This window comes from Alosa alosa, chromosome 24 (genome assembly GCF_017589495.1).
Source record: "Alosa alosa isolate M-15738 ecotype Scorff River chromosome 24, AALO_Geno_1.1, whole genome shotgun sequence".
In the NCBI taxonomy this organism is placed as follows: Eukaryota; Metazoa; Chordata; class Actinopteri; order Clupeiformes; family Clupeidae; genus Alosa; species Alosa alosa.
In genome coordinates, this window is record NC_063212.1 from 5,351,128 (window position 1) to 5,422,784 (window position 71,657).

Sequence of the window (71,657 nt, forward strand, 5' to 3'; positions counted from 1 at the left end):
CCGTTTCGTGTCCCTATTTCTCATCCCCTCCCTCTCAGTAACAACGTGAACAACGCACATCACATAGGGAGGGAAAGTAATCTCATCGCCATCTAGTAGTTGTGTTCCTAGAGTTTAGCGGAGTGGATGGGATTTTTTTTTAGAAAAATATATCTCGGTGCACATTGGGATCTTAATTTAATGCCTTCCATATATGTTAGACACTGGGGTCACCTCTATTGCTTCATATGGTCATACCTTATTTTTTGGATCAGTTGAATTGTTTTGAGTTTTTGTCGTAACATGGTGATAACGAACTACAGTTGCATGTGACGTCACATGAATTTGCTTAACTGGCTTAACATATTTTTTGTAATAACGGAACGTGATGTAAACCGCGTGGTGATAACCTTTATGTCTGGATAACGGGTGTTGTGCTTCTATTCACATGAAGAGCTGGCAGTAAGTGTAAGTGTCAATGCTAACCAGGCTAATAAACAAACCATGCTACCATGAGTAACGTCGAAGGGTAAAGTCATGTGACTTCTTTTGTAGTTCGTTTATGAAACAGGAGCAATTTCGATTTTTTAAAATAAGGCAGTTAGAAGATTATTACTGTATAGATTCTGAAAAATATTTTTGGTGGATAACATCGCTGATTTGGTTTCACAATATTTTTTCAAAAATAGGTCTATGGGACTTAAAGGGACCATATGTAAGATTGTGGCCAAAACTGGTACTGCAATCACTTTCAAATTAATGTAGAGCGGTGTATCCCTCCCCCCCCTGACTGGCAGAGCTGTCAACCCGGATGCCGAAACACTACTGACTTCATGATTAGTAGATAGGTGGAGGGTGGTGCATCAGGCCAAAACACAACATGACAACATCAACATCAGTTGAGGGCTGCAACTTCACATTTTAAATGACAATATCCTGCCCGGACTACTGTTGTCAGTGATATAAGTATTTAAAATGAACATGATTTCTTAATGTCTAGTGACATATCAGGGCCATTTTATGATTAATTGAAATACATTTCTTACATATGGTTCCTTTAACATTGGAGCTGCTCTTCGATAGGAACGCAACCACTTGGGGCGCTGGTTTTCACTTTCCCTCCCTTATCACCAACCAATCCTGAACAATCCTAGACAGTAAAAGAAATGGACGAACAGACTCCGTCGTTTTCAATGGGAGGGCACTGAGTCAAATAGAACGATTTTTCAGTTGGTCCCCCCAGTACTGTGCAGACTCACACTTAACTTCGTGACGTTAGCCATAGAACTGAATCTTGTAACTCATATGATGGATACACAGAAATTCTTCTCACACTTCCTTCGCCTTCAACGTCATCAAAGTTAAACATTTATTTATGTATTATTATTAATATCATCCTCACCAAGTCGTGTTAATGTTGAAGCTACCATACATGATCATCTTCAAAAACATTCATGCTAAAACAAAACAAAGTTATAGCCTTGAAGCTAATCTTCTTTCCACTTTTCCGACCCCACGGTCAATCCATCGAAAAACCTCTGAAATGATTACTGCCGTTTTTTTAAAATTAGGTTTACTTTTTCATTATTATTAGGTTGCCTCTGTGTTATGCTTTACCTTAACATACGGTCGTGTATGCTAGGTTTTGCTTATGAGTTACCGTCATAGACAGTAAGGTGGACTGAGCTTCTTATCCAAACAATACGGTTATCTCCCTACGGCGAAAAGAGAGATTACGTCAAAGCTAGCTTCCCTCCAACCGAACAAGCTAACCATTCTTCTTACGGGTAACCAACGTTACGACGAGGTAGTGGAGTCTGTTTTGCCTTTTGTAGTGTTTATGTGGATTACACAGAAGCTACAATATCAGCACAGGATATATGTTATATGAAGTTATGGTATTTAAAAAAAAATCCTAGAATGAATGGGCTTCTATGGGAGTTAGCAGAGAGGTGGTCCCTCCAGCCTACGTCGATTCTTCTACTTCCGGGAATTCGCCTGCCCCCTTGTGAACAATCTATACACTGGTTTCCCGTTTACCAACAAAACTAGATGCGCGCGCAGCCGTGGGGCAGAAGACGCTTGGTGGCCGTCCACAACGTTATAAACTTATCCTAAATAGTCAGCTGCTGTAAGCTACAATCGGATTTTTTTGTATAACCCTGTTGTCTCAATGATAATAACATCTCATGTCACACTATATTTCAAAGTTTGCTGTTCATTTGCATTATTAATAGGCCTATAACATCGTATTTTGTCATTTTTGGCAAAGACATGCATTCCGTTAGGGATATTGAACATATTTAACATTCTCTAACCATCGAGATTTTGAATTGGTGCAGTTTTCAGCACAAAAACTCATTTTATTATTTTGCTCTTTTGCATTGCTCTATGCTGTTCTATGGTGCTTTCTGCCTCTTGGTTGCGCATGCATGTTTTCGTGACGTTGCATAGAAATCCATGTATTCAGATGAGGGTGTGACATCTGGTTGTAGACGAGAAGTAAACTTTCAGTTCAACAGCGGCGGTAGCATTTCTATCTATGGGTAGCATAGGCTAGTGTTGTTCAACATTGAGCTAGCTTAATAGACGAAAGCAGTTCTGATTTAGTTACACGAAACGAAAAACAAAACGAAATAGCAAGGGATTTTCAAATGAAACTTACAACGATATCCGTGCATTAGGCAGATGGACTACTGTCTGTCTATGTGCACGTCTGACTGTTTCAAAACGATAGTGTAAATGCACACATCTCACTCTCCACACACATGCTAAATGTTGCTTTATCTTCCCTCATGCTAAATGTTCTGCTCATTGAGGCTTCCAGTCCAGAGTGAGACTGTCTTTTTTTTTTATTTTTTTTTTTTTTTTTAACAGTTTATCCTGAAGAGTGGATAGGCAGACAGGCCTTTCAAAGAAGGCAGGGAAAGAAAACTTTCATAGTAGGCTACTGGCAAGAATTCAAAACTACTTTCACCCCTGCTTTTACATGCAAATTTAAAAAAGAAACCACTTGTGAATAACCAAGAATGTTTTAAGTGAGTTAACAGTTTATCCTGAAGAGTGGATAGGATATAAGGCCTTTACAGGGATTGGACTGGTATGATTTATCCTAGCCTACTGCATCATACTGGCATGATTTCAAACATCACAGGGGGAAAGTGAGAATTCATGAAGTCCTCGAAATATATATTGCATATTGTGAAATAGACTAAAAATATCGGGATATTATTTTTTAGCCATATCGTCCAACCCTCACACCGCACTCTGCTTCTCTCATCCACGAACGCGCACATCCATGCAAAACATAAATTACACAATTACAATGGGAAACATAATTAGAATAAAGATATTGCGAAATACATCTCACAGTTATTCACCATCATTTGCAATTGGTTATGATGGATAAAAGTGATTAGGGGAAAGGCAAATAAGGCAAGAAGACGCACTGTCACGAGATGTAAGCAACTCCTCTGCAGGATAAACGTTTTTTTATTCAGTAATTCGAACATTATTGGGGTAAGTGTTGCTTTTTCCAGGCTATGTTTTCAATGGTAACCCATTGTCAGTCAATAGTGAAAGTAATTAACTGTGTATAACTGTTTTGTCGTTGACTGTGAAATTAGTTTCACTTTGCCAATGAGTTTATATATCAAATAAGTATCAAATAATAGGCAAGTGCATATGTGTGTAGGCTATACTCTGCTACGTTTCAGTAAAGCATGGTTTAGTGGAATAACTGTTCCATATGGTCTCGCGTGCAAGCAGATTTTTTCAAATGTGCCTCTGACTATCAAGATACCAATGCGCTGTTTGAAGTCATGCTGCTTGCTGTTAAAGGGAATGACAGACGTCATTCTCATTGATTTAAATTATATTACGCCCAAAACGCACCCTTGACTGATTAAGAACCATAGGAACGCCTGGTTGCGCCATCCGCACGATGTTTGATAATGAAAACACTCCCAATGTGGACTGGACATCCCACTAAATAATTTAAATAATTATTAATAATTATTAAATGATTATTCATTTAAATAATCTTTTCGCTGGTGACCATGCGGTAGTAGCGACACAAAAATATGTGGGAATGGCTCAATGTGTATTGTGTAATCATTTAGTGTACAAAGTGAAATGTTGTACCATGTTTCATTCATAGATAAATACAATTAGTTAATTGCATTGTATACTTCAGCTTTTTCATTCTTGTCCCTGAGGTAAAACAATAATTTTGACGATCTGTTTATCTATGGTACAACATTGGTACTTTGTACACTAATGCCCATACATTGAGCTACTTTCACATTTCCATGTGTCTGTTAGCTATCCCACATACCATGTTAGTCCTTTGAAAATGAAAATGACAAACCTTCCCTTGGTTTATCCTTAATATCATCTTGCTCATTGTATGTGGAGAGCTCAATTATTGGCACAACATTGATAGTGTATTTTAAAAAAAGAATATTATTGATACCAAATGGGTACAGTCACACTTTGCACTTTTTTCCCTCACAAATCCTTATAGTCCTCATGCTGAGAACTACTAAGTCTTCCTAGTTTGGGATGGCTATAAATACTTTAAACAATATTAATGCCCAAACATTGCTTCCCAAATAATGTGTTTTTAGACTGTAAGACTATTCAAGGGCTCAAAAAAATATGAAGACATAGAATTTGAACAGAAATATTTTACAGGCCTTGGTATCCACTGATATAGGATAGGATAGGTTGATAGGTTTGAACAAATCTGAGACAGTGCAGCAACAGCCTTATTTGATTTGACAAATCAACACACACACACACAAACGTTCGCTGTGGCTTGTCCATCACCATCTTAATGGTTTTACTGATCTGTTTCTGTTTTACCAAACACTCAGTTATTGCTGCTTTGTTCGGTTTAGCTCAATTTAGAGCTTTTGTTGTAGTCTGACATACTTAATGGTGGTGGTTAGTGAGGTTGAGGAAAGCTCTATATAAATGTAACGTGTTGTTGTTAATGGAATGCCTGGAAAGGCTAGCTGTTTAGTAATAATATTGCTTTCAAGTACAAACATTTGTTGCTCAGTTTGGACCTAGTCAGTGGTTTGGCTTAGCCTGACGAGCCAGACCTACATCAAAATGTAGGGTCTGGGCACTCACCGGAATCGCAGTGCTCAGTCCGAGGGGCAGGATAATCGGTTGTCTTTCCCACCAGCGGAGCTAGTTGGCTAGTTCAAACTTTTGCCAACTTAACAAAAGCTTAACTCGTGTCACACTGTTCGCCAACAGCAACATCCATCTTATTTGTTTTCAAGTAGCAGGGAATTCAAGCCAAAATAGAAGTTCAATTTTTCGAGCTCACAAGCCAATGGAGAGTTGCTAGACTAGCGCTGGCAGCAAATTTGCTGCCGCTAGGGTGCATCTAGATTTCTAGGCTAGGTTTGGCTAAGATTCTTTGTGTTTTGTTTTTAACTTCTAGTTAATCCCTACAAATGTTCACTGTGTGACATGACTTGTCCGTCCCCATCTGCTGTCAAAAATCACATGAAATTCCGGCACAGCACTGAAAAGCCACATCGTTGTGAGCTCTGTGAGTACAGGTGAGTCCAAGTGTACTAATACATCACTAAAAACATTTAAATATATTTTGCCATGACTGATTGACAGAAAAAGTATGTGTGTACAAGTTTTTTGCTTTGTCTTGTCTGTATGTTTGCTTCTAGCTGTAAAAGAGAGTTTGACTTGCTCAGACACTTTGACAAGCACAACCGTGAGCCTGCCTACCATTGTGACCATGATAACTGTGATTACACCACACATTCCATGCAGATCTTCAAAAGTCATTACAAAAGGGTACATGAGGTGAGAAACAGACAAAACTGCACATTCAGACAGTTTTACACCCACTAGAAACTAAGGGGATGCACTCGTTATCATTCTGTATCAAATCACGTTGCTGGGTTTCAGAAGGTTGTTGCTGCACCATCTCAGATTATTTTGCTCAAAAATTGCACAATTACACAGTCTAAAAATCATTACGCCACTGACCAAGAAAAACTTGGTCTATAGCGAAAGGCACATATAAAGCACAGCTGAAGACTCACTGACACGAGATGTAAGCAGCCCTTAGCAACCAGCCCCAATTAACTCTTCTGCAGTATAAGGATTTATAAGGATAAGGATATATAGGATTTTTATTCAGTCATTTGAACATTATTGGAATAAATGTTTTTTCAGTTTTGCTACGTTTTCGTTGTAACCTCTTGTCAGTCAATAGTGAAAGTAAATAACTCTGCAGAACTGTTTTGCCATTGACTATGAGACCACGGTGAAGATAGTTTTTAACTTTGCCTATAAGTTCAAATATTAGGCTAGTGCAGAATGCAAGTGAAGGTTATACTCTGCTAGTCACACACAGGTTTCAGTAAAGCAAGTAGCCTACTAGTGGAATTGTGCAAGCAGATTCCTTCAGATGCGGGTAATTTCACAATCAGGGTGTGCGCTTGGCAAAATGCACCTTTCAGTTATTTTCATGCACAAACTGGTGTTTCATTTGACATCAAAACCACTTCCACAACTTGTATTAGGAAAAGTATACTATGGACAGACAATTTCACCGCATCAGGCCATTTTGTAACATCTTACAACATGAACACATAATGTATACACATAACACATAACAGACATAGTGGGTGTTGTAAGTAAAGGTAAAAATTCCATCCAACAGAAATTTGACACGGCACAAATGAATACACAAAAACACTGAAATGCTCTAAATACACAAATCATACTATAGAAGATATATTTATTATAATCCTGTTTACTACACTACAAAATGCTGAAGTCAATACAATAAATATGACAAACTTAAACTGAATTGATGGTAACGGACACACGTGTTGGCTTTTTGGTGTGTCTTCAGCTGGGAGATTCAGCACCCCGTTACATGTGCCATGTGTGTGAGCAGTCCTTCTCCAGAGGCAACAACCTAACTGTCCACCTACGCAAAAAACACCAGTTCAAGTGGCCTTCAGGACACCCCAGAGTCAGGTTGGTCTGAAATCTCCTCTGTGCAGTGCTAGACTGTCACTAGTGCTTGAACTTTTCTAAGAAACCATGATATATAGTTGTTTTAAGCAGAGGTTTAGAGACAAAGTTGATTATATAGAATTACGTCACAAGATACAAGTGAGTTACCAGAAATCATTTTATGTCTGGAGGGGGAAGATACATTTGAGAAATTGAATTTTCCTTTATCTTTACGAAACAAAAAACCTTATTGATTACTGTCTCTGAAATTCTTCTGATATTGCCTCATGCACAGGAAGGAGAAAATAAAAACATCAAAAGATTTTTAAAGGCACAAATCCTTCATAATTAAATGGAGCCATCAAAGCTCCTGATATGCATTCACCATCAACTGGTGCAAAAACATGTGCCGTGTCATACACTGTATCATGTAATGCAAGACTAAAAAGCACTTCAAAGGCATTTGAAGAATGTCCATGATACTTTACGAGCAGTATATCCTCAGCCACAGGCGTGATGATTTTTTTAAAATGAGATCTGTAATCTGTTCTCATTGTAGACACAGTAAAGAGTCAAACTCCTCATTTACTTCTGTCAGCTTTATGGCCTGGCTCATAAATCATGCTTGCCTCATGTGTGAACAGAACTATGCTTCACATCACAGCAACTGTGTTTACAGACACAGAAGTCAAGGACCAGACCAGGCCAGACCACCAATAGTGAACTTTTTCCCCCTTTTCACACTGTCCAGAGAGGTCCTCAGACATTGTGGAAGAAATTTAGCTTAAAGATCTGTAAATACTGAGAGTCTGAGATAAAGTTGTCTTTCTCTTTAGTAGTTTATTAATCTCTGTGCAGAGAGGTCTCTCATGCATCAGGCAATTCAGGATACAGAGACACATTTATACCTTACATTGTACATACACATGCACACACACATGCCTTTGTCAATACAATGAGTTAATTAACTCATTGAGTGCCAAAAACGTAATATTACGTTTTTCCTTCCCATGCGTTGCGTGCCAAAAACGTAATATTGCGTTTTTAGCTTTTTTTTTTAATTACGAAACTAGACACTCTAACACACATTATATGTGATTTTGGGAACTCTGTGATGAATGGAAATGAAATATATGACGATCGAAAACTCATGAAAACGCACAATCTGGACATTTTATCTGGACATTTTATCATAACTCGGTTTGCCGCTTTGGGTCGAATCAGTGACGCATGCACGTCATCTCAAAACCAGGCCATTTTCGTGGGTCTATCACTAGGTGGCAGTCTCGCCAGGTCTCGCTGATCACTTCCCGGAAAGTTTACAGGCAACACTTAATATTTCATGAAAGACGTTATATCTCCATTTCTAGAAAAAAAAACAGGGTTTTTGATGAAAACTAGCCATTGTTTAGCTTGGGATTTCTCAGGAACAGAGGCGTGTAGAAATACACGGTTTGCACCTACTGAGACCTTAAAGTCTCACCTTTTAAACGAGCCATTGTATGTGTTCATAGCTATAACACAGAATATGCTGTGGCTGTACAAAAATCATCAACAATGGTCTACATTGCTGGCACTCTAGGACAAAACTTCCGAAAACAGCTTGGCATTCAATGAATTAAGAACCAAGGACATTAAAACTGGGTTAAGAACATTTCTATTGTCATACAACACATGATTTACACATTTATGAGAACAGAAGTATACAAATGAAAATAACTTTAAGAACTAGGTTAGGCTCTGAAAAATTACAGACTAGGTTAAGCTTTAGCAGAAGAGTCCATTCAAAAAAGATTTTACAGAAACAAAGGTATCAAAGCAAAAACAACACAAGGTTAACAACATTTCCTGAACAAAAATAATATAGATACATATAAGATACATCACTTCTGTTGATGTTCAAACCCTCCCCCTCCCTCCCGTGCAATTAAATCTCTCCTAAACGCGCATCTCGTCGGTTATTGGTTGAAACACTTTATTTTGCTTTTGAGTGGGTTGCCAACCCTTGTTGGCAGCAATTGTTTTTGTGCACAGATCTCGGAGCCTAGGGTGCCTACAGAGACGCAGAGGTTTTTTGACGGCCTGCTTATGGGGCAGACAGCTAGTGGGTCGTTAGGAAAGATTAGATGAATGTGATCATTTATGTTTGGGCCTTTTTTGGGCCTGAAATCGCTGATACAACCTTTAAGACCGGTCATGCCCAAATTTTTAAGCACCAACATTTTTTTTTTTTTTTAAGTATATTTTTTGGGCTTTTTTGCTTTTATTTGGACAGGACAGTGGAGAGTGACGGGAAGCAAGTGTGAGAGAGTAGGGGTGGGATCGGGAAATGACCACAGGTCAGATTCGAACCTGGGTCCCCGTGGCCACTTGGACCCGGATATGGTACGGGCACTATAGCCTGCTGCGCCACAGCGCCCCCAGCACTAATGTGTTTTGAAACTCTTTTGTTTCAAATCTGTTGCTCTCTTTTGTGTTTCTGTTGGTGTCTTTTGATGGAGCATATGGAGCAACAAATATTTCATTTCGGTATCACTCCCTAGCCTGGCCTCGGCCTGCCTACGTACTTCCGCTCGATTTCTTTTCCCTGTGAAGTCAGAGTCTGGTTTCCAGGCTAATCACTCCCTGTTAAGCTTACCTACCAGTTGCTAAGAAGGGCAGTGTAGCCTAATCATCAGATATTCCCCTAAGGCAGTGTTTCTCAAAGTGTGGGGCGGGCCCCACTAGTGGGGGATAGACATGACAGGTGGGGCGCGATGAACAATAGGAATTAGTTTTTTTTTTTGTGCCTTTTAATACTGCCTTTCTTTTTTGACAAGGAAGAACATAGATTCAAAACAAATAGCCACACACAAACATAGGAGTCATTAACAGGCTTGCGTCAGGCTTAATACTCACCTGGCTGCATGAGACTACATCACTAACGCTGGATTTCCCCTACTCAGATACATAGAGCATCCAGACGGCTACATGCGGCTGCAGATGTTTCGCTATGAGACCGTGGAGTTGACAGAGGCATCGGGGGCAGGAGACACCTCAGACCAATCTGCCCATGGCCAAGGCCCCGTGCTGGGATGTGGGGTTGGAACAGCTGGGCCTCTCACTTCTGCAGATGGAGCAAATGGAGCCGAGAGGAAGATGGAAACTGGTGCTGAACAACCAGAGGATGGGACCGTGCAAGAGTACATCGAGAAGGTGTGCCGTGATTTGCGTGAGGGGTCTGTCGAGACGTGTGCATTGGCAGAGGATGACTCGTTGAGGCAGGAGGTGCATTAACCTGGAGTATTGGACTGAGTCTTTTGCTGCACTTTAAATGTAATCCACTAACTGAACATGTTGATTACTGTGATTAGTGTACTTCATGTAAAAGTCTGTTCTGTTGTTGTCGCAGGAAGTATTACTATCTACAGTTCACATAGATCCAAATTTTACAGGTAGTGAATCTCTCAAGGCTTAGTTCATGAAGGTATTTTCATAAACAAGTCTCAGTTTTTCATGTTAGTTGTTCCCGCTTTGGACAAATCTATGGAGGTATGTGGAGGTCAATGCTGAGTAAGGCTCACTGGTCTTTCTACATCAATTTAAAATGGAAATGTTTAAATATAAATCTTCTGCAACTGGTCTTGTACTGTTCATTAAACTGGAATGTAGTGAGAACAATGCTTTAGAGCCATCCACAGCTGAAATATTTCCAGGATGGTGACATGTCCCAGCACACAATCAACACGTGCCTGCTGAATGTGTTTTCTAAAATAAATCAGAATCTAAACTGCCCCTCCAGTAAAATATGCAATGCAGGGATGGGAATCTACAGTACATCCATTTCAGGAGTTCATATGTTGTAATGGACAAGTAATAGAGAAGATACAACATTGAGTGTGTTTGTCATACGTATGAATGTTTCTATATTGACAATTTGCACCGTTATACTGCAGACAAATGAATGTGTAACCTATGTCATAAACCTGATTGCCTTATGTTAATGTGATGGTTTTAATTTGTACCATAAGTGCCTGGCTTTCTGAGAGTTCCGATTTAGTGCATATATCTACTTCAACCATTCCAGCTGTATAGAAGGATATTTTCAGCGTTTCATCCCGCAAGGCTCAGATTTAGATCTTAAAAAATAAAAATAAAAAATAAACTGAAAGAGATTAGGGCATTGGGCACCACTGCCACACGCGTCATAATCCACTGAGCAGCCAAGAGAGTGCCTCTCAGACCTCGGGGAGGTTTTTCTCTTTTACTGTGCAGTGTGGTTTCCAAATGCTGCACATTGTATATAGAGGGAGAGCAGTTAGCTAACAAACGTTCAGAAAAAGTCCTGCTGGCAAATTTGAGGAAAAGTCAGTAAAGGGGCTATTTCAACCATTTGAGGGTGCTGAATTCAAATATTTTGTTTACCAAGCTCAATTTTGAGTTTTAAGCTTGCTAATTAGCATAATTCACATACTTTTTGGTTTTGCCATCAGATATCATAGGACTTGCAAAAAATAAGGCATTAATAAACTCTTTATGTATCAGATATGTTGTAGGACAGGACAGGAATTTCCCCAATGACCCTCAAGTAGCAAATGAAAATAAGCTCAAATTAAAATATAAATTGAAATAATAGCTAAAATTCAGTATGACGTTTAGAAACAAAATAGATTCCTTGAAAATTAATTGATAGAATAGTAGGTGACTGCTCATTTTTCTGTAGAAAGTACTTTGTCACTAACTATTATGAACAGTTGTCAGTCTTTACAGAGGATTTACACTGTAACTTTAGTAGCACTGAAAGGAGGGAAGGAATTTGATTGGCTAAATAAATAAAAACCTTCATGAGGTTGCGTTTCTCCTCGTGGTCCTCTTGCTGTATGTTGACTCCAATAGATCCTGTTTGTACACAGCCCCTGCCTCTGTAAATGGGAATCACAATGGCTTGGATTGAGCTGTGTATAGCAAGTGTATATAATAATAATAATAATAATAATACGTATTAGCCAAGGTAACACCATTTCCTCCGTAGCACTGATTTCAGAGGTGCATTTGAATGTTGAGTTCAAATTATGAACCATCTTGGAAATATCTTTCTTCAGAATCAAGGACTGCCTTTAAATTATTTGACAGAAGAAAATGTATATTGAATTGGGCCAATCAATCCCCTGTCTAAGCCCCATTCAGTCAATCTGACTATTTCACTTTGACTGACCTCTCTTAGCAAGACAACTTTTTACTTCACAAACACATATGGCTTGTGCAAGAGGATCCTTTCCTTTCACATTCTCAGTTTACATGTTGAAATTATTTGTAGCCTATTTCTATGCTTGAGTTGTAAACTAGGCCTATACAGTGAGAGGTTTAGCTGTTTTGAAGGGATTTTACATATTTTACTGACTATAACTGACATGCTTAGAACTACAATGACATAGGCTTATGAAGGTTGAAGGATAAGAGTTGACATCTTGTGTGCAAATGCTTTTGCGATTATCAGTAATTTAGAGGGAATTTTTTGTAAACATAAGAAACACAACTGTCAACTGGTAATTATATAACATTTTTGACCAAACATTTTTTTTTACTTTAAACTCTCAGTGCATGTGAATGTTGTTCAGTGCTGGTATCACCAATCTTAATCATGTTGAGATATATAGGCTATTACAGACCAGACTGTAATATGCATAATTCATTAGGGTCAATTTTATGTGCCACTGCTTCTGGCATTCCATGGAATGTATTAGATGACAAGAGTGGTTGCTAAAATAATCTTGATAGACGGAATTTAGCTGATTGATTGACAGGGGATCACTTGGCAACGCTTGTCTGGTATCAACACAGCAGTTTTTTTGCTGAATATGATAGTTGCCGTCACCAGTAGGCACGTGTGTTAGCCAGCAAATAATTAACGTTAGCTAATGTGAGTGAATAAACAAAAGCTACACAAACACAACTAATCGGAGAACAGAAAAGTAACACAACCAAGCAAACGATTTAAGGAGGGTTTATTTCATATTTCTCGCCAGTGAACACTGGTGGTGGAGTAGCCTAACGTTTGCGGAGGAACCGCCCAACGCTGGTGTAACGTGATTCTCCACGTTGCCCCTTTCGTCTGCTCTCGGTAGACTCCGCTTGCTCATTCGCACTGCAGACTTTATTGCAGCTAACTGTTTCAGACTGTCGCACTACCTAGGGTGGACTCGGATCAAAGTACACGGCTAATACGTCTCATCTAACAGCTGGGCCTGGTTGAGACTCGTTTTTAATCTACTAGTAGTTGTCCAGACTACATTTTAGTTACATTTTGCAACGTGGTGGACATCTAACGGACTTCGAGACTATGAGGAGATTTTCGGCATGGGCTGTGTTCGCACTGTTGTCTCTGCTCACACTGAAAGGTAAGCGCTTCGCCCCTCTTTGTTGAGGTCTCTCACAGCCATGCAGAGTTCATCAGATTTTTCGGCTGCTGCTAAGCAATGAATAGGACCGTAGCCTACTTGAAATCTGGATACTGAATAACGGTACTTTGCGAATGAGAAGCGGCGGACAATATAATTACCATATCATTCATAGTCTACGAGTTGCAGTGACACAGCTGTGGAACATAGTGTCCAGAAACATGTTGCAGTGACCGAGGGGGAAGGTTAGCTTATGTTCCCTAAGCCAACCATTTTTTTTGTAGTTGATATAAAGGCCTCTATTTGTTCTCTTGTAGGTAACATAAAATAGGGTTTTTTTGTGTGCCATATTACCTGCTGGTGTGTCTCACTATGTCTAGCCTGCGAAAGGTAAGACAACGGTCCCTAAAGGAGGCGGCCACTGACCAGTCAACTAGGCTATCAGAAAGAGGAGAGGACAAATGTGGCACGGTCTTTTGTATCCGGTATCTCTTCTACATTAACTCTTAGATTTGTTGGCGCATTTGACATGGTATAACCTTGTTTCATTTGTGCCTTGAGCACACCAAAAGCAGTGCCTTTGTGTAAGAAGTGTAGAGATTAGAGAATTCATTGTGAAAGGGAAGTGAAAGTTGGGTTTGGTAAAACGACTGTTACTGGTACTGATTCAAAGAATTATTTTCTGATAACAGACCATGAGGAATCATTTCATACCAGTCACCATTAAAAGAGGCCATGCCCCCCCAAAAAAAAAACTACAAAGACCATGAATTATGGAGCCATGTGGAGAGAGCAAAAAATCAATGGCAAGGTACCCAAGCCGGCTTCTGGAGGAACAGCAGACATTTTGGCAGCGGCGTCTCATTGTAACAATGACACAGTAGAGTATTTCTCACCCCGCTGTACAGGTAATACATAGGGGAGCGCTCCCATCCCCACGCATGCGCACGGCAAAGCCAGGGAGACAGAGGGCAGGTACCGGCGCTTGCTCTCTCTCTTTCTTTCTCTCTCTCTCTCTCCCAGACTGCGGAACCCACGGGAGAGGCCATGACTGAGTGACGCGCCAGAGCAATGAAGCAGAATCGCTCTGCCATGGTTAGAGATGGAGATAAAAACGTTAGGGTGGTGGACTGGGAGGCATAAAGAGGGAATGGTGAGAGGATCAGTCCCCCCCTCCCACACCCGTTCATGTCTGGGTTTAACCGAACAGCAGGCTAGCCTGCCTGCCTGCCTGCCAGGTTTTTGGTATTCAGCGCAGGTGATCCCTGCTTTAATTGAAAGCATTGTTCCTCGCCCAGACTCAGGGTGCTAGATTTGCCAACATTGAGGTGGCTGAGACGTAGCCCGCTCTTCCGCCCGCCCGCTTTCTCCCACCCTCCACCCCGCTGTCACCTCCTGTCCCGAAAGAAGCTCCCTTGTTCGGATGAATAGAGCGCCGGGGTAGCGACGCTAAGACTCAGCTGTGTGTGTCTGGCAGGCTCCGACTGCACCAGCCCCCCCCCCCTTAACCGCGCACACACACACACACATGCCCCCCTTCTTCTCCTGCTCCTCCTCCTGAATGAGCGTCTCCTTTCTCTCTCTCTCTTTCTCCCCCTGCCACACCCTCTATTATCGATGTAATTAGATCAACCCAAGATGTGTGCCATGTGCCAGAGACACCTGAACAAGCCCACAATTGATTATTCATTACCTCATCATCCCGCCACAGGGCATCTGTGTGGCCTGGTGTCACAGTTATTTATTTATTTATTTATTTTCAAGATGACTGCCCACTGAGCGCTAAAACGCCTGCTCATCTGAGAGCATGAAAGGAATATGCCGGCTGTGTTCCTGACTGTGAGCCTGTCTGACCCAGTCTTATCGTGTTTTTCTGCATAGCATTTCCAATAATCCCTGAGCCCAGTCTGTGAGTGCAGGAGACGGGGTGACCGCTGAGCACCATTTAGAATATGTCCCACTGGCCAATTCAATATGTCTCGGCACATTAAGCCACCAAACGGCAGAACTGATATCGCGGAGAACAGTCAAATCCCTGAATAGAGACTTGCAGTGATAGAGCAGTGGGTCGCGTAGATTAGGTGCCGCCATGTGACCACAGAAATCAAGTCTTGCTGAGGCAGTTCCTGGCCTGTACGGCAGGGTGCGAGTGTTTTTAACTGTTTCTAATCCTGGCCTGGTCAGCATCTAGCCTACATACAGTTCATGGATAGGGTCTCAAATGCAGATTCAGAGTGAGAGTCAGAGACTAAGCATTGGTGGAGATTAGCAAAGAGTTTGGGAAAGGGTGAAAGGAGAGAAATGGAGAAAGACATGGAGTGTGTGTGTGTGTGTGTTTCCTGGCAGAGGTTGGAATAAGGCTAATGTGGCTCTGACCCAGAGCTCCATACACAAGTGCGATATGCTGGCCACGACCCCATACTATAAATAGTCACAGCAAACTGCTGTGGACGAACAGTACTAAACATCATGTGCCAACTGCTTTAAAGGCACAAAGCAACAGAGACATTAAACATATTTCTGTCTGTTTATAAGTAATTTATAAGTAAACTCACATACAGTTCGACTATTGTTTTATTTGCTGACTTTTACCACCAGTCGTATCAGCTAAAACATAGTGATTAATGTGGTGATATTGGTCAAATGAGACCTAATTAAGATAAATAACTGATAATGCATGACAGTACAAAGAAATTGAGGCTTGCAGAAGATAACCTTTCACTGCTAATGACTCGATACAGTCACCTACAGCAGAGCTCTTATCTTGGCTGATGTTTGATGATCTGTTTTACTTTGTGTTTTGTTTTTAAATCTGTTGCTGGTCCCATGCATTCCTCTCTCTCTAATCTATTGCCATAGTGGAATATATGAGGTAAAAACAGTTGATGGGGGGGCTCTTTTGTGTGGGTCGTATGAACACAATAGATCCTCTGTCTATAGACAGAAAGAATGTGGTCCACTGGCCTGCCGGGTGTCGTTTTCTTGGCCCCCACCAATATCTAGTCAAAGTGGAATTTGATACATTCCAAAAGCCTCAGGAATCTGGGTATAGTCCCCATCTGCAGACGCCTTTGTGTATTCCCCACTTTCTCACTCCCATTTGTTCAGCCGGTGTGTGGCACTTTAGGGTAAAAGTTACATGCGGGTATTCAAACATAACTGGTTGACATTTGCTCGATATCTTCAGGCCTGCTTTTAGGGATTTTTGTCTGACTTTGGTGTTTTTCTTCTACGTCTTTGTTGCAGTGCGATGTGAGGATGGCTTTGATCTGGCCGACGCACTGGGAGATGATGATGATGAGCCAGCAGAACGTAAGACTCCATGACCTCATAGCCACTACTGGACACTGTAGACAAAGCACTGGACCATTGACCAAACCGCATATGAGTGGAAGATGCATTAGGCTGTAGATCCACTCGATACAGCTGCCAAATGACACAGATATTTTCAAATACAGAAATAAAATGAGAATGATGCATCTGTGTACTTTGGTGATTCTATTGATTTTAACTGTTGGTAAATGCGTTTTAACACAGAGGGCCCTGGGATATTCGTACGTATCAATACCACAACTAGACTGCTGAGATTAACTTTAGTGGGTCTTCATGAGTTGTTTTAGTAGTACAAGGTGAAACAACAACAACAACAACAAATTACATTTATATAGCGCTTTTCTCAACACTCAAAGCGCTTCACATGGAAAGCGGTTCACATGGAACCACCACCAATGTGTAGCACCCACCTGGGTGATGCACGGAGCCATTATGCGCCAGAACGCTCACAGAAACACAGAACCCGATCGCACACAAAGATATCCACTAGTTCTCTGGGGATTTAAGTGGGGTTTAAAACAGCAATAAAGCATGTAGCCATGTGCTCTGTTGCAGCCTCACCACTAAAACCCTATTTTGTGTTCTGAGAAGAACCCCAGTGGGTTCGCTAACTTAGACGCGTTCTTCCACTGAGACATGCCAAAGTACCTACTCTTTCTATTCCTGTTACTGAATCTACTGTAGAACCGTACCTACATAAAGGGGCTATGAGTAGAATTCTGTTACATTCACAATTGTATTCAATACAGCGCCATAGAGGTACGAAGTGGTATTACAAGAGACTCTATCTGGTTATCATGGTTACTTCAGAGGATATCTGAGCAACACAGAGGATAGGCGTTTTTGACATTACGGTATGTCAAAATGGCTAATCCACTACATTATGTTGCCATTAATAGCGTTTCAACATTGTAAGCTAAAACAAACCAAATGTAACTGTAAAACAAACTGGAACAAACTAAAACCTTCTGTAATGAAGGTTAAAGCAATGTAACCATGTTTTAACTATCTCCACAGCCACAGTGAAGCCCCCAAGTGTACCAGCAGGAGGAGACGGTAAGGAATCGTAATTTATTTATTTTCCTCCTACCTAATGGGGCGCTATTTGTGCTGTGAAACATGCTAACTTTAAAACAGCTAGGTGCTAATGACATGTATATAATGTGCTATACGCTACCCTGTCTAATTACTTTGTTAATTGTCTTTTTTTGACATACATTAACATCTGCTTCTGTGATAGTTCTATGAAGAAGGTTACAAAGCAGCACTGGTAGATTGCTATGCTTTAAACATAAAAAGAAAAAAACAAACAAATAGTCTATTAAGAATTATTGGTCAATTTCACAGAACTGGACCTCACTGATGCCATGGATTTTGGCACTCCCACGAAAAAACCAGCGCCGCCTGCTCCTGCCCCGACCAAAGCAGCAGTCAAGCCCAAGACCAAGCCCAAACCAGGTAGGCAGCAAGAACACGTGGTCTGCACAGGCTCCACATAGGCCTGGGGGGAATCAGACGCCACTCACTATCAGTCTTTGCCCCTGTGTGTTAACCTCTAACAGACTAACATTTAGCACCGGATTTCCTATGTTACTCGAAATGAAACTTCATGCTCATATCTCCTCTTTACTGACCACGCGTCTTGCGGAACTTGTGGGTTACATGAAACATGACAAGTATGCCCTTAGAAGAAGGGAAAAAAACTCAAAAGCCCCAGTGAAACATGAGCCCTGGGCATTGCTTTTCTTGATGGTGAGAGTACTTCACTTAAAGGAAACCTGCCATTGAAAGCAGCAGTGTGGATTCGCCCATGTGGCTGCCGATTAGATACTATCATGTTGCTGATACACAAAAAGTCACTCCTTGAGGGCTTGGAGATAACTACTCCTGCCAATAGATATTGATTGTGGAGAATTTTCTCTCTTTCCTGCCAAGCACTAACAAGACAGGAAGTAATGTGATTTCCTGTTGAAAATGCCATTAAGGCCTTCGTTCTGTTTCCTAAACACACATCTGTTTTTGCACAGGTCAACGCAGATGATGGATAAATAGTTATGAATCTCAGTTCTCGCCTCTTTCAGGATACAAGTTATTGCTTGATGTTGTGAAACAAAATGAGATATTTTTCACTCGTATATCATATTCATGGAATGGCAGACTGGACTTGGTAATAGAAAGGTAATAGAAAATGTGGGCATTTTATGTCAGAAAATGATCAGAGCTGTCATTTCTAGTCCTTGCTGATCTGGACCTGCATAATTTAGATGCCTCTATGTTGTCAATGTGATAAATACACCTGACTAGAATAATCAATTGTAAGGTTTTCACTTTATTAATTAAGTCTGTTAGTGCAGAAAGAGACGAGCATGCCTTAGAGTCCTTTAGAGTGGGACAGTCAGACGCTTGGTCAGTACCCGTTGTTGCTCTCCACTAACCAAGTACTGCGCTCGCTCACCCGCTCGCTAACAGAGGAGACCGGCTCCGACTTCTTTGGGGCCACGGTTCGGCCCGGCCTGCTGCCTCGCACCACTCCCAGGGTGACCCGAACCACCAGCCCGCCCCACGTTTCCAAGCCTGGTTGGTAGTCGCTTTACGTTCCCTCGACCGATCGACTCACGCCGTCTGTGTCCCATGTGCCATCACGTCTCTGTTACGTCAGTTCCATTGCTGTCTCTGTCATTCCCAGTCAAATAGGGGAAAACTACGCATGTGTGTATATATGCATGTTCATTTAAGTTTAAATGTATATGTGTAGCAGTAGCAGTACTTAATTGCTCATTTTTTTTGTATGTGCACTATCAAAGTTTTGTACATATTAGAGCCCGACCGATATGGTATTTCAAAGACCAGTACCGACTTCGGTATTTGAGGATTTAAAAGAAAAAAAAGAGGACAAAATTGAGGACAAATTGACCAAAATCAGGTCACCACCCACCCCCGAAATTCGACCATGTTTAACTTTGACCATGGCGCGCTGTAAATCATAGCTATTTTGCACAGCACAAATCTTTGTCCCATTCACTCAACCCAGTGCAAACTAGCAGCGAGTGTAGTGCATGCTGCCTCCTATCTGTAAGCTCCTTATGTGCAACGGCAGAGAACGTGTTGTTGTTTTTTTTATCATGGATCGCTACTTATAAGCCTCATTTGCTGAAGACTAGAGAACTTGTATAATTGCTACTTACAAGCATTGTTTGCTGTGGAGTACTTGTCAAAAAGATGAACAAACGCCTCTCACACTCAACCAATGCTAACATTATTTTACTGTTACTGTTTACTAAGCTGGAAAGACAATACTGGGAATTTAGATGAAGGATCACTTTTTGGCTGTCCTTTACTTAATTGAAAAAATAATTATTGGCTGTTATTAATGCCGATAGCGATAGATCGGCAAATAGCTAATATCGGTCGATACTATCGGCACACCGATTTATCGGTCGGGCTCTAGTACATATGGATTACAGAGAACTGTTTTCCACATGAAACCATTTTGATGGAAAGAGGAGCACATGTGCATCACTTATATACTGTTATCTCATTCTTTGTCTGTCAGTCCTTGTGTGGGTGATAACAATATGTGTCTGAGTCACAACACAGCAGTCCCTCAGTCCCTCAGCATGACTTACTGTGTCCTCTACCAGGGGAGGTGCCACTGTGTCCCCCGGTCACCATACCCCCTCGGCCGCACCATATTAAATAATGGCTAACCACAATGCACAATTGTTGTAAACAAGCAAGCACGCTGTCGAAGCTTTGATCTGGTCTGTTCATGCTGAAAATGGGCCCAACAGGCACATTTGCCAATGAGTCTCTTGGCAGACATTTTGGATCCCCCACCCCCACCTCCACAATCCCCCCTCCCTGCTCTTTCACTCCCACCCGCACTGCAGATGTTTTTTACACTCTGCACTGCTGGAGTAACTGTGACAGATTGTTACATTTTTTGTATCTGTTGTATATTTTTGTATATGAAGTATTAGGCTAGTTTGTGTATACTCAGTTAAGGGAATGATTAAAAAAATGTTCAAGACATTCCTCACCACTGAGAGTACCTTTTCCTGATCAATAGCACATGGTTTTTGATCTTTTGGTGAGCCAGTGCATTGGATCTCTGATCAGTCGACAGACCTGCCATTGGCGGACCTGCAACTGTGACTTTGGCTTGATATCAGTCCTGCACCTGCCGGTCTCTGTTATCCCTGCTCAACAACACATGGGATTGAGAGAAGAGCCATAAGTGTGTTCAGCTAATTGAGAATGGCAGAGATGAGATGTGCAGAGTAGGCAACAATTCAGAGTAAGGGGTTACCAAGGGGAATGATTGGGAACCTCTTATTTCAATGTCTTCTCTTACTGCTCCCACTACAAACCACAGGATTCCCTGAACTCTGAACCTACTATGCCGATGATATGTAGGCCAGCACAGCAGTGATGTAGAGAATCCTCTTTGTGTGACCATAAAAGATTCCCCAAGGCAGTCTACTATAAAGCCTGTGTTAAGCTTTACCTCAGGAAAGCATAATTGCTCAAGATGGTATAAAAATGTCTGTCTAGACGACGTCTGGAACACACACATGGAGGCATCCTCTTTCTATAAATAAGCCTTCACTGCTGAGTTTACAAAAAACACTTTACGTGAATGATTGTTGTCTGTCTCCTAGGTGATTCAGTGCAAAGGTAGAATGTACAGTGGTATGATGTCTTTAAATGGAGACATAAATGCTGAACCTCTCATGTTGCATTTCTACCCATCCTCCCTCCTGCCACCAATTTCCTGTTGTTGTTCACCTATGAGACCTCTGCCTTCACGTATGTTCAGCAATGAGACCTCTTCCCATTGCCACAGTGTGAATGCTTGTGTGATTGAGTTAGTGGTTGAAGTCGACTGACAGCTACTGTTGGGTTGGGCTGGGATCACTCACAGGGCCTGATGACTTCGATCTGGGCGATGCTCTGGACCCCAACAATGACATCGGAGGAAAGGGCAAGGGAGGGAAAGGAGGTGAGTCATTTCTTACACAGCATTTTTATGTGACATACTATGCTTCTGTACATTAAGGGCCTGTCTCCTGTACACGGATTAATCTTAGTCCATAGTGAAACGTTTTTGGAATTTCCTTTAAGGACTAGGACTTAATTCATGTACAGGAATCCAGTCCCAAAAATGTTATTGTTTATAAAAATACTTTTAATGTAGTGTAAACACTGAAAATATATAATAACAACAAAGTCATTATAAATGCATTTTGTTACCTCACTGATATCATTTTTATGTCCGCTCAATTGGCCTATATAAACTAGTAACAAGTAACATGATGTGGTAACTCCTCTTGTTGTCAATTTCCAACGCATTGGGTGACAACAATGTTACATACCAGGTGCAATCTAAGAGACTCAATTGTTCTTATAGTCAGTGTGGCATCAAAATGAGTTTGAAGGCATCCTTTTAAGGTACCAAAACTGCATTGTGTTGCATTGAATGTAAATATAAAAATGCTGCTGACATGATGTATTGATTGAAATGATTGTTGTTTCACTGTATGGATGTTCGAAACAATCTGTGAATTTACAGTCCATTTCCACTGCAGCTATTGATCAAAGCAGGCATGCGTTAAAATCAATGCTATTTATGTTCAGTTACATTTCTGGCTCCAAGTCATATAGCTGGGCCAACAGTGTGAGGGTCGAAATGGGTGGTGGGGATAGTGTTGTTATTGGTAATGGGAAAAAAGTCAATATATATATATTTTGGTTCAGAGTGTAAAGATGTTTGAAACCCATAACTGCTATACTCTATTATGTATACTCTCTCTATATGTGGTTTCTCTTAGTGAGCTAGTGACGTTTGACATTTGAATTGAATTTTAGTTGAGAATTTAAGCTCTCCTATCTGATGCAAACACCAAGGCCTTCCACCTTGACTGTACTGGAAAATAAATATAATGAGCATGGTCTTGTTGAAGAGTTTCCAGACATTTGCTGGAAAGTGCCTTCATTTTGTCTACTTTTCCATAAAATTACAAACATTATAATAGGTGGCTTGCATTTGTGTTATGTTATTCTATAGTGATTGTCATTTAATAGTCATTCAAAATATAACTTATATTTGAAATGTATAACAGAATTGGGTAACACTTTAGTTTAAGGAACATGTTAACCATAAACAAATTATGAATATGTATTAGTGGGCAACAAAGACTGTATTAAGCAACATTTTACTCAATAGGTCATTTATTCTTGACAAATCCTTAAACGTATTGGGGTCCAATTGTGATTGTTTAATGTTAAAATAACACGCTTATATTATATTGATAGAAATACAGCTGAAAAGCACAAAAACAGCATGAAAGAATTTGAATTTGATATGACTAAAACTATGATATGGGAACCCTGAGAGTTTGAACCCTGAGAGCGTTTCGTGTCCCCGTCAGAGAAAGGGTATGACGGAGAGGGCAGGGGCGACGGCCAGCCCAATAACAGAGGAGGCACCGGTGGTAAGAACCCCCGGCCGGCGCGTGCCTGTCTGGGTGAAACTGCCGTAGTTAACCCACTCTTGGAGAATGTCTCTCTTCTATCTGTGTCCTGTGTTCTGTTTCCTGTCTCCTTTAAAAGTCTGTAACTTTTCACCCCATACTGCTTTGGTCATCTTTAGCAAAGCCTACTGGGAAGTCATGTTCGGGGTTAGGGTTTCTCAGACAGTCTCTGAAAACGCAGCAAGCTCACAGAACTAATCAATTATCTGTAATGTACACATGGCTGTATCTCTGTCTGAACACAGGAATGACTAACCAGTAGTCATGCATGGGTATTGTAGTTTTTTCTGAATGCCTTCAAAAACTAGCCTTTATCATTATGACCTTGTGACCCACTTGGTCTTGTCGATTGATAAATCTATTTTTTCCTCCTCCAACTCTGGTTTGCTCTTTCCCGGGGACCCTATCTTTGTTTTCTGTTTCTGTGGTGGTCAGGTCTTACTTAACTTTGGACAGAACCAACAGCATTTTCAAACAGAACCTTTAACCATTTTCTCTACTTGTGTAGGTGGCTCGTTCACTGACGATGACCTTACTGACCTTGGTGACTACAAACCTGAGAAAGGCAGTGGCAAAGGTAATGATAATAATTCCTCTATATTAGTTTTTGTACTTATGTTGTACCATTACTCCCCATCAGGTTATTCAGGTTAACTAAGATAAAAAACAAAAAACAAAACAATTATTGTCCTAATGTGGAATGTGCAATGTATGCTGCCCTACAAAGGCTAAGAGCAGTATCTGCACTTCAATCTGTTAAAATTTCATATAGCTACAGTATAGTACATTTCTTAAATAAATTTACATTTTTAGTAAGGGCAGAGTGCAGTATCTGCCCTTACTGCCTTGATTTCACTTGCCAATACAGCATTCTGCCTTGGTTTCACTTGCCCTTACTCTAATTGGATATGATTAATTAAGGCATGAAATAAACAAAGCTATCACTTTATAAAAGGTTCTCCAGGACTGACAGTCCTGATGAATGGCATTACTGTCTATTAGCTCGAAGCCCAGATCATTTCCCTGAATTGATAACCATGTGATATTAATGGCAATATTAAATGCCAGTGAAAATATCATATTCAAAATAGTCGGTCAGTTTTTACAAAAAGTAATTAACATATACTTTGACAAATATAAGCAGCAGTGTGCAAAGGTGTCAAAGGTTAGGTTTTGGTGTGCAGCAATGCAATAATAAAACACTTATCTTTGCTTAAAATAAGTAAAACACTTCTGTGCCTTACCCATGACTCCTTGTGTGTCTGACAGGAGGTCACGGGGGTGGAGCTGGAACTACTGACCTTGATAACGACGACTACGGTAAAATCTCCACTCCTCCACCACATGCCACAGATAGCAATAAGAAACACTTACCAGATAAGGTCTTGTTAGACTGGAACTGTATTTGATGTAGGACCTTGAGTGTTTGGCGTGGAGTTAAAGACAGTGAAATAGAATTGACACCAACATGTATTAAAAACATTTATACCATGGTCTAGATTGAAAAGGGTGTTGTTTAAAAAGTGATATACTGCACCTATGAAGTAGATCTGGTAAAAAAAAAGTTTAATCGCCGTTCCATATTAATGCTTATGAATGGTAACTATAACAGCGATAGTAGGACGACGGTTGAGCCTGGAGGCAGGCTTCGCAACAATGGAATCAACTGTAAACAGCTGAAAAAACTAACAATTTTAGCTCTAAAACTCATTTAGTATTAATAATTGATTTCATATTTATTTATTTCGTAAGTGACCATGGTATAAACGGGATAATACCCTTCGATGCGTCCATTATCAGAAATAAATGGACTTCGCGGACTCTGCTTTGCGTCGGACGGTTCACGGTTCATAATGGACACCTCGTCGGGCATTATCCCTTACGAATACCACTTCAGCAAAATCAACTTCAGTATGCAGTATGTATGTCGAGTAGCTGCACAGTAGCTCACTTGGTGAGTCAAGTGAGCTGCAATCAGCAGGTTGAGGGTTCAAAGCTCGTCTGAGATACAATTTGTCTTGTTTAAGTGGGCGGTAGTAGCGTAGTGACTAAGGAGCTGGGCTAGCATGCAGTAGCCCTTGAGCAAGGTACTAACCCTTGCTTCGGGGACAATGACCCTTGTAGTATAATTGACATAATGTAAGTTGCTGGATAAGAGCATCAGCCAAATAAATGTAATGTAAATTAGTCATTATAGAGTCTATACCATAGACTGTACCGTAAAGACGTGAAATATCAGCTCCAGTTGAATGTCACCTTGTCTCTTTTGTGACCAAACCCTTCGGGTCCCCAGATGGCACCATGGCAGAGACGGGCACAATCGCAGGCATCGTCAGTGCTGTGGCCATGGCCCTGGTCGGCGCAGTCACCAGCTACATATCCTACCAGAAGAAGAAGTTCTGCTTCTCCATACAGCGTATGTCTAGTACACTTTTTTTATCTTCCTGTTACTTGTCTCTACAGCAATGTAAAAGGTGAACATGTAAAAACAGTTTGTGATGATTTAAATTAAGTGTAAGCATTGATATTTTGTTGTGTACCTATTTGAGAGCATATTGTTTTAATTAGTAGAAGTACTACGGTAAATGAAAGATAATTGGCTGTAGATGAAATGCTAGATAATGTTAGAGGATGACGCTGATAGTATGTGCCATGTAGCAGGTTGAGTTTTTTTCTCTAGCCTGTCTTACTCTTGTTTCATCTCATCTTACAGAGAGCTTGAATACTGACATGGTGAAGGCAGAAAATCCAGATGCTGTTGTGGCTCAGGAGCCCCAAGGTAAACATAAAGATGAACTAAAACAAAGATAATACAAAAAACATAAAGATGAACTAAAACAAAAAACATAAAGATGAACTAAAACAAAGATAATACAAAAAACATAAAGATGAACTAAAACAAAGATAATAAAAGATAATCAGAGACGGCTGATTGGAAACTCATCCTTGGCTCTCTCTCATACTGCGTGACACACATTCATATGTAGAGTTGCCCTTTACTGTCAGTTATCCCATGTAGATTACTTGGGTTTGAAGGGCTTTGCTCATGGACGCCATAGCTGAGGATAGAGGGAGATTTTGGTTACAAGGCCACTTCACTTAATCTTAGACTGCTGTTATCCTCGGATGGCTGTCATGTAAGTCTTGTGTGCCTCGAAAATAAATAAATGCTGATTCACATTGTGTAAAAGGATCAACTCACAACACAAGTGGATTGGTTTAAGATTTTAAATCAGCACAACTCCACTTTATCTCGGCCAGCACAACTCACTGTCACCTCAACCATGTGGCCTTGTCGAAGCTGAAATGAGAACTTTTTGTCAGCAAAGATTATAGAAGAAACTGTGTTTATGATTCTGTTGTATATTGCACCTGAGGTGTTTAGTAACAGTGAGATGGTTGGATGAATGGCTGGGGTTAAAGGTAGATTAATAAAGGGACAACAGCTGTTTGTGTTGAGGCAAGTGTGACGAATGAGGGCATATAGTTGGTTAGTAAAAAATCTAAAGATGACTACAGATATCTATTTATCAACTGTAAAGGTGGGGGATACTGCAGAAGTACAAAGCTGTGTGGAGATCGCTAAATACATACAAAACATTGCTGAGTTTGGACTTTTAAATACCTAATGTTTGAGGCCAGGAAGCCATGGTGTTTTGCCAAGAGAAATAAAGCCACAACAAAATGTACTTGACCGTATCATTGACCTGTGTGCGATTTTGGATGTACTTCCACAAGTAGAGCCATGGGCCTTTATTTATTCCCTGCTATGGAACCTTTGGAAGTGATGGGATTTAACCTTGGTTCTCTTTGTGCGTCTAGTTCAACAGACTCTTCTTCAGCCCCCCAACGCAGAGCCTCCTGCAGAGGAGAATGCGGTCTAAACTGCAGTACCAGCTTCCACCACAGGGGGGCACCAACGTGCACCTCTCAATGGCGATACACACTTATCGCCAAATGAAAACAAACATGCACCCCCCACCCAAGAAATACCATCCGGACCCTGTCTCATCTACCCAAACGTTATGTATATACACCTTAATTTATTTTACCCTTTAACTTTTAACACCACTAACTATGCCTGTTTACAATGTTATTGAACTAATGTAGGAAAAATCACCAGAAAGACAATGGAGATAAGGATGATTTTAAAGTTTCATTTGAAGAGATGATGAGGGTAATGCTAACTCTTAATGGCTATATTGTCATTGTTTTATGTGTTTTATGTGTTTTTGTTTTTTATTTGAACAATGTGTCAAAAATCAGCACCTTGGCCAACCAGCAAATTTGACTTTGAATTAGAACCAAAAGGTTTTTATAATCATTGGAAAAGAATACTGCTTACTCGTTTAGCCAATGGGTATGATCTGACTTTTGCATGACACTTCCACAAGCACACATTTCAAGAAAGACTTTTGACTGGTTGTTGATGGAAGTGCACTTATAGTGTTTGAGCTTGTTAAAAAGAAAATGAATGATTTCATTACATTCTCCCCTTTGTAAAACCTGCCCTAATTTGTTTTGTAAGGTTTTTACATGGGCTGTAAATATTTGCCTTGCTTTTGCAGAGCATTGTTGCGGTGGTTGAAGGTTTCTGTGTTGTAGAGGACACAAGTTTTTTCTAGTTGATTTAGAAATAATTGAACAAAAAAAATGGGAGAAAAATGGAAGACAAACTTTAAATACGAACCCACAGCTGCTTGGTATGATTTGCTTTTAGGATGGAGAAAAGTAAAACTTCAAAACTGGTGCAAGGGAGGTCGTTTGGCCTTCTTGTGGGAAGATTTAACTGTTTGCAATGAAAGGTGAAAATGTTGTTTTATTTGTATATTAGGTCTATTCAGATGTCAGTGATAGAGCATTTCTCCGAAAATGGAGAGAGGCGATCTTGAATGTGATGAAGTTCTAGTTTCCTGTGCATATGAAGTTAACGTAACTGGATAAACAAAGTAGAGACAGGAGTTGTTGTCAGTGTTAGTGTATGGTATCACATAGAAGTTATTATTGAAGTCTTAATTATATTCAGTACTGTCCTATTCAGACTGCTCTTTGTTTTCAGCTGCAGCTGGTTGCTTGTGTAGCTAGGAAGTTAGAGATTGTTATGCTTGTATATTGCGGTGTGTGTATCTACAGGTTTTTACTCGAATCGCTGTGTTTTTACGTATCCCTATATACCCACTTTGTATAACCGTGTGTGTGTGTGTGTGTGTTTGTGTTGACCGAAAGTGTTTGTGTTACGCTTTGTCCTTCCCCTTTCTTTGTTGATTAGGGGATGGGAGCGGCTTTGTCAGAACTGAACTTAGCATCCGTGTTGGTAGTTTCGTAGAACGATTTTATTCAAGGGTTTATTTTATTTTTGATTTTCATCTTGGGACAACTGTTTTTGTCCTGCTTGGGACTCTGCTGCACCCGTTTTGGTTTCGTCTCGCCTGTCGCCTCACTTGACTCTAGGCCTTACCACGCCACGCCTCGTCCTGTCCAGTCTGCCTCTGCCGGACACCTGTAGCCTCTCGCCTGTAACCAGTGCTCACTTGATCGCTCCTTGGTCTGTTCTCCCATGCACTGAAACCCCTGTTCTACTCTGAAAATTTCCAAACAGAAAAGAAACATAAAATCGTATATAATCAACCTCAACCATATTCTCAGGCTCCTTAATTTATTTCTTAAGAAGCTTGTTTGTTATTCGATTGGACATATAGTCAAATGGTTTACCTACCTACCACTCTAGGTTGTCTTTGACATTTGAGTTGGCATCATGGCAAATAGTAGCCATAAATGGCAAATGAGCACCTTGTGACAGAATGGTTATCCCTCAGATGTCTGAGGCGCTTCAGTTCTTTAGCATGAGTGGACAGAGGACTCTTTCAGGGCATGGGAACGTGACCGTAGCCAGTAAGGTGCACCTTTTACTGACCTCCGATGCTGTTATTTGACAGCACTGCACCGCCTCTCCCCTAAAAAAGCCTTACTCAGCCTACTCACACCGGGGGAATGAAGTACATGTGGGTGCCAACAGCACGAGAGCTGCCTACTATGAATGTGCTAGATCTAGCCCATGAAACTGAATGTTTACCGAATGTAATTCTTGCAACTGTTGGCCATTTTGAAGGTCTGCTTCAACTTCTTTGCATGATTTTTTGGTATCAGTAGTGTGTTATGCAGTCTGATGTAGCGTATATCGGTGCTTCTTTAGAATAAAATAAAACAACAAACACCAAAGTAGAGACAATGACCAGATTTGCCTCTTCGTTTATCCACTCTTGGCCTTTTTTTCCCTGTTCTTGCCGAAGTGAAGTTAAGGAGATGCTTTCTAAATGTTTGATGATCCTGAACTAGAGCTCTTGATACAGTGGTTTATGACATTACCAAAAATACCACCTATTTAGAGAAAGCTGTGACGATTTTGAAATGTTCTGAAGTGTCTTGACTAATACAAAACATCTCTTGCATCATATCATATGAGAATAGCTTCAACCCAGACGTACAAAAACACATCTTGATGAACAAAAAGCAAGACTGTTACGACTTCTGCTGTTGTTTGGTACCTTTTGGTATCTTTGACACGTAACTGCATTTCTGAGTCAGGATTGGTTCGGTGGACTAAGTTACTAGTGTCCAGTGTTGGTTGTAGTTTCCGTGGTTTCGAACCGGGGCTCCCTGATGATGACTGGACAGAGGCCGCAACACCTCACTGATTGTATCCACGATGGTGTGCACAGAACTGTACAGACATGCATGTTTTGGACTTTTTCTAGCTTGGTAGCTATTGACGGTTTGTTCTCTTACTGGATAACTTTGGTTTTTGATTTGTTTTTTAACTCCTCAAAGGGTTGGAAGATTGATTGTTGGGTGGCCAGGTGTTCTGGTCCTGGGTTATGCACTGCCAGTGACACGCCATTATTCCCCCAACACCACTACGCCAGACACATCCACACTCTGACACTGTAATATAGGGCTGCACATTATTCAGCTTGAATGATTTTCTCCTACCCTTAACCTGAAGATCTGTGTACCGGTGGCAGTGTTGGTATATATATATATATATATATATATATGAGTGTGGAAATTGAGCAACATTGATGTTAGAAATATGGAGGGGTGCTTGTTTCAAAACAGGACATGCTTGTGCTATCTACATCAATTGTGTTGTGGCAGACTAGGTCTAAATATAGCCTGAATAGCAGTGCAGCATCCCAAATACCAGTGCTTGTTTACTAGCATGAAGACTGCCTTTGGGGAAATGCAATTTGTATACACATACACACACACACTCATAGGCAAGCACCTACACTTAGCAGCCTCATGCATTTTTGCATGTGTGTACACAAACACACTATCAGCCACTCCTTCTCACACACACACACACACACACACACACACTCACAAGTCTTATGATGGTACAAGGTGCAATCTTGTGACAATCTCCACCTTTAGGATTGTTCCGTTTTTATTCTGCTGTAAAGGTTTTTAGCAATGCAGTTCTTTACTAACCCCTCCACTGTAGCTCACTGGCAATACATTACTGGAAGAGATTATTATGGTGAAACCCAATAAACTGCCTGAGGGTCATCTTGTGTTTTGTGGTTTATTCAGTTCCTCGACTGGAATGAGAAGTTTGTGTTTCTATTAAGGTTAAAAGCAGACTGAAAATGAAAATATTATATGAATATACATATATATTGTGAAATAATTTATATTATATCATAGAAAATGGAAATACTTTAACTATATTGAACAAAAACACAATCTTTGTTAAACCTAAATGTATTATTAGGAAAGGCTACACCACGTCTCAAAATATTCAAAATGAAAAATATGACTAATAATTGCAAATTCTGTATAAAATAGGAAGAAGGTGCAGACTAATATTAGGAAAGGCTAATATGACTAATAATTGCAAATTCTATATAAAATAGGTAGGAGGTGCAGACTGATTGACAAATCAAAACATTTGACATTTATTGTCCAGGTGCATCTCAAGATGGTGTATGTAAAAAAAACAGTGATTCTAGAGATTTAATTGTTTCTCTGGCTTGCCCCCCAACAGGCGATACAGTAGGAGATATGGGAACAGAGTGTGCACACAGTGCCTAGAATACGTATTCACCCCCCTTGGATATTTCCACTTTTACTGCTTTTATAAATGGCATCTTGGTCAATTTACCCTTTTACCTTTTTACAATAATTTACAAAAAGGCCCTCTTTAATATCAAAGTGAAAGCAGATTTTACTTAAGCAATATATAATGCAAAATAAGTGATTGCATAAATATTCACCCCCTTATTGTTAATGATGGATTTCACTGAACTCTAGGGGATGTTCAGTGACTTGAACATTTTTTTGTATCCATCCCCTCACTTATGCTTGTCAATAACCTTTTCTTTGAGTTGTTTGGAGAGTTCTCTTCATCGTGGAATTATAGCCAGGAATACTGATTGATCAGTAACTGGACCTTCCAAACACAGGCGTCTTTATATCACTATACTATACACATTCACTGTACTCAGGCAATCTCCATTTCACTAATTGTGAGACTATTAGCACCAATTAGCATCAACAAATGTGTAATTTTGAGGAACAGAAATTAATTGCTAAGGTTTTATCAATGTCCAGAGGCCAGCCTGACAGTACATTACAGGAGTTATTAATTGCAACACTAAATACATTGACTGGGAGTCATCCTTCGTCATGTGTTTTTATTAACTTTTTTTCTGCTGGAATGTCAGAAGTTTCTTTGTCTCTTGTTGATAAACGCCAAACAGAAATCTATGCCATCATAATGACACTAAATCAAAGACGACACAAGGAATGCAAAGCAATACCATAAAATACATGTTCAGACAATGGGTCATCTATAAAAGCTCACAAGAAAAGGAAACATGATGATCATGGCTAAAAATAAAAAGTCTGTGAAATTCTGTGTACATGTGATCGGAAAAGTGGGTCACAATTTCAGTCTCTGAAGGCAACGTAAAAGCCCTCTTTGTGTCTCATTTATAAGAACCCATGCTAGTGCGTGAATGGGAAGCATACATGGTCAATTTAACCACTGAGACTCAGAACTGTTACACCTTTAAGGGGAACTATGCAGGGGTTTTTTAGCTTAATATACCTTAACTTCGGAGTCATTGGAATGGTTGTCTTTTTCTAGGGTGAATGGTGGCCGTCTCGCTTCCCCCTAGCGTTTGTGAGCTGGAAAACCAGCCTTGCAACTTTGGGCCGGCGGCCTCAGAGACAGAAAGTCTTGCGGTCTCGCAATGTAACAAATTGCTTTACTGCACTACACACATTACACACCAGGCACCGGCTAGAACAAGGTAGCAATGGAGTTTCTCAGACATTCGTCATGGAAACCTGCGAGAAAACAGCGAAGAAATGGCCAAAACTGCATTGGGGGGCTTTAAACGTCACACAGATTCTTACTCATTCATCTTCATTGTGGTACACTTGGGTCTATTCAGAAAGTACTGTGGAATCTTCCCTCAGTTAGTTTGTTTAAGTTATGCTCAGCAGTCTCAGTGATATGGTAAGCTGGAGATGAAGTGTCTGAAATGACTCAAAGTCACAATCAGCCAGTAGTAAAAATATATCAAAGTAATAAAATACTAAATGAAATCCAAAGAAGCTTAAAGAAAACAACATTTTAACATATTTCCTTTGAGAAGTAATCAAAAATGAAAGGGCTTACATTATACAAAAGGGATTTGGCATTTTCACATTGGCTTACTATGCATTAAGATTGAAACAAAATGACCCTATAAGGTGCAATAAAATACTGACAAAGTATCAAAACACTGTCTATGTTTTAGGCAGGTGACAGAAACACAAAAGAAGGGACACGTGTCCTGGAACAACTCACAAGTGCATGGGGACACAAGACAAGACTGACTACACTGACTCTGAAGATACTGGCCAACAGTAGAGTAAAAATTAGCTTCTGGTGCCACTAAAACTCATCAATAGATTGTTTACTATGGCTGATGTACAAATATATTAATTTGACTGGTTCAATATTTACATATAAACTATCAAACCCAAGTATATTATCGATACATTATAAGCTAACATACATGACTGCACTTTCTTCAATTCATGTGAAAATCTAAAATGTAACACCAAAAACCAGCTTATAGTAACAGAGTCTATTGATTCACATTTCAAACTGAGATGGCAAAAGTGTCTAATGGTAGGCACTGTCCTGTTTGCTCAGTAAGTCTATACTCCCCGCCCCCCATCTCTCTGAGTGCATATTTCATATGTTTTGTGTGAGAGAGTGACAAAAGAGGGAGTGATTGTGCACATTGTGTTTGCCAGTATGTGTGTGGGTAAGTGCATATGTGTGTGTGTGTGTGTGCATACATTTGTAACACTTTAAATCTGTATCTGTTAGATGAGCTTGTGTGCGTTGTGTGTGTGTGTGTGTATGTGTGTGTGTGTGTGGTGTGTGTGTGCTGGGCTGTCTCTCAGGCGGTGGTGTGCAGGGGTGAGGGGCCCCCGTGCGAGGGCGAGGAGTTGTGCTCTGAGGAGGAGGAGAGCGAGTGGGAGGACAGCACCTCCCTCTGCAGCTCCTCTGCCTTCCTCTGCAGCTCCGCACGCAGGAACAGCAGCTCCTTCAGGTTCTCGTGCACCGGCATCTACACACACACACACACACACACACACACAGAAAAAAGAGAAAAAGCACTTAATCTCAGTGCATTCCATTCTATTCTATTCTTTTCATGTTTTGATATTCTCTGTATGTGCTGTACTATAAGTTTTGTTCTTCTACAACAGGCAGCAAAGTAATTATACCATAACATCCCCATAAAAGTGTGTGGTACACACACACACACACACACACACACACACACACCTGTGGCCTCATGCGGGGGTTCCAGCGAACATAGTAGCTGACCCATAGCTCCAGGTGCCGGAGGCTGGCCAGTGGGTAGAGCACGTGGTGCTGGTAGTCCACGTAGAAGGGGTTGGTGAAGTCTTCCGCCTGGCTGTTGATGTAGGACCACAGAGACACCGTCTTACTCTGCACCTCCTGAGAGAGGGATGAATGGAGGGATGGATGAATAGACAGACAAACAGACAGACAGATAGATAGAGGGGGATGAGCAATGGAAAAAAGTAGAAGATCATAAAGAGTGAAAAGAGGAAAAGGCAGATAAATGGGATATTTAAGTACAGTAATGTATTGATAATATAAATGTAATTTGGTGTTCCAGGTTAAAATCTCCCCATTTACTGTAGTGGTCCAAACCTGCTCAACTCTCTCCTTCTCGCTGTTGCAGAAGAATGTACCAAATAGGCAACTGTAGAGGTGGTCCAGGATGGTGATGAGGAAGAGCTCATTGAACTCGAAGGCAGCAGGGAACTACACAGTGAGCAGACAAACATTTGTGACCAATGGCAGAAACAAACATTTTGACTGAAAAAGTCCTTCCATTACAGTAAATGTCATAGCCCACATTAAATCATTTTCAAGAGGTAAAAGCAGAACTTGATTGTGAAGCTATTTCAGGATGAGTTTGAGGAACTCTAAACAGAGGAGGCAACAAGCCACTGGAGACTCTTAATAACTCTACCTCCAATAATTATGATCTATTGACATAATAAGAAGTGCATTAATATGACAGATGATTTTCATCTTGATCCCTTTTAGCTATAGGCTACCTATAGGCTAGCTGAAATAACCCATTTCTAGTGAATTATGCTAGGCTAACAGTTTCAGACTGGGTTACTGCACACACAGCGGAGATAAGGGATAAGATATGCACCTTCTTACTTAACTCTGGGGTAGACGGCAAACATAAGGTTATTTAGTTAAAATGTGTGTTCTTAACTTGTACTGATGTTTAAAACCAATAACATTTTCAATCACAAAAAAAATGTTGGTGTGTTCTTTAAAGTTGACAACACTGGCTATATTGCAAATGTTTTTGGAAAATGCTCGGAATGTGCGTTCAGAGTGTGCACAAAGTGGAGTTATAATGTCGGTGCTTGGAATGTGGAAGTATGAAAAGTCCCTTTCAGTACGGACCGAGTGGGTCAAACAAGCTGTACACACCTGTCTCATGATCTGCCACACACAGTCAATGAACTGCACGAAGAGAGGGGAGCGCTCCGAATTAGCATGGTTCTCATCTCCATGACCCACACGCTACAAGGAAAACAGAGAAACACTCAGATAAGCACGGATATCTACACACACACATCTCACACACACACACATACATTTCTTCCAAAACATATATTTAAAATAGAAACCATTTTTCCAAATTTGGCAAATTACAATTGGCAGGTCTCACACTGAGATGCCAAGGCTTTTGCTTTTACACCAGACACCCCTAGTCTCTAACCTGACTCTTGCCAGATGAATTTTGTTCTGCCTAGCTCCACTCACATCCATCTGGGATCGGTTCCATTGAGAGTGATTTCAGCACGAGATTGTATGGTAGAGCCAATCAGGACGCAGGGCAGGAGTTTCATAGATGTGACGTAGCGTAGAAGCGACTGTGAGACTGTTCTTAGCATCACGGGTTGGCTTCGATGTGAGTGGTTGAAGTAGCACGTCAATAGATGACGGACAACTGGCTTATCCAATCTTATGCAAGGATTTTTTAAAATGGCCCAGCCTTCTGAAGCACCACTCCAATGGATCGATCCCAGATGAATGAGTGGAGCTAGGTGGAACGAAATTCATCTGGCGAGAGTCAGGTTACCTAGTTCCCAGGCTATGCAAAAGACCTCTTTAAGAATACTGTTACGCAAGCACACACACACCCACACACCCACACATACACACACACTGACCGAGGCAAACTTGTGTCCGAAGCCGATCCACTCCTTCTCCAGCAGCACCTGGAAGCCCCTGAGGGTGCGGTAGTGGCTGTCCAGCATCAGCATGGCCAGGGAGGTGAGCTGGGCCGTGCGGTCCCAGCCGTCGCTGCAGTGCACCACCACCGACGACTTCCCCGACTCCAGCTTATCCGCAATACGCACCGCACCTGCCAGCAGGAGCTGCGAGACAAAGACACGTACGGATCACACATTTTTATTCTCGTCTCCACTGCTTCACTTACACGTTTATTGACTTGGCAGTCAGATACTTTCGTCCAAAGTGAGAGTTCAAATTGAGGAACATCAATCAGAACAAGAGAACAAGAGAAAAAGGGAGAAATAAAGAGAATCGGACTATTATCACCTAACATCAAATTAACAACAACAAAGGACTAGTGACAAATGTTGTGTGTATGTATTGCTGTGTGTGTGTGTGTGTGTGTGTGTGTGTGTCTCACCCTGATGTACTCCAGCCAGTGAGTGCCGTCGATAGTGGAGAGCCAGTGCTGGTCATCGATGGTGGGATAGACCACCTCCTTCAGCTTCCTGAGGGACTCGCGCATGACGTGAATGTTGGGGATGTCCAGAAAGTTCAACTCCACGTTGGGATAGAAGTTCTCACTCTCATAACCTCCGTCCTTAGCCTATGGGAGGGAGGGGAGAGAGAGAGGGAGACAGAAAGAGAGACATTATTAAAGGGTTGTAAAAAAACAGTAGATTCAGCCTGCGATTTTTAAGTGATTTTATCCCGAATCAATCGGATCCAAAAAATTCCGGCCCAATTCCGGACTGATTTATCGTGACAGCACAATGACCGTTCTTGCTCTGGTCCAATCTGCCTGGATTTCTAGCATGTCAGAATTTTTTATCTAATGTCTTTTGCAGTGTGAGCAGACGAACGTACAGTGTGAGCATATCAAACACAGGTACAATGTGAGGTCCATATTGTATGCGACTGAAGTATTGGTCCACAGGCATCAGTGAAAATGAGAACCCATGAACACTGGGCACCTTGTTGGTGTCGGCCACGCTACTCTGACGGGCATCGAAGATGGTGAGCTTGTGCGACTGGGCGTTGGCGTCCATGATGGTCTGCAGGTAGCGCTCGTCCTCCTTGCAGCGGTGGTCAGAGGGGCCGACCAGCGGCTGGCTGCAGCGCACTATGGTGGCCTGGGTCTCCGGGTGGATCCAGGAGAGGACCTGTGAGAGAGCAGAGGCAGGTGGGGGTGGGAGAGGGATGGGACGGGGAGGAAGAGAGGCCAAAATTACAGATGTTTCATGGCAATTAAAAACAAAAAACTACTGAATGAACACATACCTAGCACACACACACGTCAGAAAACATATTTACTTATATGTGCATGGAGTACACAAGTAGTCTATACACAAAAACACACAATAGACACACACACGATAACACTCACTTTCTCTCGTTCTCTCGTTCTCTCTCTCTCACACACACACACAAACACACACACACACACACACACACACACACACTGACCGGTATGCGGTGCTTGGCTCTAAAGGAGGCCACTCTCCTGATGTCGTCCTCGTCGATGTTGTTGGGGATGACGAGCAGAGCAGGGTAGGTGTCACACACCTCATAGTTGCTGTTCAGCTTGCTGATGGTCCAGCTCTCATTGGGGAGACCCTGAGGAGAACTCACTCATTAATTTCCATTCATTCATTTCAGCAAAAACCTTTTCCCAAAAGTGTTGCACATTATTACATTTTGTGGACATTTTGAGTCTTCCCCATGCCTATGAAGACAGCATTTTTAATTGGTTGTTTTTACCATAAATTGATACTTCTAATGTTTGTAATGGAGCTTACTGTTAATGTTGTTATATTCTAATGTTGTATGTAACTTTGGATAGAAGCATTTGCTAAATAACATAAACAAAACAAATATAAACCCATTGAGTCAGTCCATTGGTGTTTTCGGTCATAATGACTGGAAAGATTTATTAAGAACAACAGTGGCATCAGGTAATACCCTCCAGAGTAAATCCCACACTGATACCTGTCTCTTGTATTCTGCCACGGGGTCATACACCTTCCACCCATCCATCGGATACTCCTCCTTAAACTGAAAGGCGAAAAGGGACTAGAGGAGAGATGAAAGCGCAAGTTGAGTAAAAGCTCTTTCGACCAATCAAATTAGATGTATCCCAAGAGAGACGACAGGACTCACCAGATCATGCGAGAGGGGGAACGCATGCTTAGTCAGCATCTCCATGACATCCACATTACTCTGCTCCTCCTTCTTGAAGGCAAACCTGGGGCTGCGCATGTCCTGAGACAGGAGATGTGCGGATTAAAACCACTGATGATTCAGTAGGAGACGTGCGGATTAAAACCACTGATGATTCAGTAGGACACGTGCGGATTAAAACCACTGATGATTCAGTAGGAGACGTGCGGATTAAAACCACTGATGATTCAGTGGGAGACGTGCGGACACATGCGGATTAAAACCACTGATGATTCAGTGGGAGACGTGCGGATTAAAACCACTGATGATTCAGTGGGAGACGTACGGACACATGCGGATTAAAACCACTGATGATTCAGTGGGAGACGTGTGGATTAAAACCACTGATGATTCAGTGGGAGACGTGCGGATTAAAACCACTGATGATTCAGTAGGAGACGTGTGGATTAAAACCACTGATGATTCAGTAGGAGACGTGCGGATTAAAACCACTGATGATTCAGTAGGAGACGTGTGGATTAAAACCACTGATGATTCAGTAGGAGACGTGCGGACACGTGCGGATTAAAACCACTGATGATTCAGTGGGAGACGTGCGGATTAAAACCACTGATTATTCAGTGTGAGATGGGATAGGAAATGCAGTGGGTATGCAGTGTTTCCCACAGAACTGAATTCTATTTGAGCTTTGCAGAATTAACTTAAATTCAACAGTTTTTAACAAATTAGCGTAGCATGGTTATGATGAACCAGATTTAAGCATAATTTAGTACAACCTGGAAAATCATTGTGTGGTGGTCAGTGTTGATATTGTGGTTGATATTGTGGTGGGCCGCCACAAATAAGTCAATGGGAAACACTGGGGTACGACTACGAGGAAGAGTTGAGACATGTGGCTTGCTCTCTCTCATTTTCCTCATGTCTCTCTCCAATATACTCTTACAGACATGCACGCACCTCCATGCACACACACACACACACACCTTGCAGACAATTTCCATGCCGCATGTGTTCTCTCCATTGCTTTGCACACTGATGGTCTCCAGACGGCTGATGGCCCCTAGGTTCACATCCATCAGGAAGTATGGCTCCTGGAGTAGACAGACACACACACACACACACACACACACACACACACACACAGTTTACATTCTATCACATTTCCCAATTAAAGTGAGATATCTATTTCCCTACATTTACACACAAGAAGAAAATGAACAGTGCTGCTACATGACACTGGAGCCCAATAAAAAGTTCCTCTCTTTGGAAATGTAACAGAAGTGTGACAGAAACCAGAGCAAACACAGCTTGTCACATACTCATTTACAGCCAGCTATATACACTCTTTCCAGACAAGAAAAACACACTTGTGAATTTAGCAACAGGAAGAGAAAATGACTATACTCTTGTCAACATGACAAAATGGGGAGGGGGAACTGTGTTGTGAACAGAAAACAGATATTCTGCTGCACGTTGTCATCAAGGGAGCTTTTGTAGCTGGCACGCAGGTCAAGCATTCAGTTCGCAGAGCATCTGCTGCAACAATTAGCTTCCATTATAATCACTGGAACTGGCTACACCAGATGTGAGAGCGCAGCACACATTAAAAAAAAAGAAAAAAATAATAGACCAGTCTTGTAAACTATTTTTACGCTCCGCACACAGAGTGCTTCCCGCACACAGAGTGCTGTAGCCCGTCTGTAAAGGTTTAAAGTAGCCTGATAGAAGTTGTGGAAAGTACTGTACATAGACAGTTATGGTGAGGTAGGTAAGATGTACTTTTTTTTGCCTGAACCTAGCCTCAAAAAGCATCATTCTGCTACAGCCAATGTAACTGAAAAACAACCATGCCATGAGGTTTCTCTTTGCAAGTCACTGTAGAATTATACTGCACAGATCTACAGTTTACATCTGACATCTAAAACAGTCCCTTGAAGTCATTATTACTTCAACCATCAAATGGATCCTTCAGTTGCCTACATTCTAGCAACGTTCTACCACAGATGCTTGATTTACTCCTTGATTGCTCCGCTTCAACCCTCTGATTCCACTCTATTTGTCCAGCAGTCACTCTGCATGGTCATCACACAACACGGCCTTACCCGCTCCAGACTGACAAAGTACAGCTTGTAGTCTGTGACGGTCAGCGTGCCATTCAGTGCTCCACTGAAGGGGCAGATGTACATCACATCCTTCGCTGAAAAGAAGGACAGACAAGAGGCTCTTTATTTCATACATGCAGCTATGGCAGGCAGTCAATAGTCTTATGTTCTTTCAGTGTGCTCTTTCAAGTGTACTGAATAAAGTGCTCTACAGAGTCACTGTGAATTGTTGAGGATGTTTTTTTTTAATCTACCATTCACTTTTGAAAATTACAACATGTGCATCAGTTGTGAGAACAAGTACTTAGGAACCAAACGTTTTAACTTAATTAATTTCCTCATTGTTTTTACTGTTTTTCTTTTTTTAAATCAAAAGTCCCTTTGGACCCAAGTGTCCTTTAAACACCTGAATTATAACTTTTAAGTTGTCAGGTGAACACTGACCTGTGGCTCTGATGGTCTCTCCAGGGACCAGTGGGACCTCGTCCATCTGAACGACGGGTTGGTGTCCAAACACCTAAATAATGAAATTACTATTCATTCTTAAATCAACACTGGACACTGGTCAGAAGAGTGGGCATAGCAATAGGACACCTGGATGGTAACAGCAGTTCAAAGGAGTGGTGGAGTGCAGCAGAGAGACACAAAGGTGCAGACAGCAACAAGCAGGGAGTCTAAATCATGCCTCTGCACCCCACACACCCCAGACTCTATTCCTGCACCAGTAACTGCGTTGTGTTTGACCGACCACGCAGTTCAACCCTGCACCTGCACAGGGTCCAACCTGCAACACCTCAGATTGGGAGGTGAGTTTGCAAGCAATGGAGCTAAAACCATTGACTGTATATTAAAAAATGGGCTAAAACCCATGGGTGCTGCTAGCATCTCTTACTAGCACATCTCTTGAGGAGTTGGGAGGGAGGTTTACTTAAAGGAGAAGTTCGGTGTGATATTGACCTAAAGTGTGTTGAAACATGATACCGAGTGTGAACTTTTGTCTCATAGCTCATCTCGGCTTGTCCCCTGCAGTCCAAAATCTGGCGCTAGTTAGCTGATGCTACCAACAGGTTTTCAATGGGGGTGGATAGGATATATAATTCCATGGAAATGCATGGATTCCAGTTGCTGCTACTGGAAGCAACTGGAATCCATGCATTTCGACAGAATTATTTTTGGAATCTGATCCCTTATCATACCTGTTCATTCGTACTTGTCGCTCGACTTATCGTGACTAAATTCAAGATGGCGGCAAACGGTAAACTTCCTGAAGGTACTGTCTGTATAAATCGTCTTGTAAATAAACTACCAGTTCTTTATCAAAGCTCTCAATGTCTCGTTTTAAATGTCAGGGCCCTCGGAAGTCTACCAATGAAGTGTAGAGCTACTTTGAGCCTCGTAAATGGTGTAAAACAGTGATTTATTTGCATGGCTAGCCCGATGCCCGAGGCACCCCCATTGAAAACCTGTTGGTAGCACCGGCTAACTAGCGCCAGATTTCGGAGTGCAGGGGACAAGCCGAGATGAGCTATGAGACAAAAGTTCACACTCGGTATCATGTTTCAATACACTTTAGGTCAATATCACACCGAACTTCTCCTATAATATACATAGGCTACGGCAGCTATTGGTACAACTGGCTACCTTTACACTCCCGGTGAAAAGGTGTGGTTATTAACTACTGAGACTAATGCTGTAAAACAACAGTATTGAATAGAATTAGTTATTTGACATTCAATATTTACTGTTACACCTCATTAAACCTAAAAACAGTAAAAAAAAAATCGTTGGTTTCGGCTCCTCTTCCAACAATATTATTATTAGTGAGTGCTAATTCTACTCATATATTGGTAATAACAGTGTTGCTATTCATCACCATGTGTATCTGTTTTAACATTGTAATTATTAGTCATTGATTAGCTCACTGAGGCGTGTTCAGCTAGTTAAGAGCACTAGTGAGTTCAGTCATATCAGGGCGATATGCAGCAGGACGGCGACCCTAAAGGAAAAGACTCAAGCTACTGGTAAGAGAAGAGACAGAACAAGGAAGAGAGAGAGAGAGAGAGAGAGTTAAGCATGAGACTTGCCATGGAGTGGGAGTTGAGCTCAGAGTCGCTGTCATACTGAGAGCCCTGCCCTCCCTCACACGAGTCCTGCACAGCAGCATGGGATGGAACCCAAAGTGAGAGCAGAGAGAGGGAGAGGAGGAAAGACAGAAGAATTAAGAGAACACAGAGAAATATAGAGGCATGGGGTTAGTGCTGCTACTCAAGTGTGATTAGAGGAGGAGAGAGAGAGAGAAAGAAAGAGGGAGAGGGGTTAAAAGAATGCAATATTATAGCAGAAATATTTCTGAGCTCTAAAGGTCAAGCCCCACAGACAAACAGACACACAGGAAGTGAGATGGGCAGGGTCTACAACGTGACAGAGGAAGTCTGCTGTGTGTGTGTGTGTGTGTGTGTGTGTGTGTGTGTGTGTGTGTGTGTGTGTGTGTGTGTGTGTGTGTGTGTGTGTGTGTGTCAGAAGGTAGACAGCAAGATTACCGCACAAAAGCAATTACAACAGACAGTGGTAAGGCAGTATGACGGCACTGAGGATAACCATTATGGTCAATGACTGTTTCATCAAGGCTCAGTTTTGAAATGTACTCAATTTGACTGCAGACAGTCAACTGTCCAGTTACAGAACAGATCCTGTACATAGAGACAAGAAGTAGGAAAATGACTGAGCTTTCCCATAAAGCATATCTGCACTCGAACGCCTCCCAGATAGCCAAGTTATGTTGCTTCAGTGATAAACTGCCTGTCTTCGTCAGATCGACTACTGACAAATACTATGACGATATATACTGATTCAGTGTAACCAGGCTTTCTGGGCAGGGCACTATAAGTGCATTCAAATTCTAACTAGAAGTGCACAAGTATGCCCTCATTCTCTACTGAGTATACTTTCTTTGCACTTACAAAGCAGTAACCTGTCAACTGTAAGGGCCGTAGTGTACATCACATTGCAACACAAACATGTGTCAGAATGCAGACACACTCGGCCAAGGGCAGAGCAACAGGGCGAGTTGCACAATGACCATTAGCCATGTCTGGACTGGCACTCAAACACAGAGGATGAAATAAGGAGGAGTGAAAAGCACAGCAGTAGAAAGTTTCTCCATCAAGATCACAAATGGAGAATGGAGAGAGGAGCTTTAGTTTTTCCCCACTTTAGTATCCCAAAAGAGACAAATGTCACCGAAAACATCTTTATAGTCTTCCTAACCCACATCTCAGTCTTACCCTTAGATTGGGCCTCCTGGATACCTATAGGTTGCAGACACAAACCAGACAGACAAGGGAATTAATACATTCACATGCAGACACACAGACTGCTTGATTAAGACAGACACAATCATGACATACACACTGCACACTGAACAGTCTACACACCACCTTTCCAAAAACAAAGCAAAGATTATAGGGTGTGGAGATGTTATGGGGAGCAAAAGGATCTACGTTCTAAGTCTAGCTGAGACACAGGCGTATGCCAACGCTGGGCTTGTCCACTCTGAAACTAAAGAATTCACAGGAAGTCTCCTGCGGAATGCTGTAAACAGTCAGGAAACGTGGACAAACAATGATACGCGAAGCCATCTACAGTAAAGCAGCAGCATTGGGCGTGATGAAACGAAACATTTAGGCTTCTCTAGGACAAACTAGTAGCCATCTAGTTCTCTTCTTCGCAGAGGCAGCAGTGGCACACTAACATTTGCCTGCCCACATAGAACACACACACGCTCACTTACATGCGCACACACACCACTGCTGCAGCAACCTTACCCTGAGATCTTTTCTTCTTCCAACCTGTTGTTAAAAAGATGCATTCATTACAGCAACATGTTATTAAGTAGACGTCTTGCTGCCTGCAGTCTCTCTATAAAGTCAGTAGCTTGGAAGTCAGACACCACAGGCAATTAAGCAAATTGTCTGTATATACATAATCCATTTAGACAGGATTAGAGGGTCTGTTTTGATTTAAATTGTGTGAAACTTCAATCAACACAGGATTAAATGTCCTGGCCATATGTCGTCTTGGCACCACCGTTAATAGAAGTAGGATACCTGGTTTAATCGCTCCATAACTCCAAGACACTTAAGCTTGTAATTTGACATAATAAAGGCTAGCCGGGTTTCCACCCTATCAGCAAAACGGAAGACGTGGGGGTTAATATAGAACCTTGTGTCTTGCCTTTAAATCTCGTGAGGGAACCTCGGGTGGAAGGCCTGCAGACACCTGGCTGTTCAGCGTTGCGGCTATGAGCTGTTTGCACCATTCCACGTGTGAGCCCGTGGGGCTACGAAAAGAGAGAGAAGACAGAACAGGAAGTTGACAAGACAAACCCTGATGTAAACAATACAGCATAATACAGTGTATACAATACATACCACAGACTAAATAATCTAGTCTTGACAGTCATCGAACAGTTTTAACAACTCTTTACAAGAGGCGGCAAGGTCCCAGTGCATTAGGACATCTGTTGGGATAGCATGCTTAGGGGTTGTTGTTGTTGTTTTGATACTCTCACTAGCCCACAATACAGGCCTCACGTTTTAGAACCTCTCGGTGAAATATATATCGTACGTCATTACACAATAATTACCCAATGCACCGTCAAAAAGGATAAAAAATAAGAAATGTAAAGTTTCATTTTACGCAATTGTGTCACATCGAAAGGGATTATCCACGAACCCCCCCCCCCCCCCCGCGCGCCCCGAAAAAAACAAACAAAAACAAGATAAGGCTAGGTTTCACAACAATGCATGGTAGGCTATAGCCTATAGACGGGTAACTTAAATGGACTATTCTATAGGCCTAGTATGATGCAATATAGTAGGCTATAGCTCGAAGAAAATCCAACGTAATCGACATAATTCTATGAATGCCCCAAAACGGAAACTGTTGCCCTTTCTACTCGGCGACATATGGGTGCCTTACACACTGGAATCAAGAAATATACATTTCACAAAAATATTTCTAGAGAAAGTTGAACGAGAGAAATATTCGCAAATTCACCTGTCCAATGTTTCCACGCTCGCTTGTCTCGATCCGGTATTTCCTCCCAGAGTCCGAGTTGGTTTTCTGCTGGGGACTGGCGGTTGCGCTGGGCTCTCCGAGCCAGCACTCGATTGCTTATCCATTCCTCCCGCGTTTCCTTCCCTACAATATTGTATCAGTTTAGTTTTTCCTTCCTGTGCTGACAGATTTGGGTCAATTCTTTGATGACTCTTGTTTTCAGGATGCCATAGCTGAGCCCCCTCCTATCAGCCAAATCGCATGCAGCACCCCGCCTCGCAGCTTCCTGTACAGCGTTGCGTTAACTACTGCTGACAAATAGCGCTTCTGTTTATTTATTCGAGGAAGACAATCTCGAACACACTCCGAGAAGATAACCTCTGATTACCCAACATGCATTTCATCCTTTGTAACACCCGCGATGGGTCTGCAATGGTCTGCAACTATTCCAGCTAGCCAGCATCAGCACCACCCCTCCCAGACGGCTAGAATTATGGATGTCGTAACCTACACGTCCATCCTGCGCATTTGTCAGCGCTGAGGTTTCATTTAACAGCCCATAAAATAATAGGTCTGAGTGAAATAACATGATGGCATCTGTAAAGAAAGCGCAATTGCTTCCTGGAAAAAACCGACATGGACAATGTCGTTAAGTTAATATAACAATGTCAATCAGTAATTGCATTATGCGTTATGGCGTCTAATACAGGCCTTGTTTTTTGCCTACTGAATCGAGTGCAAATTGTGCATGAGCTAAATCCATAGGGGTCTCAAACTCAAATGAGCTGGGGGCCACTTCTGCCAACGTCATCTGATTGGAGGGCGGGCTATTTCTGAAAATGCAATGTGTTTTTTTTTTTTTTTTTTTTTCAAATACCACACAAAACTGCAAACAGAAAGTGCAAGTGTTTTTATCTCTTTTTAGACACCTGTGCTAGTAACCTTAGCTTATAAATAAAACAATGATAAATTAAATATTAATACAAATTATAAAACAAACAAAAAGCATAAAAACAGGTATGTGTGTGTTTCACACCAAATACAAATATTTTCCTCTCATAACTTATTTAAACCTGCATGGCAGGCTTTAGATATTCTCCTTCAGAATCAGAATAGGTGAATAATATAGCCTACCCAAGCGTGAAAGCTTTTTTCAACATTTGGGTGCTTCAAAGAAAACAACACCATTGGATTTTGTCATCAACATTTCAAAAGCTCTGGGTTTGAAAGTGGTCAGAGATAAAAGTCCTACTGTAAATATAAAAATCTATAGCCTATAAACAAAAACCTGGGGCCAACAGAACTCTCTTTTAATCAATTCTGCTACCTAAGCATTTTCCAAATCAGCACACCAAAACAAGTAGGAAGTTGTGAAATCTTTAAATTAATTTAATCAGCATTATTTACAAAACCAGCCAGCCAACAAACTGTGGAGAGTATATGATGAAGAGTAAATGACAAACAAAAAAGTAAATCCCTTTAAACTATGTTGTCTACATTAAAAGGTACAAAAAGGATCAAAATGAAAGCGAGAGATAGGGAGAAACCATGTAGGAGTAAAGTGATACAAGTGCAAATCTCCCCCATACTGAAACCCATGCAGCGAGGTGGGGGAAAAGATGCATATTTGCTACAACAGTCATATCTAATATGACCGATGGACCAAGGCCCACAGCCTCCATCAATGTTAGCACACAAATAAAAAATGCCCATTAAGTAAACAAGACAGAAAAAAAAGAAAATAATAATTATATATGGGAAGCAGAAATCCACAAATTACCATCGGTTCAACCAACCAAACATTTTTTTCTTATTACTTTCCTTTTTATAAAACTGTCAAATTTTACACTAAATAAAATAATTATATTTTACAACAATAGAGCTTTCAACAGTAAAATAGGCTTTGTTGAGGTAATTACACAGTTATTGTACTTGTACAAAGTAAAAAATAAACAAAATAGATTTTTCTTTTTTTCCTTTTCCCCTAAAAACACAACCAACTTCAAAAATGTTCTTGTGTTGTTTGTGTTTCGTTTTTGTGTTTGTGTTGAGTTTTTTTTTATTCATTCTCACACATGCTATGGTTTTTAGACTGCATCTCCTCATTGAGGCTAAAGTCTTAGAAAGTTTAGCTTTTCCTGGGCAGCATTTTCAATAGCTCCAGGGAGAAGTCACTCTTAAGCAAAGATCTGAGAGTAGGTATGCCATCTCATTACCACTCACACACTCACAGAAAAAAAAAATAAAGAGACACCCGAAATCCTTAAGGTTCCTCCTCATAGAAGAACTCAATCTTCTATGAACAACTTTCAAAAGCACTATCTAGAACCTTCAAGACTTCTTACAACTCAAAGAACTCTTCAAAGTTACAAATATGGCTTTGCATGTACTGTGGGAACCTCCGAAATAGGGTCTTCAAGGCCCTCCCCCTTTTCTCTGAGTGTGTGTGTCCTTTCTGAGATAAGCTACAGCCGTCCTCCACCTGTACTCAGAGCGGCTTCTGCCAACACGTCAGCATCAGCTCTGGGGCCAGCAGGGCACTGGAGTACTCATGTACCCATTCCTCCCACAAGCAGGTGATGACCCCTAGCTCTTCCTGTGGAATGAGTCAGGAGGCATCTTCGGCAAACCACACTCATTTGAGAGGGAAGCGGCCATTGACATTGGTCCAGCTGGACCAAGAGCTGGGCTTTTTTTTTTTTTGGCGTACACCATCTGACCTAACATCACTCAGTTCCACCTGCCAGTCAAAACACCCACAGCCAATGGAAGACGTCCTTCCCTGCCACTGATTGCTGCCCACAGAAAATTAAAGAGACAACGTATTGATACAAAATGTCCTCCTGGGGTAGATAGACCTCAGGTACAAGAAAAGGCACAGAACTGGACTTGCAAGCAGTAGTAGACCCTGACCAACCCTGCTTCTGCTCAATTATAATAACAATTCTAATAATAATAACAACAACAACGACATAAGCGCATCCCAAAGGATCTTCAACAGAGACCTCTGCCCTCCCAATCTGAAGCCTCATCACATCTCGAAAGTGAGAGGTGTGTAGCAAAAAATTAAGAACTTATTTCCCACTCCTACATCCATACCTTCCAGCTTCATGTTAAAATTTGACCTTCATGTGAACTCTACTCTACACCCCTGATTAGAAAGTGGGGCCTCAAAATGTTACGTCAGTTTTTTCTTAGAGCTGCGGATCGTGGTAATTAGTTTTTTGGAACAGTGCATCCACAACCAGGGGTTTACAGAATCTGAGAACTATCAGGACAGACCAAACCCACGAAAATGGACACTAGGGGACACGTAAAGCCATGTTTTACAAACCAAGGCAGAAAACAAGACAATGGCTCTGTCAAGGCTGAACACGTCAAAGCCACCAGACTTCTCGAAATTCCAGGACCTCCACAATACACAAGAGTTCGACAAACACCACCCTAAATTTACCCATGACTGTCAGTACATGGTAGAATTGTGAATCCAAACGCAATATCACAATGTATCTGATGGGACTTAATTTCTCATGCAAAAATCTTAAATAATTAATTCAAGACTATGAGACCAATCAAGCATCACTGTGTCCCAACAGTATCACAGTACTCAAGAAAAAGCATTAGAACCCTCAGTAATGGTTATTGTATTTAGCAGACGCTTTTGTTCAAAGCGACTTACAGTTGGTTATTAATGGCTGTGATGAGACACCTTTATGCAGAAAGCATTTAGAAACCAAACTACCATTCCTTGCTTTGATTCCAGCAGGTATGCTATGAGAACAGGGGCACATACACATACTTAGACAACATAACCTTATGGCATGACAATACTAACACAACAGCACCCTCTACAGACACATCTCTGTGTTGGCAGAAGACAGTTCAACAAAATGCCCAATGGTAAAACCAGCTTAGGAGGGAGGGTGGTCATTTTGAGACGAGCCATTGTTTACTTGTTTTCTACCTGTATTTGTTTTTCCTTTTTTTTTTTGTACATCCCTGCACAGGTCCTCAGGCAGGCGTGCACAAATCCCAAAAGTCCTCATTTCCTCATTAAGGCATCACCCTAGCCTGTATGCAGAGTCTGATAAAAGGCTGTACTGTGACTGTATTGCATAATTGTGATTATTACTTCTAATAACGGACATTATTACTATTTCTGTGGCCACGGTCATCACCATCCTTATTTACAAAATGTCCTGTGACCATGCGTGTGAATGTTAGAGAGTGTGTGTGAGTGTGTGTGTGGCAGTGGTGGTGGTGGCTGGGGGGATCAGAAGGGCGTCTGGAGGCGTGTGATGTGCTGCGTGGGGGAGGCGGCCGAGGGCGTGGAGCTGTTGGACAGGTGGGTGGAGGGGGAGGAGTCGGACAGCTGCAGCTCCTGGAGCTTCTTCAGGTACTGGTCGCGCAGGGCCAGCAGCTCCCTGTAGCGCTGTTCCACTGGACTCTGCTGCTGAAGGCAGGGAAACGCACACACACACACACACACACACACACACACAGGAAAAACATTGACAGTGAGCAGACTGTGATATGATGATGCATAACAGAAATGAGTACAGTCCAACACACACACAGACTACAGGAAAAGCAAATCACAGGAAAACATACGCATACACACCAACACTGGAAGCTGCACACATAAACAAGTATGCACACTGTTTTTTGCACAGAAACATCACATCCCCTAGATGGCGACAGAGAGCTTCACTCTACTTTGGCATAGCTGCAGCATACTGTATGAGCTCCATTACTTAGAGGCCGCCAGGTGGAGGTTGACTGACAGGTGGATAAACTCACACCTGTAGAGTACAGAATAAGTGTATGTGTCTCCACTAAAAAGGGTGTGTGTGGTATGCAACAGAGAAAGTGAAAGTAAAAAAGAGAGGTGTACTTAAAGAGTCATAGATTTGATTACCAGAGGTACAGCAGGAAATTGTTTATACAAAGTACTCTGGGTTAAAAAATAGCAGGGATTTGATGCCCTTGTGGTCCCTAAGGGCAGGGGGAGAGGACAAGTGACAGCAGATCATCATACATTAAACAAATCCATCCATGTTATACAACAAAAGCAATAAAAATAAGTAATGACTTTGATTGGCACCTAAGCCATACTTTCAAACCCCGTTTAAAACTGCCTGTTCTGAGTGTCTTGAGTGTACCAGGTAACTGGTTCCAAAGGGTAGTTCCAGCATTAAGAAAAGGCTGTTTGACCAGATTAGACTTAGCTCTGGGGGGTACAAAATCTGTTCAGTGGAGTACCTGTAAATTTCATTAACTCTATTAAAATAATTTCTGAAATATTTGGGAACATCCCCATATACAATGTGTGTGTGTGTGACTGAGAATAAAAGAAAGAAAAAGAGAGAGAAGGAGAGAGAGAGAGAGAGAGAGAGAGAGAGAGAGAGAGAGAGAGAGAGAGAGTGTGTGCAAGTTTGCTGTGGATATGGGAGACAGACAAACAGATTTGTGAGCAAGTTTGCTGTGGGTATGGGAGACAGACAAACAGATTTGTGAGTGCGTGTGCACACAAGAGCGTGTGTGAGTTTATGTATGTGTATGTGTGTATGTGTGTGTGTGTGTGTGTGTGTGTGCGCTTGTTTCTGTGTGTGTGTGTGTGTGCGCATGTGTGCTTGTTTTTGTGTGTGTGTGTGTGTGTGTGTCTGCTGGGGAGATAAGGCAGCGGTGAGCGGCAGCTGGCTGCTGTGGCAGTGGGGACGCAATTAAACCAGAGGAAAGAGGATTTTCTGCCCCACTGAATCTGAGTGGGGGGCAGGGAGCAGCAAAACACACACACACACACACACACAACACACACACAACAAAACAAACACACATACAACTGCAGATGGACATGCATATCAACACATACACAAACAATAACACACATGAAGGCATGCATGCATATCCACTAAAACGTAATGCATAAATACGGAGTCATGTTAACCTATGTCATTTTTAAGCAGAGAAAAACAAATAGGGATTTTAAAATGCATGCTGGCTCGTGGTCTCCAGGATTCTAAGAGTGACTATGACTGGCTGAGGTCACCAAGTAATGCTAATCAATGTGAGCACACATAGACACCGACAAAAACATTAAACATAGATGCCTTTACTCTTGAAGGCAACACAAGAGGCAAGACACACACACATACACACACTGTGGGTATGGGACACACACAAGAGACAACACACACACACACACACACACACACACACACACCTGCTGTCTAATGCGAGGGTTCCACCGGATGTAGTAAGTCACCCAGAGCTCTAGGTGGCGCATGCTGGCCACAGGGTAGAGCACACGGCTTGACTCCTCTGTGTAGAAGGGGTTGATGAAGGACGACGTGTCGCTGTTGACCAGGGACCACAGGGACACAGTCTTTGTTCGCAACAACTGTATGGAGAGATGGAGGAGAGAGAGAGAGAGAGAGAGAGAGAGAGAGAGAGAGAGAGAGAGAGAGAGAGAGAGAGAGAGAGAGAGAGAGAGAGAGAGACTGACTTTTAAACAGACACTTCATTCGGAACAATGAACAATGATGCAGCCCTGAGTGGAAATATGATTGCATTTAAAGATGAAGAGAGGAAGAGGAAGAGGAAGGTAGAACGACAGCAAAAATAACTTTTTTCCTCACACATACTTCAATAGGGCTTTTAAACATGCATGGAATATTTAAAAATGCAACTTTGAACTGAAACAAGACCAAATTTAAGGGAGAGAGAAAGAATGAACGAAGGAGAGGGAGAGAGAGAGAGAAGGAAGAGATATAAGGAAGGTAGAAGAGGGGCCAAAATAACTTGTAGACCCATACTAAAAATGCTAATGCTCCCATGAGGCTCTCAGTGTGGCAGATCACTCCACTAACACAGTGCACGTACATGCATGCTGAAACGCGATACCGGGAATTGCCACCAGTTTCTCAATGACAGACGGATCTTACAGATCATTAAGTCATGGCTAGTTTTAAAGGGAGAGAGAGGAAGAGATATAAGGAAGGTAGGGTGGGCCAAAATAACTTGCAGACCCATACTAAAAATACTAATGCTCCCATGGGGCTCTCAGTGTGGCAGATCACTCCACTAACACAGTGCACGTACATGCATGCTGAAACGCATACTGGGAATTGCCACCAGTTTCTCAATGACAGACGGACTTTACAGATCATTAAGTCATGGCTAGTTTGTAAGGTGAGGGCACACTGGAAGAAATATGTCTGTGTGTGTGTGTGTGTGTGTGCATGTGCATGTGAGTGGGAGGGTGGGTGTGAGCGCAGGTGTGTTTGTGTGTGTGTGTGTGTGTGTGTGTGTGCACTCAAAGAGCTACCAAGCACTAGCACTGAGTCACTCAAGCATTCCGTTTATGCTCTACTTCACAATATCAGAGAGAGTCAGAGAGGGGGTAGACAGAGAGATAGAGACAATTACATAACACAGAATGACAGAGTCAGGGTGGAGAAGATGGGGGCAAAGATGATGGGAGATAAGGAAGAAAGAGGAAACTGTGGGCCAAATGGAAGTTGACTAGGAGTGGGGAGGTGAGCAGGCCAAGCGCCAGGCAGCTGCTATTTAGGGGACAGGAGAGAAAGAGCACAGGGGGGCGCTGCCTGTTTAGAACTGCATTGAGTACCTGTATTTGGACATGAGCTTTACATGTTGTTATCTAAAGCTACTCCTGCGAGGAGGAAATAAGCATATACTGTGCGTGTGCAAGTGTCAGTCCTCGGAACAAACATGTTTTCTGTGTTGGGAGAGAGTACATAAATAACAAAACATCACACTGTGTGTGTGTGTGTGTGTGCACTCAAAGAGCTACCAAGCACACTAACGGGAGTCACCCCAAGCATTCCGCTTATGCCTACTTCACAATATCAGAACAGAGAGAGACAGAGAGGGGGAGGGAGAGAGAGACAGTACATAACACAGAATGACAGAGTCAGGGTGGAGAAGATGGGGGGGGCAAAGATGATGGGAGATAAGGAAGAAGAGGAAACTGTGGGCCAAATGGAAGTTGACTAGGAGTGGGGGAGGTGAGCAGGCCAGCGCAGACGCTGCTATTTAGGGGACAGGAAGAGAAAGAGCACACAGGGGGCCCTTCTGCCTGTTTAGGACTACGTGAGAGTACCTGTATTGGACATGAGCTTTACATGTTGTTATCTAAAGCTACTCACACGGAAGGAAATAAGCATATACTATTGCGTATTGCAAGTGTCAGTCCTCGGAACAAACATGTTTTTCTGTGTTAGGTCACTGTACCGGAATGTACATAAATAACAAACATCACACCTCTGCTTCCATTGCTCTCTTTGCACCTCTGTTGAGCGGTTAACACACACTTCATGGTGGCTGTCTAATCTTTCTAAACATGTATGAGAATGTATGCATGTTAGTCATAATGCCTGCTAGGTTGCAAAATCCTTCTAGGTGTTTATATGTGCATGTCATAATATATGTGTGCGTGTCATAATTCATAATGTGTGTGTGTGTGTGTGCGTGTGCGACTCACGTTGTTGTCACGGACATTCTCGCAGTTGTAGAGGAAGGTGCCAAAGCGGCAGCTGTACAGGTGATCCAGGATGACCATCAGGAGACGCTCATTGAACTCAAACGCTGTGGGGAACTGGAACACACAGGTCAAAGGTCACACACACATGACACTCGGCTTCAACGAACAAAACCATCTCACCACACGACATTCCCCTTTGAACCAAGGCACTTGCTAAGTCAGGACATGATGTCCATCGGTCCAGGTATGAAATGCACATTGGAAATACACGTAACGTAGCACAAACTTAGCATGGTTAAATGGCACACATGCATAACCAACCTGAAGGATGAGTCTTTGATCAATAGCACTTAATAGAGATTTTCCATGACAACCTATGAAAAAGCTTGTGCATGACAACTGTGTCACGATTTCGATTTTATATCGAAATCGATCGAAATTACATCTCAATCTCGAACTTCGAACTCAAAAGTAGAATTGACGATGCAGCCACACCCCCAATGTCACATCCAGCATGTATGCCAAGATGCACAAATGCACATGCACCTGCTGAACTGCGGGGTCAACACTCTAATTTTAGGCCAGTTAAAATCTTTCTTTTACTGTCTATGGTTAAAATATACACATCAATCTACCGAAATCGAAGCCCCTTTTGCTACTCTGAAATCACCGGTGTGGAAGTATTTTGTCGTTCATTCACGTCAATTAACACTAACTTAGCCTACTCAACTTATCTAGTGAAGATGATAGTTAAAGTCCAAAATTAATTTAAGGCTTAAATTGCATATTGATAAGTATACATTCCATGAACATTAACCTTGGGTCTCTTCGGAGTGTGCTGAAACAATCAAATTATCATTCTGTGTTGTTTCACTTCACCATGTTCATGTCTCTAGCCTAATGTTTGTTCTGTTTACATTACAACCTCGTGGTTGGAACGGTTTCAAAATAAAAAGTGGTTCAAAATAAAAGCCCCCCCGAAACAGAAAAAGGAAAAGGCCAAAAAAAAGTAAATAATAAGGAGTGCAGTAATAGTAATATTAATAGTAATAAAAAAAAAGATTGAAAATCGAATCGAATCGTGACTTTAAAATTGAAAATTAAATCGAATGGTTTACATTTTACATGTGTTCATTTAGCTGACATATTTCTCCAAAGCGCCTTACAAACACACTTGCATTAAACAGTCAGACGTCCCTCAACAGCCTGAATAAAATCCCAGGACAGAGCTCCAAATGCATTAGCCCAACCACTAATTAAAACAAAACTTATTTTCATAATTGCCAAGTTACTCCATAGGTCTTTCTCTTTCATAAGTCTCACCATTGGCCGTAAGCCCACAACTATGTCTCACTAAGTGCAGTGCGGGGGTACGCCGTCGATTCGACGCAGAAGCATAAAATAAGCTTAAAGCTAGAGGGAGTACTAGGGGTATTAAGCAAGGTCAACAGGGTTCAGCAACAAATCAGTGAAATCCTCTAAGAGAAAGTGACTGCCAAAACATCTTGGGATAGCAGACACCAACTGTACCTCAATCCAAGACCTTTTGAACCCATGGACAGTCTATGTCTCCTTACCTTTAAAATTGTCTATTTCTAATCAGCTTTTTGACTGGTACTCTTAGTTGTTAGTCAGTTTATTGTAAATCTGCACTGACATGAACATAAATAGTTTTGCCACATAATGGGAAAGTAAAATATACCAAGTAGTATACCAAACAAACAAACAAATACAATACAACAAACCAAATAATTTAAATAAGAATAAAATAGAAAAGTGTTGTACTGTGGTGCTCAGAGCAGAACAAGAGATATATTGATTAAGTATATTTATGATCAACAATAGTAAGTCTATGTTGGTTACCCTGGACTGCATGCAATTTTTTATTTATATGCTCATGGGCAATGGCTTTATTGTTTCTCATTAGTTAGATTAAGAGGGCCAGAAGCCAGACCTAAGACTGTATGAAAATATAGGTCTTAGTGGTTTCCTGGAAAATGGATTAGAAATGCATGGTTTAGTGAGTAGAGTGTGAAGTTAGAAAGTAGGCCAGTATGTCTGCATATAGGCCACTGTACAGAGTAGTGGCACAATCCACTGGTTACACAATCAATCAATGCCGCCCCAGTCTCGCGCATCATTCATCACTGTTTCATCACTTATGTAGAATATTTCCCCTGCTCAACCAAGCTTTCCCCGTATGTTAAGAGCACATGCTGTATGTTGACATTTATTTAGGAGGATTCTTTTAGCTTTAGTGACTTGTCCAGACAGGACAGCTATGTATGCAGTTCAACAGGACGTGAGTCGCACCTATGGCACCGGTGTTGATGCTGCCCCACTCTACGAGGTGAGCTGTAGAATCACAATGCTGTACATTGCAAGTAGCCATGTATCATGCGGGGTACAATAGAACATCATGGGAGATTCAGGGAGGGCGGTCAAGTGATAGACTCATACCTGTTTGGTCATCTGCCACACGCAGTCGATAAATTGCAAAAAGATGGGCGACCGGTCCTGGTCTGCATGGTTTTTGTCCCCATGGCCAATTCTCTGTAGAAACACACACAGATGGGGGTAAATTCAACACCTATTCAAAATAAATGTGGATAAAACCAGACTCAGCAACAATGCATCTGAGATCATGTGTATTGGGAGGTCCTTACTCTGCCAAAAACAAAAATAGCTTATCAGCATTTCATGACTTGTACAGAATTAAACTTCTACACAACAAAGAACAAAAGGCTATCTCATGGTCACCTGGATTAAGCCCAAGCTAAATCCTTTTCAGGCCAAAATCAGCTTAGTTCTTCAAACCTCATATATTGTACAGAGAGCCACTGCACGAAATTGAATTCCTTCTTGAAATGCCAAATGATGCTGTATGTACTAGGGATTCAGACCATTAGGAAAGCATGATTGTACCGAAGTACCGTAGCATAAAAAATAAACACACTCTGTAGAGGGACATCTCTGTAGATAATCTAATTTGTTCGGCATTTTGTTTGCGGAGAGGAGTTGCAGAGAAATTGCCCTAGATTGTACAACCTTTCTTGACAACCCCATTATTGTGCTTACAAGTCCCATTCAGCCAAACAGTGTGAAGTTATCATATTAAAGTATTATCTATCTATCTATCTATCTATCTATCTATCTGCTTGCGTTGGCAAGCTAACTACCCACAGTAGGCAGGCTGCTACTGAAGTTCTGTGATCAACACACTGGATAAGTTCTTCAGTCTGCATCACTATATATATCTGGGGAGGTGCTGCCTCCGGCTTTAATGTCTTCTGTCTCTTCAGCTTGGTTGATTGATTGATTCACAATGATTTGAATTGACCAGCAAGCCTGAGAATGTTTTTTTAAACTGAGAGTTACACCAATATCTGATAAATGAGTGTAAAACGTAAACAGATCCCACTCATATTCTTTGACTACAATTGACCTGATACTTATAATTGATTTCAATATGTGTATTTCCTGTGCCTTCTACTGCTATGAAGGTTATTATGTTGACTTTTAGTCTTGTTGTTGCTGTAGCCTACCATGCAAAAGAGGGTTTTATCAGTTCTGATAATCATTGTAAGCGTAGATTAAATGACAGCAATCAATCTTATCAATCAATCTTACTACTTCATTGCTGGTACCGTGACATTCCTAGTATGTGCAGTAAACACTTTCAGGAGAAAGCAGCCTTGGTCTGAACCAACCCTCTTCCTTCAGTACGCAAAGACCAAACAAAATATTTGACTGAAAACCAGGCATGGAAAGGAAGGAAACTAGTCCTGACAGGGCAATGTATGACCAATTGAATGGTTTAAGTGTTCAGAAAAAGGGAATGCCCCCCCCCCACCTACCCCTCCGACACACACACACACACACACACACACCCACACACACTGACCGAGGCGAACTTGTGTCCGAAGCCGATCCACTCCTTCTCCAGCAGCACCTGGAAGCCCCTGAGGGTGCGGTAGTGGCTGTCCAGCATCAGCATGGCCAGGGAGGTGAGCTGGGCCGTGCGGTCCCAGCCGTCGCTGCAGTGCACCACCACCGAGTTGCCCGAGGACACCTTATCGGCCACCTGGATGGCCCCCGACAGCACCAACTAGCAGACAAAACAGAAGCCAACAAGGAAAAGGGATGAGAGACAAGGAAGGGGAGGGGGGTTGAGATCGGGAGAATATAATAATAGGGGCAGCTGTGGCCCACTGGTTAGCACTTCGGACTTGTAACCGGAGGGTTGCCGGTTCAAACCCCGAACCAGTAGGAACACCTGAAGTGCCCTTGAGCAAGGCGCCTAACCCCTCACTGCTCCCCGAGCGCCATGTGTTGTTGCAGGCAGCTCACTGCGCCGGGATTAGTGTGTGCTTCACTGTGTGTTCACTGTGTGCCGAGTGTGTTTCACTAATTCACGGATTGGGATAAATGCAGAGACCAAATTTCCCCTCACGGGATCAAAACAGTATTTATACTTATAGACATGGAATGGAGAAAGATGCTTTTCTGCTGGACTAACCTGTGAACTGGCCTTAAAGCCATTCTGCTATCAGAACTATGACAACAAGACTCAATGCTCGCCGTAGTGCTCAGGCCATCAAACAGCCAATCACATTCCACCTGTCTACTGCATGTGTTGATGGCTGGAATTGTTTTTGTCTCAGTCTATTTTTTTCCTTTTACAACAGCAGGACTTGGTACAAACAATGGCTTTTTTCCCTAGCACACACACTGCACAGACATCTAGAAGACCGTGAAAAACCGTAATTTGCTGACTTTCAAAGTGTGCATAATTAGAACTGCAGACTGCTCCTGAATACGCATGCTTTACCTTGATGTGTTCCAGCCAATGGGTGGACTCCAGGCTAGAGAGCCAGTGGGCCTCCTCCACGTTGGGGTAGACGATGTCCTTGAGCTTCTTGAGGGACTCGCGCATGACATGGATGTTATGGATGTCCAGGAAGACCAGCTCCGCGTTCTGATAGGCGTCGTCCCCCTCGTAGCCCCCACCTGTCGCCTGTAGAGGAGAGCAGGGGTCGTGGTGGTGGGAGAGGGAGAGAATCAAGATCAGAGGTCAAAGGTTAGAGAGGTCAAAGCAGCATGGCCGCGGATGAGGACAGTGTACTTTCAATAGACACGTATCTCCACAGTCCTCCATGCTGATTCTGAGCTTAACACACACACATTCATATGGCTGTGAGTGATGAGGACCTCCCTCAGTCATGGTCCTCACTGAGAATTAACGGCAAAACATTCTGTGCAAAGAGGCTCGGAATTCCTGAAATTGTTTTTCTGTGAGCAACTGTTAAACTCTGGCGCAACTCCACAGCAACCTTAAGTAAACTCTAATTAGCAAGCGCTGTCAGGCTCCAGGCTGTCGTTTTGTTTTTGCAACCCAACGCAACACCACACACACACACACACACACAGTACTCAGTCTCCAGTGCTGCAGAAGACTTTCCAGTAACTCTACCTCCGTTACCTCTGCTGACATCAGTAACCAGTCAAGCAGGCAAAACCCACACACCTACAGACATGATACAAAAAGAGAACAGAACAAAAGAGAGAGGAGAAGATCTGCACCCTTCATCACTCCAACACACACACACACACACACACACACACACAGGCCGAGAGAGACCTTAAACATCTCATTCTGACCTTGTTTGCGACGGCATTGACGTTGGGCCGGGCGTCAAAGATGGTGAGCTTGGTGGTGCCGTTGGCCTCGCGGATCATCTCGAGGTAGCGCTCGTCATCCTTGTTGCGCTTGCCGCTCATGCCCACCAGGGGCTGGCTGCAGCGCACAATCACTGCCTGGTTCTCCTTGTTGATCCACGACAGCACCTTTTTACCATGGGGGTGGATTTAAAGGTCATGATAGGGCTGAGCGGCAAGCCGAGTGATACAGCTTCGCTGCTTTGATAGGATCATGTCTACTCTGTTGTTTCTTCACCTAATTACCGGTATATTATACTTCTCCAAAGGTTTTGAGAACATTCATTTCATTTAGGCAAGAAAACATGAGCACTGTTTGTCAATACAATTGGAGCACTTTGTTCATTGTTTGCACCTTCTAATTAAATCTGTTAAAGTTTCTTTGGGTTCAGTCATGAGAAGTGGAAGATTGTTTTGTATTTAACTTGGGACACTTATTGAACCATTTAACCATTAGTTTTATATTATGTACTTTCACCAAATCTAAACACTTTGCCTTCAGTGAAATACCAACTGGTCTACAGGTGATCCACAACCCACCCTCAACCAACCACTCCCCACCCTCCCCTGGTGTCCTTACTGGGATGCGGCAGCGGGATCGGAAGGTGGCCACCTTCTGCAGGTCATCCTCCGTGGCCTTGAACGGCACCACCAGGATGGTGGGGTACGTGTCGCACAGTTTGTAGTCCTCGTTGATGAAAGAGATTCGCCACTTGTCAGTGGGAAGGCCCTGGCAATCACAGAGGGGATAAGAATCAGCTGGCGGAGATGTTGCTGATTAAACTGTCAGGATCACACATAGACAGTAAAAGATATGGACAGAGTCATCGCGTAGACGTCAGTGAAGCGGGTGAAGCAAATTTCAACCGTTTCCTGTTGGTCGATGAGTGGCTGATTACAGGGTGATTCATGAGCCATTATGTTTAGATAGAACCTCTCGGCTTACTGGGTGACATGTAAACAAAACTGACCAGTACTTCTCAGTTCAGGTAGTGGATTATGTACATTATTATACAGTTAGGTTCTGTTTCACTTAACTAGTTGTCTTCCCGTTAGCCGAGTGGAGAAGCTTGTTTCTTCTGGTAAAGTTCTGCATCCTTGGCTAGATATTCATATTTCCTAATTTGAGAACGAGAGGCTAAGCTTGTTTCTGACTGTTAACCTTGTCTGCCACTCTGAATGGACATGTGTAACATGTGTATAAAAGTGTTACAACCCATCACATGACTGTGTGAGCAAGTATCAACCTGCAGTGTGGTTGACCATGGAGGCTACAAACACACACCTGCCTCCGGTACTCCTCCATGGGTTTGTAAACGTGCCAGCCGTTCTCATCAAATTTCTCCTGACTGAGGTATGCAAACAGCGGCTAAACAGAGTGAAAAGAGAAAGGGAGAGAGAGTGGTCACACGAGAGAACACACACACACACACATACGGAACGGACACTGAAGTCAAATACATGATGACCATATTTAGTTATGACATAGGTAGATCACTGGGAAAATAAAAAAAAGACACCAAAAGCCAAGTTGCTGAGGGAAGTGAAATGACCTTCATGTCCTTTTATAGCTACAGTGATACATCTGCTAACACAGACATTTCCATAGATACATATCCACACCATCATTCACACATAGATGCATTCACACATATTGACATGCAATCCCTAAACTCTACCTCTCTTTTTCTGTACACAGATTTTGACACACACACACACACACACACACACACACACACACACACACACACACACACACACACACACACACACACACACACACACACACACACACACACACACACACACACACACACACACACACACACACACACACACACACACACACACACACACACACACACACACACACACACACACACACACACTCTTATGGGAACTTACCAGGCCGTGGGAGAGAGGAAAGGCATATCTGAAGAGTATCTCAAAGATGTCTCTTCTACTGTGACCCTCCTGCTTCAGAGCAAACCTCAGGTTCCTCATATCCTGCACCACACACCACACACACACACACCCCACAGCATTACTCATCTAGCCACAGCCCATGCAATTCAAGAGCTTGACAAGCTCTAAAATCAAGTGACGTCACCCCTCTCCTGACATCTCGGTTTTGTACCGAACACACTGGAATATTCAGTAATGAAATAATTTATGTGAAATATATGTTTACAAGTGAAATATTGGGTATCCACCCAGTGTTGTGTGTGTGTGTGTGTGAACACAGGTCTGACCTTGCAGGTGATGTCCAGACCATACGAGTTCTCCCCTCGACTGGAGGCCCCGCCCATTTTCTCCACCCGACTGATTGCCCCCAGTGGGACGTCCAGGACCACCACATGGTCCTAAAACACACCATGTTTTAGGATTAATCACCCAGGTTATTTTCATGGAAAATGAGGTCTAAACATAAGTTTGTCCTGCTGAGTATCCACTGTTAGGTTGCTGACTAGAGTCTTTGTGCTGGCCAAACCAATAGGTGGACAGAGGGGAAAAGAAGCCTCTTTATTTGGGACAGACAAACTCTCCTCTGGAGAAATCAGCACTATACAAAACCTTCTGTCGGACCTGAGCAATGCTTTAAAGGCCGACAAAAAAGGCTTTGCAGGTGCCCACAAGTGTGAGTGAGGAGGAGTCTGCGTGTGTGTGTGTGTGTGAGAGTACACACACACACACACACTTCTCATATTCTCCATGCCCAAGCTCAATCCTGTGAAACAGACCTCCGGTTCTGCTGCTTTGGGACTAAGGGATGGGCGAGCAGTCTACCCCAAGAAACATACACTTCGTCTGGCTACAAAACCATGGCCAGGCTTTATTGTACACAGTCAGATCTACTGGGTGCTCCAGACTGAGTTAAGAGTTAAGGCATGAAATGTAAGGAATACACATCTGGTCTGGGGAAAGGTTGTGCTGGCAGAGCCACGAATCAAAATGGGTGATCACAGTTAGCTTGTTGAAGCATTTCCACGATCGTTCCAGACGTTTTGTCACACAAGTCCCTAGGGGTCATGGCAACCCGACTTTCCACCACATCCTCCTCCTCCTCCTCCTCCAGGGTTTTGCTTAACCACTACCCCATTTATCAGATTTCCTTCCTCTTCCTTAAAAAACAAACCAAAAACAAGAGAAAACTGACTGAGGGCCTAGTCTCATTGACCAAAACTCACCCCGTCACTCTTGAAGTAGAGTCTGAAGTTTGTGATGAAGACTTTGCCTTTCAGTGCGCCATTGAAAGGGCAGATGTAAATGATGTCTTTGTCTGCAGGAGCAAAAGGAAGAGAGAGGGGGGTAGAAATGGGATAGACAGAGGGGGAGAGAGAGAAGGGAGTCAAGGTCAAAGGTCAATGTGCGTCACCTTCAACAACCATTGTTGAACTCTGATTTCAAACCCCAAAGGCTCTTGCCCTCGTCTTTCAGAGAAACACAAACAAAACCATCCTCAGTGTCCCATTTGAATGCATGGGTGCACAAACACTGCATTGTCAGTCGTTTTAAATTCACTGCACTGGATATTCATTATAATTTCAATTGTGCACTTAAAGTCACCACTGTCCCCTTTCAAGTGATCTTTGCTTTCCTGTTGATGTACTTGTGAAGTTAAATGCCTCTGAATCTTTTAAGGGACCGTCTCTCCTGTCCTCAGCCACTCTAAAAGTGCTGCAAGCTTTCGCTCATTAGCTATTTATGCTACAATAAGAGCCTGCCACTTTCCACACAGACACTTTTAAATATTACATGCTGCGACTACCAAGATGGCATCAGGAAATAATGCTTCCAACAAAGTGCATACTGTAATTCCTCCTCTCCATCTGTTTATTTTTATTCACTGTTTATCACACCCTGTCGTTCAGTCTGCCAAAACCATCTCTCTCTTTCGATCACTCGCCCTTTCACAATGTCTTCAGCTCCGTCATTCTTGCTATGCCTTTACACTTTTCCATCTGTGTGTTCAGTATCTTTCTACATCTCTCTCTCTCCTTCTCTCACTTGAGTTCTTCATCTTTCATTCCTGCTGTCTTGCATTCCTGACACACACACACACACACACACGCAGTCATATCTCCCCTCTCCCCCTCCTTTAACAAAGAAACAGCGAGACAGACTGCTGCACCCATATTTTGCCCCGGTGCTTTAACTGCAGATGCCAGCTGGGCACTGGGGCACAACACCGGGCCCTGTCCTGATGGCAGGCACAGAGAGAGGAGAGGGCCCGCCCTCTCTAAAATCAGTGCCCCAGGGGGGCAGAGGGATCCGCAGCACAGCCGCGCGGTGGCACCTTGTATTATTTATACCAAACACCGGCTTTCCTCTGGACCTTGGCTCAAAACACTGCCTTTAAAAGGCAAAAGCACTGGGAACAGGGGATGTGCTGGGGCCGGTGGTACAGACTGTTGGATTAGTTGCATCACACACACACATGTAATTCATTCACTTGATGATGTAATGACAGCACTGGTATGGAAAGACAGTGGTGGACCTCACTAACTTCATATGAAAATTAATGGTATTTCCACACAGACAGATTAAAAAAAAAGTTAGAAGTTAGCGTAGGTAGATACATAGAGATACAACATACAGACTGGTGGTAATTCAGACAGAGAGTAGACCAAAGCTTCTTTTCCATCAGATTTTCAAGTGAATTAACTCTTATATCGATTTAATTTTTGAGCGTCAAAAAGGTTTTCCATCAACAGAAAAGTTCTAGCGAATTAGCAAATTAGAATGTAGGGAATGGAACACTTTGATGGAATGCGCGACAATTGTAGCCTTCAAGCTGACAGACAAATTTGCACTCTGAATTATTGACTGCTACTTATTGAGATCAGCATGGGCATCACTTCGAACATGTTCCATAATTTTTATGTTGACTTAACTCTCGCTATACCACCTCTGCCGAGCGAACTAACTCACGTGTCGCACCAACTTTTTGATTTTTAAGTTAATTATCTTTTGGATGGAAAAAGGGCTCATTAAGACTTTTCTCAGAGAGCTAGTTTAAAAACAATATACAAGCACATGTGTATTCTCTTTCAACTACCTCTAAAAGAGGCCTACTGGCACATCTACTGATGTGTATGCTGTATTTAGTTGCATTCAGAGAGATCTACTCACATTCAGGGTACTTTACAGATAGATCTACGTCCACCGATAAACTTAAAGACAGATGGTGATGCATGCAAACAGGAACTCACCGATCACTCTCTCCTCCCCTGGCAATAGGGCAACATCAGCCAGCGGCTCCATCTTCAGACTCTCATTGGATGCCTGTAGATACGCATACACACACACACACACACACACACACACACACACACACACACACACGGGCAAATGAGCACATCTGAATATACATATATAAGAGAGCAACAATACCAAATGTATTCACAACGGTAACAACTCACGTGCATTCACACAACGCAACACTCACAAACATACAACTAAGAAAAGTGCATAAGCAGTCTCACAGGCACATTTTTGTGCATTCCCTTGCATATGAGCACAAGGCTTCCTCAGTTGTAAATCTTATACACAGACACACACACACACACACACACAGCTGGCATTTCCATTTCCGAAACAAACCATGCACCCACAAGTGACAGCGGAGTGGTGTGTGTAGGACAGGTCGGTCCTCTACTATGCTGCTAGTTTTGTCTGGAGCTCAGCAAACTGAGCCATGACACCCACCAGTCACAGGGGAAGTGGCTTTCACAATGTTGACTAACCGAACATCAGGTAGACGATTACAAGAAAGACAGGCCGAGCCAGAGAGAAGAGAAAGTGAGAGAAAGAGAGAAAGTAGGGGAGGAGAGAGGGGAGGGAGGGAGGGAGGGAGGGACTGCAATGTTGAGGAGGAATGAGAGCAAAGATGGGGTGAAACATGCAAGAAGGCAGTCGAGGGGAAAAAGGAAAATAACGATCAAGAGGCAGAGAGAGAGAGAGGGAGAAAGCAAAAGAGAGAGCGAGAGAATGGAAAAAGAGAAGGTTACGCTGTCTGTCTGACAGCACCAGCCTGCTCGCTCACTCGCACTCCCTCTCTCTTCCTCTCTCTTCCTCTCTCTTCCTCGCTCTTCCTCTCTCTCCGTCTCTCTCTCTCTCTCATTCTCTCTCCCTCTCTCTGTAGGCCTAACAGTGTGCAGCTACTGGATCCAGATTGTCTGTCCCAGGGGCGATTTTCCGGCTGCCAGCTGAAGGTTACTGAAGTGGAATGTGGGATGAAGTGCCATTCTCTCTCTCCCTCTGTGTGTGTGTGTGTGTGTGTGTGTGTGTGTGTGTGTGAAAGAGAAAGAGAGAGTAAGAGGGTCAGAGAGAGAGTGAGTGAGAGGACTGTGCTCTGCTACAGTACTGGGCGCCCACTGTACAGGCAGGCCACAGGGAGGCACAATGCTGGGCTTCATGGGTAATGGTCTGACCCAGCCCTCTGGAGGTGACTAATGGACCCAAAACAAGCCAACCCCGCTGCCCACAGACCACAGAATCCCAGTATGGGACCAGGCAGGTGGGCCTGATGCCTTCAACTGGCCAGAGGACTAGCACACGACTGAGAGGGAGAATAAATAGAGAGAGAGAACAAGATGGATATGGACAGAGAGAGAGACACAGACAGACACACATGGATAAAGAGAGAGGGATAGATAGATAGATAGAGAGACAGCTTGTATCTGCCTATTTGTCAAGCCAATAAAGCACTTTCTGTATTTGAATTGGAGAGAGAGAGAGAGAGAGAGAGAGAGAGAGAGAGAGAGATACACAATAAAGGCATATGGAAATAAAGATAAGGGGAGATAGAGAAGCATCATATAAAATGAATTGGATAAATATCACAAGATGATCAGTGAAGCGAGTGGCACGAGGAAGAGCAGAGCCAGTGAAAGTGGGATGGACACGCTGAGGTGAAGAGAGTGGGGAAAACATAAAGAGCGCAGGAGGAAAGGTGGATGTCTGAAAGACGAAACCCACCGCAGAAAAGGAGAAGTGAGAGCAAAGGTGGGTGAATAACAGTGAAATGGAGAGGAAAAGCAAACATTAGGTCTAGGCAGACAAGAAGGCAGTCAGGCAAGAAAACATGCAAACAGGGCTTTTTGTCAGGGCAGAATCAGTGGCCAATATGGTCTAATGGAAGGGAATATACATTTAAGAACAAAATTATTCATACCCCTGGCAAATACTGATTTAATGTTGATTTTCTCTTTATCAATTATGTTTGTTCTGACTGTAAATGACACTGCCACATGCCAAATGGTTGCATGGTGCCTCACGCCTTGGCAAAGACAGGCTGGGCTGAGACGATGGCACAGACAGCTACTCTGCTTATCTTGGCACTGCCAACTAAAAGCGCTGAACGAGAGGTACTGTCTCGACCACATGCTGGTGAACGATGCCGTGATGGACCAATGTGTATGAGTTTAAGTGGAAAATATTTGTTTTGGATTTCACAGCACAGTCTTCGATGGCAGGTGCTTTAGTCCCGAGAACAAGGTGGCCAGTTTCTACAGTGCAGCGTGCCACACAATTTCCTGCAGTATGCGGGGGTACCACCCAAGGGACGCCAAGTCCATGCCATCAATCAACGTCTGTGTTGCCTAGCAATTTGACTTCACTTTCGTAGATTCTCCTAGGAGTTGTTCACTCTATCAGGTGTCAAAACCAAATGAGACTGCCAAAGGCTCAGCGACTCTGTGCCAGTCGGGGCCCGTAGCCCAGCTTTAATGCCCAGTGGCCGGGCACTGCCACTGTGTGTGGGCAAATCTGATTATGCCGTCCTAACAGTTACTCGCCCTCTCTCACACTGGTGAGTGTTCCCTAGCAACCGGACTGGGCACAAACTTTATCCTTGGAAGGCTGGTGTTCAAGAATGTGCAAGTTGAGTTTGTGTAACATGGCAGTGCGTTTTCATTTTGGGCTTAATTTGGCATTGGACCATGGTACTGTAACAATATTGAACATCTACTTTTCATTCAACAGAATGTAGCCTACTGTATAAAGCACCAACACCATTCATAAACAATCGATCAATCTTATTTTAGTAAGTGGGATTCAGCACAGGGTTACAGAAACAGTACAAATAACATTAACTATTTTGAGAGTGGCACACTTCAGAGACAAACAGAATGTGAACACCAACACCATTTACACCATTTACTTCGTAGGATTTACTTATTCAAACTCACAGAAACACCCTCACTAAACTTGACTGAGAAGAAGCAACACAAGATGGTTAACCATGGTGACACTTCATGCAGCTCACAGCCTATAGCGGACGGAGCAATTATGCATTTTAATTGTACAGAGAGCAGCAGTTGAGGTCCCTGAGTGACAGGGCATTAAGCTCAGCACTCCTTTAGCTTTAGCCTCCTATAGGTCAGCTTTCAGCACCATAAGGAGAGGCTGCACAGGCAGGTCTATTGATGACAGCGATGGGCATCATTTATTAATGAGCCCGAGAGAGGAGGGCTACCCTACACTGGGAGCTTTGTCACAGCCAGACAAGCAGCACAGAGTCAATGACACAGGAAACTGGGTCCTGTCCAAAAAAGGGGAAGGGTGGGGGGTTGTGGCAGTGGCACCTGCGAAAGTGGTACATGGCTCATTACTTGAGTCTGTTGGTCAGATATGAGATATGGTGAACAAATGTTGTCACAGCACCAGCACAGCCACAAAATGTAGCATATTTAGACTGCATCAGCAAGCTTGATTATCTAGCGTTGAGTGATTGAAAGAGTACACATGCTAAATATGCTCCAGTCAGCTAACACCAGTTTCCAGTGGGAGAAAACCAGTGGCAGCCATGCATGCAGCTTCAACATTCAAGTGACAAAGAAAGAAGTCGACAGTAGAAATACACATATAGTTGCCATGACCTCAGGGATGTATGTACAGGTGTAATAGAGTGTGAGTGTGTGTGCGTGTGAGTGTGTGTGTGTGTGTGTATGTGTGTTGGGAGAGGGGTGCTGAGTGGTTTAGTGACAGACTCACGTTCTGGCTGGAGCTGTTCTCCAGTGGGATGGAGTTGTATGCTGGTATGGATGCCGAGGCCATAACTCAGGGAGTGCTTCTTCCACACGCACTGTCACAGAAAAGTGCAACTCAACACACAAACATCTCTTCTGAATCCATCATACATAACCTCATCTGCCCAATTAATTACACAAGGAGGGTGATGGAGTTTACAGTTTATATAGACTGTAAGTAGCTTCTCAGTGCACAAAATGCAGTTAAAGATGCGCTGAGAAATTAGCAATTTTTCCATGAACACCCAAGAGTACACCTGCTGAGACACCTGCTTGTGGCCAAGTTTGTTCAAGTGGAGCAAACTACAAAACATTCTTGCAGAAGCTGTCAGATCAGATATGTGAGCTCAGCTCACATAACACCTACAGAGCAAAGTCCTTTTCACGCTGGCTTACTACGAGTAGGTTATTCAGGAATCAGTAATGAATTGTTCAAGTCCCTCTATAGATCAAGTCCTTGAGTTAAAGTTTCTAGTTAGCAGTTCGCGTTAATCTAAATTTAGCTGCCCCGCCTGTAATTATGACTACAGCTGTGTCATGCAAACCTTGCTCTGCCCGCATGACTCCGTATGACATTCAGTTACACAAACATATAGCTACAAATACAGGCATTATTAGCAGATGACGCTGTATAAGGCAGAAGAAATGGAATGAGGCGACGCAGTGAGCTATTTATAAAAATTAGAGCAGCTTGTAATATGATGAGGGGGGCTTCCCTGACCTGACACAATCAATTGTCCAACCAACCTTTTGAGTATTCATGACCAACACATTTCCCGCACGTGAACAGAGGAAGCACCTATGTATCGTTATGTTTCACACAAATTACGACCAGTAGCGTTACTGGCTACCGTTACGTTAGGAATAGCTAGAATTCCTGCCAGTTCGCGACCTGTAAATATACAAAAGCTACACTTGGGAGGCCGCTATTTGCAAGACTCGCCCATTCAGTTACGCAAAGTATGATTAGGATATTTTGAGTTTCATGGGTCAACTACATAGGGTAGCCTACATCTAGGTTAACGACATGTTGTTAGAAGTTGTAACAAACCCAAAAGGAGCAGCACATTACTAAATAAAACAAACACACATGAACTGTTCCTTACATCAAATATGTTAACAAAAAGGCGCAGATCTGACATTAAACTTGCATCCAGACATGCTGACGTTTATTTGACCAAAGACTTCAGTTTCGGGGGACAGACTCCCCCTATCCTGGTCCAACGAGGAGGTCCCAAACCACAGTAGGTGCTAGCTAACTTTGGATGGTTGAAGCGATTAAAATAAAAGGAAAAAATCTGAGTCCGTGTCAAACTAGCTGACATTTCAAAGCATATTGTCAAGCCATTGTATATGACAACATCGAATTTTATGATCGCAACAAAACAATCATTTCAACCGTGCCAAAATCTAACTTTTACAACTTCTGTCTAATCCGTCAAGAGTTGGGACAGCCAACAGGGCTGGTGCATAGGGCTAGCAAGGGGACCAGGAAATAGCTTGGGCCTAACAGAGCGACAGCTTTCTAACTATTATATTTCAAAGAAAGCTGGTCTCAGGCATAAATACCGTGGACCAATCGCTTAAAGACATCACCTAAAATTGATTCGTATCAACTTTCAGATCAAATATGCACTTACTTACCCACAATCAACGATTCTCCGTTCCTGAATTCGTCAGTCTGTTTTGCTGCACCGTAGGAAGAGCTCACTCAGAGTCATGTGACAGCGGCCATAGCTCCGATTGGACGCTTGTCAAAATCAGTACCGCAAGGATGGTCGGGAGTTGTATTTCTTACCAAGATACACAAAGACAAATTGTCATTGACAGATGAGTCAGTGTTTTAAATGTAGCTACACTTGCATAATTTAGTTAGGAAAGTGTATTTTGTACATTTTGAGACAGTGTATGTTAGCCTATCTTGTGCGCTGTCATGTTGGCTATACCATGCAAGCAAGAGAGGAGCGCCAGCAAGAGAGAGAAAAATATCCCCAGCCTCAAAAGCTAATATTCACTAAATGTTTAACTCTGTTTTACCGTTGTAGCCCATCATAGACATTTTGAGACCATTTTTTAGTGTGTTGTGTATATTGATATGCATTGCCTGAGGCATTATTTTAGCACATATAGATGTTGCATTCCTGAATAATCCCTAGGCTTACTTTGTTTCAACATTTAACTTGGACTAGTGTTGTTGAATCAGGGATAGTTTTTTTAAAAAAAATATCATGTTTAAGCCAGAGAGGAGATTAAAAGGATATGTTTATAAATGTCTTCATATGACATCACTGTGAAAAAAATGTGACACTTCAGCAAAACTTCATCTTGAATTCCTTATGCCTATAGGCTAATTAATGTTCAGTTCAACAAGTTCTAGTTCATTGTTCTGTGCCCATGAACTTACAAACTCAACTACTCAACATTTGTCAATAATAATAAATTTCCTTTTTTTGGATGAGGATAGGAAGGACTAACCTTGCCTGCCCACATAGATCTTCTTTCAGGGAGATCTAGTCTGGAACACCATAGTTCATAACCGTTTCCCTCAGACAGAAAAATGTCAGGCCAGGCCAGTGATGAGGGGAAGACGAAACCGAAAATTATTGTGATACGGAAGCAGCAACACCTGCAAATGTCAAAAAATGCAATTGGAAAAATGCATACATTTACTTACAGCAAAGGTAGACCCACCATACATTGTTTCCTGACTATTGATGCTGTTTATTGTCAGTTTGTAAAGTTTAGGCGAAGTATAGGAAGTAACGTTAGGAATCTCTGATCAATGAAATTGGTAAGGCTGGACCAGTGATTTCAAAGTTAGTGCCCATTGCGATGCAAGTGTTGCAAACGTTTCTCAATCGAGAGTCACCAGACTCTAAGTGAATGAGTTTGGATTTTTCCAGGCTAAGGAAGGACCCCTTCAGGAGGAGAACAACAAATCATTATGGTAAACTGACACTCG

General features: G+C 42.3%; 4 protein-coding genes across 18 annotated transcripts in view; 2 read left to right on the forward strand and 2 right to left on the reverse strand.

Annotated features, from left to right (window-relative positions):
• The window catches only part of LOC125289364 (histone H4 transcription factor-like), a 15,103-nt gene extending 4,139 nt beyond the window's left edge, over nt 1-10,964 (forward strand). For all 3 annotated transcript variants that reach the window (XM_048236126.1, XM_048236129.1, XM_048236130.1), the window contains exons 6-9: nt 5,438-5,558; nt 5,682-5,820; nt 6,881-7,008; nt 9,933-10,964. In XM_048236126.1, coding sequence (XP_048092083.1) covers nt 5,438-5,558; nt 5,682-5,820; nt 6,881-7,008; nt 9,933-10,263 — 719 coding nt within the window. In that variant the 3' untranslated portion in view covers nt 10,264-10,964. The remainder of the gene's footprint in view (nt 1-5,437; nt 5,559-5,681; nt 5,821-6,880; nt 7,009-9,932) is intronic.
• Nucleotides 10,965-12,998: 2,034 nt separating this feature from the next.
• On the forward strand, nt 12,999-30,799 carry cd99l2 (CD99 molecule-like 2). Of its 4 annotated transcripts, XM_048236131.1 has the most exons (12): nt 13,004-13,364; nt 16,611-16,676; nt 17,715-17,753; nt 18,045-18,155; nt 19,167-19,274; nt 21,622-21,699; nt 23,129-23,191; nt 23,739-23,807; nt 24,500-24,550; nt 25,524-25,646; nt 25,944-26,009; nt 27,053-30,799. In XM_048236131.1, the coding sequence occupies exons 1-12, from the start codon at nt 13,307-13,309 to the stop codon at nt 27,112-27,114; spliced, it is 894 nt and encodes a 297-aa protein (XP_048092088.1). In that variant the 5' UTR covers nt 13,004-13,306; the 3' UTR covers nt 27,115-30,799. The 4 variants fall into 4 exon arrangements, with proteins under 4 accessions (XP_048092090.1, XP_048092088.1, XP_048092091.1 ...); XM_048236133.1 differs by lacking the exon at nt 19,167-19,274 and having other exon boundaries at nt 12,999-13,364; XM_048236132.1 differs by lacking the exon at nt 23,129-23,191 and having other exon boundaries at nt 13,020-13,364.
• Nucleotides 30,800-31,911: 1,112 nt separating this feature from the next.
• On the reverse strand, nt 31,912-45,934 carry mtmr1a (myotubularin related protein 1a). Of its 9 annotated transcripts, XR_007192619.1 has the most exons (19): nt 45,440-45,934; nt 44,615-44,720; nt 44,206-44,229; nt 43,666-43,689; nt 42,466-42,531; nt 40,826-40,898; nt 40,382-40,476; nt 39,263-39,370; nt 38,259-38,360; nt 38,088-38,171; nt 37,566-37,715; nt 37,073-37,261; nt 36,520-36,705; nt 36,035-36,241; nt 35,289-35,381; nt 34,482-34,595; nt 34,086-34,262; nt 33,637-33,864; nt 33,567-33,584 (listed from the first exon to the last, which is right to left on the reverse strand). XR_007192619.1 is itself a non-coding variant. In XM_048236116.1 (18 exons), the coding sequence occupies exons 1-18, from the start codon at nt 45,562-45,564 to the stop codon at nt 33,694-33,696; spliced, it is 2,094 nt and encodes a 697-aa protein (XP_048092073.1). In that variant the 5' UTR covers nt 45,565-45,934; the 3' UTR covers nt 31,912-33,693. The 9 variants fall into 9 exon arrangements, 8 of the variants coding, with proteins under 8 accessions (XP_048092073.1, XP_048092074.1, XP_048092075.1 ...); XM_048236116.1 differs by having other exon boundaries at nt 31,912-33,864; XM_048236117.1 differs by lacking the exon at nt 44,206-44,229 and having other exon boundaries at nt 31,912-33,864.
• A 3,777-nt stretch (nt 45,935-49,711) lies between these two features.
• mtm1 (myotubularin 1) lies at nt 49,712-70,412 on the reverse strand. Of its 2 annotated transcripts, none has more exons than XM_048236125.1 (15): nt 70,340-70,412; nt 68,661-68,751; nt 64,877-64,949; nt 62,852-62,943; nt 61,916-62,026; nt 61,569-61,670; nt 60,949-61,032; nt 60,244-60,393; nt 59,607-59,792; nt 58,777-58,962; nt 57,850-58,053; nt 56,406-56,498; nt 53,946-54,059; nt 51,663-51,839; nt 49,712-49,889 (listed from the first exon to the last, which is right to left on the reverse strand). In XM_048236125.1, the coding sequence occupies exons 2-15, from the start codon at nt 68,721-68,723 to the stop codon at nt 49,713-49,715; spliced, it is 1,812 nt and encodes a 603-aa protein (XP_048092082.1). In that variant the 5' UTR covers nt 68,724-68,751; nt 70,340-70,412; the 3' UTR covers nt 49,712. The 2 variants fall into 2 exon arrangements, with proteins under 2 accessions (XP_048092082.1, XP_048092081.1); XM_048236124.1 differs by having other exon boundaries at nt 49,712-49,892.
• Nucleotides 70,413-71,657: the final 1,245 nt, after the last annotated feature.

Coding starts and splice junctions, on each gene's coding strand:
- mtm1 (XM_048236124.1), bottom strand. CDS start 68,723: ATGGCCTCGGCATCCATACCAGCATACAACTCCATCCCACTGGAGAAC. Junction 62,944..64,876: donor AGGGGAGGAGAGAGTGATCG/GTGAGTTCCTGT, acceptor TTGCTCCTGCAG/ACAAAGACATCATTTACATC. Junction 60,394..60,948: donor TGGAGGAGTACCGGAGGCAG/GTGTGTGTTTGT, acceptor TGTGATTGCCAG/GGCCTTCCCACTGACAAGTG.
- cd99l2 (XM_048236131.1), top strand. CDS start 13,307: ATGAGGAGATTTTCGGCATGGGCTGTGTTCGCACTGTTGTCTCTGCTC. Junction 17,754..18,044: donor TGTACCAGCAGGAGGAGACG/GTAAGGAATCGT, acceptor TCAATTTCACAG/AACTGGACCTCACTGATGCC. Junction 19,275..21,621: donor GCCCCACGTTTCCAAGCCTG/GTTGGTAGTCGC, acceptor GATCACTCACAG/GGCCTGATGACTTCGATCTG.
- mtmr1a (XM_048236116.1), bottom strand. CDS start 45,564: ATGGATAAGCAATCGAGTGCTGGCTCGGAGAGCCCAGCGCAACCGCCA. Junction 36,706..37,072: donor GCGTGGCCGACACCAACAAG/GTGCCCAGTGTT, acceptor TCCCTCCCATAG/GCTAAGGACGGAGGTTATGA. Junction 33,865..34,085: donor ACCCCCGCATGAGGCCACAG/GTGTGTGTGTGT, acceptor GTGTGTGTGTAG/ATGCCGGTGCACGAGAACCT.